The 60948-nt window shown below is 30.4% G+C and overlaps 6 protein-coding genes and 1 long non-coding RNA gene across 18 annotated transcripts in view; 2 read left to right on the plus strand and 5 right to left on the minus strand.

The window, feature by feature from the left end:
* LOC114383561 (cucumisin-like) overlaps nucleotides 1-4698 on the minus strand; it is a 7823-nt gene extending 3125 nt beyond the window's left edge. The window contains exons 1-8 of one of the 2 annotated variants that reach the window (XM_028343253.1): nucleotides 4637-4698; nucleotides 3897-3995; nucleotides 2707-2855; nucleotides 2146-2234; nucleotides 1904-1995; nucleotides 1587-1815; nucleotides 627-1146; nucleotides 1-62 (exon numbers count right to left, since the gene is read on the minus strand). The exon at nucleotides 1-62 is cut by the window's left edge and continues 42 nt beyond it. In XM_028343253.1, coding sequence (XP_028199054.1) covers nucleotides 1-62; nucleotides 627-1146; nucleotides 1587-1815; nucleotides 1904-1995; nucleotides 2146-2234; nucleotides 2707-2793 — 1079 coding nt within the window. In that variant the 5' untranslated portion in view covers nucleotides 2794-2855; nucleotides 3897-3995; nucleotides 4637-4698. The remainder of the gene's footprint in view (nucleotides 63-626; nucleotides 1147-1586; nucleotides 1816-1903; nucleotides 1996-2145; nucleotides 2235-2706; nucleotides 2856-3896; nucleotides 3996-4636) is intronic. The other variant, XM_028343252.1, reaches the window with a different exon arrangement.
* Nucleotides 4699-8314: 3616 nt separating this feature from the next.
* Nucleotides 8315-18173, minus strand: LOC114383500 (cucumisin-like). 2 transcript variants are annotated; one of them, XM_028343179.1, is made up of 11 exons: nucleotides 18087-18173; nucleotides 16841-16994; nucleotides 16355-16443; nucleotides 14782-14873; nucleotides 14458-14695; nucleotides 13529-14051; nucleotides 12083-12180; nucleotides 11741-11962; nucleotides 11286-11397; nucleotides 10975-11188; nucleotides 8315-9077 (listed from the first exon to the last, which is right to left on the minus strand). In XM_028343179.1, the coding sequence occupies exons 2-11, from the start codon at nucleotides 16925-16927 to the stop codon at nucleotides 8539-8541; spliced, it is 2214 nt and encodes a 737-aa protein (XP_028198980.1). In that variant the 5' UTR covers nucleotides 16928-16994; nucleotides 18087-18173; the 3' UTR covers nucleotides 8315-8538. The 2 variants fall into 2 exon arrangements, with proteins under 2 accessions (XP_028198980.1, XP_028198981.1); XM_028343180.1 differs by having other exon boundaries at nucleotides 18064-18150.
* A 5703-nt stretch (nucleotides 18174-23876) lies between these two features.
* On the minus strand, nucleotides 23877-30548 carry LOC114384607 (cucumisin-like). Its single transcript, XM_028344311.1, has 11 exons — nucleotides 30434-30548; nucleotides 30161-30249; nucleotides 29844-29938; nucleotides 29524-29764; nucleotides 28906-29416; nucleotides 28368-28471; nucleotides 28098-28185; nucleotides 25725-25867; nucleotides 25516-25627; nucleotides 25196-25409; nucleotides 23877-24614 (listed from the first exon to the last, which is right to left on the minus strand). Exons 1-11 carry the CDS (start codon nucleotides 30527-30529, stop codon nucleotides 24082-24084), a joined length of 2226 nt encoding a protein of 741 aa, XP_028200112.1. The 5' UTR covers nucleotides 30530-30548; the 3' UTR covers nucleotides 23877-24081.
* A 6434-nt stretch (nucleotides 30549-36982) lies between these two features.
* Nucleotides 36983-39627, plus strand: LOC114384575 (ras-related protein Rab2BV-like). The gene is made up of 2 exons (XM_028344276.1): nucleotides 36983-37369; nucleotides 38714-39627. The coding sequence occupies exons 1-2, from the start codon at nucleotides 37205-37207 to the stop codon at nucleotides 39197-39199; spliced, it is 651 nt and encodes a 216-aa protein (XP_028200077.1). The 5' UTR covers nucleotides 36983-37204; the 3' UTR covers nucleotides 39200-39627.
* Nucleotides 39628-41344: 1717 nt separating this feature from the next.
* LOC114383071 lies at nucleotides 41345-42182 on the minus strand. Its single transcript, XR_003660394.1, has 2 exons — nucleotides 41618-42182; nucleotides 41345-41529 (listed from the first exon to the last, which is right to left on the minus strand). It is a non-coding gene; the product is annotated as an uncharacterized LOC114383071 (long non-coding RNA).
* Nucleotides 42183-45693: 3511 nt separating this feature from the next.
* On the plus strand, nucleotides 45694-49908 carry LOC114383635 (mitochondrial substrate carrier family protein B-like). 10 transcript variants are annotated; one of them, XR_003660555.1, is made up of 8 exons: nucleotides 45694-46291; nucleotides 46488-46664; nucleotides 46804-46953; nucleotides 47430-47531; nucleotides 47617-47687; nucleotides 47807-47874; nucleotides 48181-48520; nucleotides 48912-49908. XR_003660555.1 is itself a non-coding variant. In XM_028343343.1 (8 exons), the coding sequence occupies exons 1-7, from the start codon at nucleotides 46118-46120 to the stop codon at nucleotides 48258-48260; spliced, it is 822 nt and encodes a 273-aa protein (XP_028199144.1). In that variant the 5' UTR covers nucleotides 45694-46117; the 3' UTR covers nucleotides 48261-48273; nucleotides 48912-49908. The 10 variants fall into 10 exon arrangements, 7 of the variants coding, with proteins under 7 accessions (XP_028199144.1, XP_028199146.1, XP_028199143.1 ...); XR_003660557.1 differs by having other exon boundaries at nucleotides 49439-49677; XR_003660556.1 differs by having other exon boundaries at nucleotides 48181-48961; nucleotides 49439-49550.
* A 957-nt stretch (nucleotides 49909-50865) lies between these two features.
* On the minus strand, nucleotides 50866-56058 carry LOC114383633 (protein DA1-related 2-like). Its single transcript, XM_028343340.1, has 12 exons — nucleotides 55703-56058; nucleotides 55172-55326; nucleotides 53806-53893; nucleotides 53598-53721; nucleotides 52940-53063; nucleotides 52760-52843; nucleotides 52377-52496; nucleotides 52068-52280; nucleotides 51931-51993; nucleotides 51719-51834; nucleotides 51457-51515; nucleotides 50866-51363 (listed from the first exon to the last, which is right to left on the minus strand). The coding sequence occupies exons 1-12, from the start codon at nucleotides 55749-55751 to the stop codon at nucleotides 51044-51046; spliced, it is 1515 nt and encodes a 504-aa protein (XP_028199141.1). The 5' UTR covers nucleotides 55752-56058; the 3' UTR covers nucleotides 50866-51043.
* Between the last annotated feature and the right edge of the window lie 4890 nt (nucleotides 56059-60948).

A 60948-nucleotide genomic window follows, 5' to 3' on the forward strand; every position in this document is an offset into this window, starting at 1 on the left:
TCTCCACCATAAATTAATGGATAACCTCTATATTGTGGATCAAATGTATTCACTGAAATTCCCTGCATATGTTGAGTGAAATCTTTTAGGTTATTTTTTTCTAATATTTTTCAAAAATAACAATAATATTTTACAAATTTAACATCTACATAATTATTTATATATTTCAATTTATTATGTAATATGTCAAATATAAATTAATAACAATAAAAAATTCATTTATATTTTGCATCCAAAAGAAAATATGCATAAATTTCTTTTAAAAAAAAAGGATGGCTCATGTAAGCAATATTGAAGTTTCAAAAGATATTTCAAAAGCTGAGAATTTTGGTCTATCTTAATAAATAAAAAAATGCTCGATTTTTTTTAAAAAAAAAACAATAACTAACATTACTTATGGAGAGCTTATAGTTAAGAAAATAAAAATAAAAAAAATGATAAAAATGAAATATATTAAAATCTAAAAAATATTTGTAATTAATTAAAATGTTTTATTCACATTAATTAATGTTGTTAGGCAACTATTAATTTGGACCCAATTTTTCAACCACTCCAATTCAATATGGGTTTCATTTAAAAATAATGTGTATGTATCTGTGCATGGTTTTTTAATGGGTATTACATACCTGAAAGGTCTGGCCATTGCCCAGTTGGAGATTGGTAAAAAACTTTCTGTCTATAGTGGAGGCAGCTACAGAAAGGTACCAGGGTGCATAATTTGACATTGTGTAAGGTTTTGGACCCAAATTGTCTGCAGTTTTGGACGTTAATATGCCTTGTTTCATTGCATGGAAAGCTCCTATTGCATATACTTCCTCAAAATAATGGAGGTGTAACACGATTGTAGGTCCCACTGAAATAGAAATAATGTCAACACCATCTCTAATGGCTTCATCAAATGCTGCAAGGATATCAGCATCGTGACAACCCTTCGTCCAGCAAACTTTATATACAGCAATACGTGCTAATGGAACCCCTCCTCTGGCTGTCCCTAAGCCAAGCCCATATAAACTTGCAGACCTAACTGGGTTTCCAGCAGCAGTGGATGCACAATGAGACCCGTGACCAGACGTATCCGTTGGATTTATGATGTCCTCTTTCTCAAACCCGCCCCCAATGCGAAAATATTTTGCTCCAATTATTTTGCTATGTACAAACAATTCATTCATGATGCATTAATAAATTGATTCAAGTAATTTTTTTGTTGTCCATAATCAACATGCACACCATATATGGATAAAGAATAGGTTATACACTTATAATATCATCTAATTATAAATCATATATTGAAACTGTTTTAATATATATATATATATATATATGAGTTTGTTAGCTTTTATTTATAAAAACAGTGAATTAGTAAATTATAATTATAATTTTTTTTTAATACACATGTTAATTTACTCATTCTAAAAAATAGGTGAATGTGTGTTAACAATTTTATTAATATACACACCTATTTTTTTATAAGAAATAAGTTAACAAATTATAACTTTTATATATATATATATATATATATATATATATATATATATATATACACGCGCGCGTTCCTGGGAAAGTCAAAATAATGAAATGCTACATACTTATTGCAAGTAAAGTTATAGCAGCTCAATTGTCGTGGTGGTGGACCAAATCCCCCGTCAGTAAAGCTATAAGAATTAGGCCAAATTCCACTATCAATTACTCCAACGACTATGTTACTTTCTATGTTTGTTCTTTGGACATTTTCAGGGAAGCCGAGGAAGTCCCAGGACCTTGATGTTTGGAGACTATGGATTCTATTTGGTATAATAGAGACCACACCATCGATTCCTGGCCAAAAAAATCTCAATTTTTTCATAAAAAGTATACATCGTATATGAGTTAAAATAAAATAGACTGATAAGCATATTAAAATTACCTTTCATCCTTGCTGCTTCTTCTTTTGTTAGCCTCGCCACAAACCCATTAAAACTCTTGTAGCTGTGCAGCAAAGCATCTGCTGCAATTTTTCTAGATGGATATATGCCATTTAATTTGGAACCATAATTAATTATTTATAGTAAAAAAAAATTGAAATATAGTTAACAAGAAACTAATATAAGAAGCCATGTTAGATGTTTTCTAATAAAAATGGGGAGTTATTGGATAATAATATGTGACCTGCCAAGGACACTTTGAACCATGCTAGTGTGAAGTAATTCTGTGGATTCCATGCCCTTCGGATTATCACCCATGTAGACGATGTAAATCTATATATAAAACATGATTAGAGTTGGAGCAAGATAAAAAAAAACAATACAGAAGAATTTAAACGTAAGATAGTCCAACCAAGTTAATTGTATGAGTGCTCAGAGATTAAGAATTATATTCAACCTTATATAAAATCTTTTTTAGGTTAATTTTACATTCAATTTGAAAATAATCCAAACTGTTCTTAACTTCAAAGTTCAAAATAATCCATTTTTTAACTTTGAAACTTTTATGTATAAGAATTATTTTAAAAAATCTTAAGATGTAAGTAACTAAGCTTAATTTTTCGAAAGATATAATTTCTCAAGATAAAAAAATGGGGAAATTAGGAGAGAGAAAAATACAAAGTGGAGTACGTACTGCATCTACGTGTAGTATTTTTGAAAGAGGAAACCATTTAAATTGCTAGGTCAAGCAATATTATATATATATATATATATATATATATATATATATATGTATATTATTTACCTTTCGATCATCTTTAGAAAATGATCGAGTCAAAAGCAGAATGCATGTGAGAATTTGGAGGAGATGCGAAAGGCCTAGAGAGATCATCTGTCAGTAGTGAGTAATAAATCTTGACAAAATGATCGAATGTGTTTTCACACACGTTCTACCTGCGAATAAATTTAATTTTTGTTAGGCAAGAATATGAGATGCTAGAGAGACGAGTCTATACCACAATTAATTCAATATGTTGCCTCTTATGGGTCATACTGTATGGTAGTACTCATGTATAAGAAAAAAAAAGTTTTTTTAGATGTTGAATTTAAATATAAGTAAATTTAATTAATTTTTTTATTTAATGATATTATTTTTAAAATATTTTTTGTTTAATTATAATTATTTTAAAGAATTTTATTTTATTTATGATATCAAATTTTAATGAATAATATTTTATTTTATTTGATATTAATAAAATTAAATAATTTTAATAAATTTTCTTATACAATATAAAAATAATTATTTTTTTATATATAAAAGTTCAAATATATTTATCTAACATGACACTTAAATACTTAAAATCATTCATTTTTTTATCAATAAATATTAATTATTAACATCTTTTTAAATCATCTAAACAACCTTATATTTTCATCCAAAATCACACTTATGACAAGTTTACGAGCTACTACCTCTCTCTATATATATATATGTGAGCAAATAAAACAATTCATATATAACATGGCACCGAACAACCTTTACATCTGCACCCCGTGTATATTAGGCACATCCTCGTACATGTACTGGTTACCATCTCCAAACATTATACACCCACACTGATGTTGCCAGAATAAAATGAACCCAACACAAATGATCATCCAGCACCGACATCAACACATAATAAAATGGTACACTTGGACACAACGGTACACTTGGACACAACTGTGCATACAACTAAAACTCTGAGGTCTGAAACACATGGAGCTTCCAATGAAGAGAAATTCAAATTCTTACCACTTTAATTTTATCCATACAAAAATATAATCAATATATTATTGAATTACAAGTGTGAGATGAAATTTCATATCAAATAGAAATAGAAAGATTGAGTACCATATGAGTGAGGAGAAAATTCATATATTTTTTCTACTTCTACATAATATGACACTTCACCTCATACTTATAACCGTAATAAATACTGCACATTAATATACCTCTACACCAAAGCCACAATCAAAAGCACGCCTCAGGGTTATACTTTAACCAAGACCAAGCCATCATCTTAATTACATCAAGTAACATTATCTTGGCAACTGAAAATCATAATATAATATCTCAACAATAGCAACAATAAATTATAAATAAAAGCAATGCATGGTACAGCGTACAAATTAATTAATAAATCATTAGAATAAAACTAGGATACGAATACTATTAGAATTTTTTCTTCAAACGTGTATGAATTATATTTGTGAATTTTATTTCTGGATAATTAATTTTAAAGTCCAAAATTCCACGAAGAAGGAATATTGTATATATGTTTAAATCCAAACTCTTGCATTAGAAGTTGGAAATTATATATATATATATATATATATATATATATATATATATATATATATATCAATAAATTAAAGGAATGCGCCAATAGAGTAACAATTTCTAATTAAAAGTAAACCAATAAAATTAATATAATGATAGGCAAATTAAATGCTTATAATTTGCCAAAATTAAGAAAATTTATAATAGAAGCTTACATAAATATGAAACAATTAAAATAGAAAAAGAGTGTTATTATAAATATAGATAGAAAATTAAAGTTAATAAGAGCAAAGTAACAACTTACAGTTAAATATAAATCAATAAAATTCGTAGGAACAAGACTTATAATTAGATATAAATGAATAAGGTATGCAGAAAGAGGATAGTAATAACGGGATGTCAGGGGGCATACTCAATTTCGTCGACCACACATACTTCTCTCGCTTGACTTATTTACTCACGTATAGAATGTCAAGGGAAGAGGCATACCTAACCTTTTATAGCGAATAAATGGGATGAATTCATGGTATTATCTACTTTTACCATGATTATTAAATTTTTAAATTAACTCGTTAACTCTTATGAGTTTACAAATTTATTTTTTGTGAATTGATTATTAAGTAAATTTTTTTTTAGTAGACTCTGAACAAACTTTATAAATTTTAAGTAAACTCGATAGATTATCGAGTTTATCACCGAGTCAACGAGTTAACAAGTTAAAAAAAAAAGATGAAAATATAAGTTATTTTTTATTATTTTATGTATGTTTAACATTCAACATACTTTCATTTAGTATGTTGTTCTCAATTACAAAATTATCACCTTTAATAACATTAAATTCTCGATGAGAATGATCTACCATTACTATAACTTCTAAAAGTTATTATCTAGTAGTGATGTATTATTATTAGATTTGGTTATTTAAATAATCTGAACTTTATAATTTACTGTTTTATTTTATTATATTGTTGAAATGGTTAATTAATATGTTATTTATAGATACTTTATTATTATTTTTACATGCAGTAGGCTCTTACGAATCTAAGAGTTGAATTCACGAGTCGAGTCTATGAAACTCTTATGAATCTACATAAACTCTCGAGTTTGATAACCTTATCTTTTACATCTAACGATCAAAATCAGATAGATTCTTTAAATATTTATGGAGTCATTTTAATCTAGAATTGGAGTAATTTATTTTGATATTTAATGTATTTTTTATTACATGCACAAATTATTGAATTGAAATTCTAGTTTTAATTAGCAAACAATACTTAAAACACAAAAGTATCGCATTTAAGCCTTGTCTTTTTTTAGAAAAAGAATTTAACTTATAAATTATTATTAAGTTAATTTTAATTTTAAATATTTATAGGTTAATTTTAAATATTCCCTTATTATTTTTAATAAATAAAATTAGGTATAAGAATTATAAGAGGATTTTAGGGATTTTGGATAATTTTTTAAATTCTATGAACTATTTTATAAATTTTAATAATTAATATAAAAGTGAAAAATCATAGATGTACAATTTGTAGTTTTGAGTTATTTTCAAAGATTATGAGTTACCTTATAAATTTTGGCTAGGGTCAAATCATATTTTTCTTTTTTAAATTAAGATTGAGTTAATATACTTTACTCAAATATTAAACAAATTAATAAGAAAATTTTATTATAAAAATATTAATAAAAAGTTATTCGAATATATCAATAAATAAAGGATGTTACACCTAATGACTTACATTAAAAAGTTAACATTACTATGAGTTTTTTCTTTGCAAAGAAGAACTTTAACATTTAAAAGAATGCTCAATTGAGAACCACAAAATGATGGTCCCTCAAAATAAAAATAGGATGATAAAAAACTAATCTAATATTGTCTTATATATAAGAAAAAATCCCACATTATAAATAAGTTGTTTTATTTATAAAATAATTCCATTTTTCTTGCCCTTTCGTTGTCATTTTTTCTATCCAGTCCGTCTCTTTACTTGTCTGAATTGAACCAACACCTAGAAGCAACAAGCAGAAGGAAAAGACAATTTAAGACACCTACACAGCTGGAGCCTCATCACCATTTAGCTAAGAAACAAAATACACTGAATTAAACTAAGACTATATATCAAGAAAAAGTCAAACTATTTTTGCTAACTACGTTAAATTTAATAATTATATTGGATGGAAAAATAAAAGTAAAATAAAATATATAATAAATTACATATATACTTTTAAGGATTTTTCAGATTGCTTATAATATTATTTTCTTTTTATGTCCTTAAGATAACCTTTTTTAATTGTTTAAAAACATTATATTAACGCCTCTAATACTTTACACTAATCCTTTATTATTTAAAAAATATTATATCTTGTACCTCTATAAAAGATATAGTTGTAAATATTAAAAAAATACCATGTGTAATATGAAAAATCTCAAAAATTGTTTGTATTTTTTTTCTAAATATACATAAATAAGGTGTAATATACTTAATTTAACATATTAGAGTGAAAATTAAACTTTAAAATAATAATGTAAGGACATAAAAACTTTACTCGAAGTTTAAAAAATAAAAGTGAAAAAATAGAGAGAAAAATAACTTTAGCAAGCTATTTTAATTTTTTCTCTAATTTAAATTTCAAAAAATTCTTGTGCAAACAAACAAAGCTGCACACAGGTCCTTCACGTGTACGTTGAGACCGATCAACCTCAGATTCTCTCTTAAGCCAGAGGACAGCGTCCTTCAATTCACGTGTTGAGACTTGAAACCGACATATGCAGTATATATGCAACGTCTTCAAGATTGGAAGGATGCTTAATTAATACAACTCCTACAGTTCCATATACACCCCTAGTAAATTTCTTGCAATATTATGGCATTGAGGAATTCAAATAATTGTTTACAATATACGAAGGATATTCCTTTGACGTTGCATGAATATTTCCTTTTATAAATGTTTTTTTAGTACAGTACACGAGGAATTAATATTGTTAGTTGTTAGTAGTAATTAATCTGGTTGTGTTCAGTTTTTTGTATTATTTCAAATTAGCTTGTTTTTATTGATTATCATATATATGTTTCTTAATCATTAACTGATTAAATAGGAGATGTGGATGCTGTTGGGAGAGTCAAGGGTCAACCCTCACTGCAATTGATGTTAATATATCTTTATACTTTCCAATTTTCTCTTCCTTTTATGTTATTTCAATCAGCATTGAAGATATACTATAAAAAAAATCTACATTTTAAGTTACACACTTCTAGTTGAGTTCATGGTGTGCCCATTTAATGATTTAATTTATTCATCCATATGATTGTTTGTCAAACTTGTTAAAAAATTAAATATATAATTTTAATCTCAACCATTATATAACGGTGGTCCAGCCATAAACTATTTGATGTATTTTTTTACCCTAAAATTTTCCTTTTTGTCATCTTGGGATTGATATATACGTGGCATGCATGCATGTGCTAACAAGTTTGATAGTGGGAATCAGTGAGATGCATGATTTCTATAGCCTTGTCCACATGAAAATCTCACGTGATACGTTCACCAGAATCATACACCGAACCGAATTTCATAGCCTTGGAGGATCAATTTGGCCTGCAGCATGCATATGCGAATTCAGCATCACGGTTATTCACAGGATTCATCTGTTTAGCTGCATGGAGCAAGTAGTAGCAATATGTGCATCTAATTCAAATTAAACTAAAAAAAATCTATTAAATCTCCTTATAAGAGAAAAATATCGTACGTTGTCTTTTAACAATTACTATCTATGAATACAGAATTTGTTTGAGTCTTTAATTTACAGTTATAAAAGGAAGAAAAAGTACTTTTACTTTTAGTAAAAAGGTTGAAAGAGATTTAAAAAAATAAAGGTTGAAAAAGATAAAGGATAAAAATACCTATATGTTATTCACAGTAGAAGAGATGTGAATGAGAGACCGAGGGGCCATATTTTAGTGATTAATAATGGTTATTAGAGAACTTATGATATTAGTTGCTAACTTCAATTCCAACTCACTTCAATTAACTCATGACCAATGATTATGGAGTATATAATAATGACATTTAAATTACTCAAGAAGGATGAATAGAAAATACTTTAGATAATAGTAAATCGTTATCTTGATTTTATTCCTGGCTTACAAAAGCACTTGCCATCAATTCTGGCTTAGAACACACCTAGAATATTTATTCACTAACACTTCAAAGGGAAGAAGAAAAAGCAAACCGATTATAAATAACACATTAATCATTTCCATTCATGCATGTTGCTTGCTTCTTCATTGACAAGTGTTCGCAGCAGAGAACTTACGGAGGAACATAAACAACGACGGGGCTCCTTACTTGAAAAGTGCCATCATCCCAAACCAAAGACGAAGAAACTATATTTGCATTGTTAATGCTTCCTTCAATCTTAAGGGTGAACGACATCTTCTCCTCCAAAGACGAGAAGACCAAAACATCTGGCACTACTTTGATGTTTAAGGAAGAAGATGATGGAGGTGTAGTTACTGTGGCTTTATATATGGATTTAGCTGATCCAACATTAGTAACAGTTCTACTAAAAGTGGCACTAATATACTTTGAGCGAGTTGTGGATAGAGCAAAAGATGGGAGATTAAGGTCCAAAACACTTCCTGTATTTGCTGGTGTACAAGTGGTTTTATTATCTCCTGTAATTTTGTCCATAAATCCACTATAACCATCTCCACACAGAAACTTGACATAATCAATTTCAGTAGCATCGTAAACTAATCCAGGTTTTACTGCCTTCATAGGATTGATTTGCCCAGCACCATAACCAAATTCAGCATTTCCATGATTAAGTATATCACGCATTGGAGTAGCTGTAAATAAATAAATAAAACGAAGACAGATGGTCATAAACATACTCAACCCATTAAATTAGACCTCAAGATAATTGAAATAGATATGTAATTTTGAACTTGAACCCCTTCAACTCCATGGATTAAGTTAATCGACTATTTTTCCCCAACAAAAATGTATAAAGTGGAAACTTATATATAAAAGTGCATAATCTTCTATATTATTTTCTTTATATATATATAACTAATATTTTCACGCCCCACTTTTCTTACATTATCCACACCTCTCATTAAGCTCATTTAAATTTCTCTCTCCTTATTTTTCCAACGAAATTATGGGTGTAAAGGTGGTATAAAAAAATGTGTAAGGAAAAACATGTTCCTTATATATTTATGAGTAATATGAACATTCATATATTATAGACATTTATTTGACACTTTTTTTCTTATTTTTATTTGTTTTTTCATATCAAATTATATTACTTATGATATTCACACTTTACTGGCTTTTTCTTTCAAAGTGTCTAACCCCCCTAGAAGAGAAATTGTAGTCAGGAAAGAGAAGAAATTTTCAAAAAGTAATATGAGTCTTACATTATTATTGTATTTTAATTAAAATATTTATTCAAATTTTTATTTCATTCCATTTTATCAAACTAATCTTATAGGGGTGTCCTTGCATTTTTATCCTATATTTATACCGGACCGGCCCTAGCATAAAGCAACTAAAGGTCGTGCTTTAGGCCCAAAACAAATTGATTAACAATAGTATTTGTATAATTTTTGTAAGGTCCATAATTGTTCTGTTATTTGTTCCAACGTAAATAATAATCGGTTTGAAGAAAAAAAATAATTACTCATTAATTTCAATTAATAAAGATATTTTTTAATTGGTTATATCAAAGATTCAAAGGCCCCCTCAATATTCAATTCTCACCTAAATCAACCCAAAAGTCACCCTTTTTATTCCTTTCTCTCTGTATTCCTTTGTTCTTGAACTGCTTATCACTATCACTATTAATTTTATAAAATCCTCACTTTAAAAATATGTTGCGCCGGCCCTGATTTATACACGTGTGTGCTTGCTAGCACAAAGAAACATGAAGGAAAAGAAGGTCACAATATAAAGAAAGGTCGAGTTATTGATAAAATGTTTCCAATCCTAATCCCTTTATTTTGATTTAAGGATCATGAGTGATTCAAATATGATATCGCATAGCAAAGTAAACCTTACATCCTATACATGTATGTGAACAAAACCAAATTTGCTTGTTCCCGTCTCCTATTTTTTTTTTCTAGTTATCTTAAGAAGCAGCATTCATACAAATAAAAATATATATAAAAAAACAGTATCCGAGGTGGGAAAGAAAGATCTACTTTGTACTCCCTCCGTCCTAAATTGGCAGATATTTAAGGTTTTTCAGACAGACTAATAAAATGAGTATTTCAAGTTAATTAACATTTATTAAAAGATAATTTTACTAAAATATATATAATTGTTTCTTTTGTTAATTTCAGTAACATTATGTATTACATAGGAAAATTGAAATGAATATTTGAATATTTCATTTGAAAAATAAGAACATCAAATAATTTAGAATTTTTTAAAGATAAATATTAATTAATGCCCTAAGGACCTAAAGATACTGGTTAGGGAACTTAAATTACAAATATTTTTATTGAAATGTAAAAAAATATATTATTTATAAATTTTTTATACTATCTTATTGTTTATACTATAAATATATATTTTTTAATTTTTTTAATTAATACTCTAAGAGCACATGCTAGCCAGACGTTTGTTTCAATGGTTAAATGTGCAGTCACTATGAAGGGAGGGAGTATATTTTTTTAAGTGATAGATAGGAAAAATAGATAGAATAATTACTATATGTGTGGATACCAAGGAAACCATTACCAGTTGTCATTAATGCGGATTTAATCACTGCAGGAGACCAGTTGGGATGAAATGATTTGATGTAAACAGCTGCTGCAGTAACATGAGGACATGCCATTGAAGTTCCATATAGTATATTGTATTTTGAAATTCTCTTATCTCCTTTAACTCCGGAGATAGGAGCAATTGGAGACCATGCAGCTAGAATGTTAACCCCTGGAGCAGCTAAATCAGGCTACAACATCAAGAGATAATTGCAATAAGCAAATAACCTTGTACTAGCTAGTTGTAACGGTTAGATTGATTGTATAAATATTATGCCGTGAAGTTACCTTTAGAATATTTGGAGTGATTTTGTTTGGACCTCTACCTGAGAATGAATCAATATATGGGGCTAATGGATCTTTGCCTTCATAACTCTTAAATATAGTCGCTGTTGGATTACTGTAATGTTCGGTAACATACATAAATCAATCAATTCAAGACTAAACAAAATATTATATCATATGAGTGTAAATCCTCTGCAATAAAATAAAACAATATGTGGTACATAATTATATTATTGATCAATATAACATTTAAATTATACATCTAATCACACTAAATCTATTCTTTATATGCACCCATGTATATTAATTTGTTCCATCTCATTTGTGTATAAAAAATGGATCTAGCTAGTGTGATTAAGTATACAATTTAAGTGTTGTACTAACCAATAATATGATTATTAACTAAATATTACTTCATTTTTATATCATATATTTAATCTTAATGAAAAGTTTTGTACCTTGTTGACTTTAAATAAGAATATATTTGTGCCCCGTCATTGTGAGTAATGTGAGCCGCTGGCAGGGGAAATACATCTGACACAGCTAAAGAAACATTACTTCTAATTATAACACCAACAGCCCCTTGAGCAAATCCCACAAATGATGGATAAGGAATGTTATCACACAAAAGGATTTTTCCCTTCACCAAAGCTTTATCCAAAGCGTTTTCTTGGCAATACCTAATTAACAAGTGATAATGTTAGGATGATGTCTTAAAATGTAATAGAAAAAAAAACTAGTAACTACGTACATACGTACCAAAATAGTAATAAAAAGGAGAGATGGGTAAATGTTGGTACCTAGCATTGGAACTGTTACCCTTGATGATGGATGCATCTCCAGCATAAATTAATGGATGCTGTATATTGTGGAGATCAAATGCATTTACTGAAACTCCCTGCATATGTTGAGTGAAATCTTTTAGGTTACTTAATATTTTCAAAAATAATTATAATATTTTTTAAATCAAGTAACAGTGCACCCATTGATGTGGATCAAAGGAACCTTGCATGACTATAAAAAGAAAGAAGGAAAAGAAAATTATTTGTCACACTTTTACAATAATTTTGGGCTTAAATATTGTGAAGATTTCTAAAATATATCTGAATTCTGTAGTTAATTTCTAAAAAAAATTGTTTATTATTGATTCCTAAAACTTCAAAAGTTAATTTTCATTTAAACACATGATGATATGTCTTTTAGTTAAATGTGTCAGCAATACATAGACGAAGTCATGTCATCACATTTTAGATTAAGACTAACAACATGAATTTGACACAAAACTTTTAAATTTTGAGACACAATGAAAAAAAAATAGGAAGCAATTACAAAATTTAAATATATTTTAAAAATCTCTAACATATTTAAGTCATAATTTTTTATATTCCTTTTGCACCTGAGAAATTTTAACATTTTTTAAGATGATGCAATCTCAATCAACCAATCTCCACATGATATGTAACTATTTTTATTTATGAAAGAAAGTTAATAATGTATCACATACAGAATGATTGAAGTTATGTAATTTTGAATATCATAATATATGATATTTATTTTTTTACAATTTTAAAAAATATCAAATCAATCAACACAAAGAAATAATCCTTCTAAATTCAAATATAAATAAAAATACCTAATTTTACATTGACAAAAAATGTTAGTTAAGTTTATTTAGTTTTCTTGATTTCATATAAAAAAAAATACATTTCTTAAACTACCCTTAATTATATTTATTAAAGATGAATGCTCAAATGTAACTTAGCGGATGTAAAATATTTGAAATTATTATGAAATTATGGTATCATGTAAAATGTTTGATTTAAAAATATAATGTGTATCCATAATCCTTTAATACTACATTTGGTCTTTTATATATATATATATGAAAGAAACAAACACTTAATTTATCATGAATAAAAACAATTAAATTAATTGGTTTTAATTAATAATATTATAAATTTCAATTTTATTTTAAAATTAACCGTAACATTAAATTGTTTACGAGGTGGTTATTTTATAAAAAAAAATCAACCTATAAATATATCTTATTTTATTAATATTTCAATAAATACATCCATTTTCATAAAAAAATCAATATATATATAATTAATAAACCTCAAAATTAATTAAATGTAGAAAAGAAATCTAATAATAATACACTTAAAAGTAATATCATATTTCTTATAATTAGGATTAAAAAAAAATATTCTCTTTTGTTGTATATATAAAGAGGCGGTATGTATTACCTCATAGATCTTGCCATTTCCCAACTGGATCTTAGTGAAAAACTTTTTATCTATGGTGGAGGCAGCTACACTAAGCAACCAAGGTGCAAACTTTGAGGTTGAGTAAGGACCTAATTGACCCAAATTGTCCGCAGATGTTGATGTTAATATGCCTTTCTTCATTGCATGGAAAGCTCCTATTGCGTGTACGTCTTTAAAATACTTGTTGTGTGTAAGCTGTGTAGCTCCCACTGAGACGGAAAGGATGTCAACACCATCTGCAATGGCTGCATCATAGGCTTTAAGGATGTCTGTAGTGTCACAACCCGTTGCCCAACACACTTTATACACAGCAATACGTGCTGATGGAACTCCTCCTCTGGCTGTCCCTGAGCCAAACCCTAATAGACTCGCGGACCTAACTGGGTTTCCCGCAGCAGTGGAAGCACAATGACTCCCATGACCAGTTGTATCAATTGGAGACTTGATGTCATCTTTCTCAAAAAAACCCTTAGTGCGAAAATATTGTGCTCCAATTATTTTGCTGCCATTTAATTACAAACATGCATCATCATATATGCCTTATTAACAAATTTATATATATATATTAACAAAACCTTAAAAATATTTAAAATTCTTAATAAATGATCGATTTTTATTTTAAATTCTTAATAAATTTTTTTGTTATATTAGATTATGATATATTAAAATATTTTTTTATATATATCATCATTGACGTGATATATTATAAATAAATCTTCTTAATATATATTACCAGTTGAAATAGTGTCATGTCATAATTTAATTGGTGATAGACTTAAAATAAAAATTTTAATAATATCAATTATTTAATGTAATAAATTTTTTTATTAAAGACCTGAAATAAAAATTCATCATTTATCAAAAGTTTTAAACATATTTAAATTGTTTAACAAATTAATATTAAGTACTTATTGCAAGTGAAGTTCTGGCAAATGCCCTTCCATTTCTTTGGTGGTGGACCAAATCCAGCATCATTAAAGCTATCAGATTCAGGCCAAATTCCGCTATCGATCACTCCAACGATTGTGTTGCTCTCTGCTATAATGTTTCTTTGAACATTTTCGGGGAAGCCAAGAAAGTCCCAAGACCTTGTTGTTTGTGGCTTATGGATTCTGTCTGGTATAACAGAGACCACACTATCCATTCCTGCCCAAATTAATGTCTCATTGTTTTTTCACAGTGTATACATCGTACGTGAGATATATATTGACTGACATGCGTATTAAAATTACCTCTCATTCTGTTTGCTTCTTCTTTTGTTAGCCTCGCCACAAATCCATTCAAACTCTTGTAGCTATGCAGCAAAGCATCTGGTGGAAAATTTCTGGATGGAGGATATATGTTATTTGGAACTGTAATTAGTATTTGGCCAAAAAAAGAAATTCCCACCCAAAAGAGAAAGCTCTTGATTGAAAATATTTTCACAAGAACGCCCTTATTTTAGAGTAATCTTTACACTATTCTTTTTTGTCTAAATCAAATTGTTAGATACTTATATATAATTGATGATGTGTAATGTTTTACTTTGAGGAGTAATTAATTTGTTTTTCACCTAATGAATTTTATTTCTCTGTTGTCTTTTGAAATTATATAATTTTCATGATTTTTAAAATTAAATATCACCATTTAATATGCTATTATGCATTATTATTTTAATGGAATAGTATAAGGACAGCATGAAAAAAGACAGAAAAAAAGTCAGATCTATAACATGATGTGTAATGTCTCACTTTAATGTCTGGTGTGAACACATGATAAGAGAAAAGAAATAACTTGAAAAATTAATGTCACTCAAATCAGAAAAGGAGGGAGAAATTATTTTTTTATAATTAAATGATAAATTATTATTATTATTATTATTATTATTATTATTCTATCTCTAAATAAAACTTACTAAAACAGAGAATTTTATTAGTTTTTTTTTTTCTAAATCCACTCATACTAAAAAAAGGAAGTTTGAGTGCATTAGCAAAACAAGTGCAATAGTTTTTTTGGTGTAAATATCAAGTGCAATACACGTTGAGTCTATTTACCTTTTAATTAAAACAAACCTATATATTATTGCATGTGGGTTCGTAATTAGTTGTATTAGTCTTAAGTTTCATTTATATAAATTAAAATAAATTAAAACAATAAATTTTATCAAAGTACCTTTTCTTGAGAATAATTTATTTAATTTAGTTTTCTTTGAGTTATTGAAAATATCATTTAAGTCTTGTGTTTGGACACGTTAGGGACACAAATTAGAATTAATTTTTTTTATTGTCAAATATTAATTTTGTTAATACGGGTGATTACATTTATAATTTTCTTTTCTTTTAACCATTTAACTCATCTTATATCTTCTTTCTTTTTTATAATTTGTAACTAAATAGATCAAATTACAAAGAAGTTAATTTTATGTTTACCATCCTAATCATGATCATGTATCATAACACTATGTGGATGACATGAATCTTATGCTAGATAAAAGTGGTCCATTATAAATCACTTAAATGACTTATCCACGCTAGCCTCCACCTAAACAATATAAGATCATTAATTTAAAGTAAGTCTAGTTTGACCAATTTCTATCTTTAATTAATATTATTATTTGGTAATTATCGTTAATTAATAATAAAAATGAGCATATTTAACTTCTTAATGTTGAATTGATTATTATCTCCAAACATCCAAACATACGAAAGTTATATAAACACTTAAACATTTGAAATATATATAGATAATGCGAGACTAATATAGGTAGTTATTTTATATGTATTCTAATAAAAATGGGGAGCAATTATTGGGTAAATAATATATGACCTGCCGAGGACACTCTCAACCATACTAGTGTGAAGTGATTCTGCGAATCCCACACCCTTCGGATAATCGCCCATGTAGACGATGTAAGTCTGTATATAGAATATGATTAGAGTGCATTAGCAAGATGAATGAAGAAGGAATTTAAATTCAATACTCCTACTAGGTTGCATGTGAGGGTTCAGAGATTGAGAAATTAAAATATTCAACCTCACATAAAATCATTTTTTAAAATAATCCAAATTAACTCTTATTAACTTTAAAAATAATCCAATATTTGTTAACCTAAAAATTGTAATATGTAACATAAAAATATAATTTAAAAAATGGGAAATAGGAGAGAGAGAAAATCAAATACAAACTGGACCCACTCTCTAAAGATATACTTGAAGTATATATATTTTCAAATGTATATTTTCAAATGTATATTTTCGTACGGACAAACAGTTTATGTCGCTAGGTCAAGCAACGTAGATATATATTATTTACCTTTCGATCATCTTTAGAAAATGATTGAGTCAAAAGCAGAAAACATGTAAATATTTGGAGGAGATGCCACAAGCCTACAGAGATCATTCTTCAGTGAGAGTAAATCTTGTTGACAAAATGTTTGAATATGTTTTCACGCACGCTCTACAGGTACCTGTGAGTAAATTTAATTTGTAAGTGAATAATGTGAAGTGTTAGAAAGTACACACCATAAACAATTAACTAAAAACAACTCTAAGCCCTTATTTGGTGGAGGAGAAATAAAGGAGAAAAAGAGGATAAAAACATCTTTTCAATGGGGTCTCACTTTTTACACATTTTAATTTTAATTTCTTTATTTTATTTTTATTTTTTCTATTTTTTATTTTCATCCTCTTTAGTATCCACCAAACACAAGCTTAGTCCAGTTGAAATATGCAAAAGTAAAAATATAAAGTTATATATCATAGATAAAAAAGACAGAGAGAGAAAGATCGAGAGTAAGAGTAAATGCTTTAGTTTATAATTAATTATATATATGTCTAAATCCAAACTAGCTCTTGCATATGCAAAATTCAAGGCTGTGAATTATACATAAGATTCACTAAAATACACATTCAATGAAGTTATAACTAAAAAATATCTTAAGATATACCAATAGTTTAATTAGCTCAATATTTTATAAGCATTTGGCAACTTATACACTTATCCTTATTTTTTTAATAGGAGTGAGTTGTGTACTTTAAGATTTTATTTAATTATAACTGGTTAGCATACTCATACTAAAGTTTCAATTTAAGTATACAAACTTTTTTAAAATAATTTGGATTAAGTTCAATGAATAAGTAACATTATTAAAAGAAAATTATTAAGAATCAATTTATATAAGACAATAATATTAACATGAATAACAAACATAAATTAATAAATAAATAGGAATAGGACAATGGAGCAATTATTTATAACTAAAAGTAAACTAATAAAATTAATATAATTCGTGGTAAAACAATGCTTATAGTTTACCACAATGAAGAGAAGTTATAAGAAGCTTATATAAATATGAAACAACTAAAATAGAAGTGGAATATCGTGTTATAAGTATAGACAAACAAAATTAACACGAGAAAAGTAAAAACTTAAAGTTAAATATAAACCAATAAAATGAGTAGAAATAGGATTTATGATTAAATATAAAAGAATAAAGTATATAGAAATAGAAATAGAAATAGAAATAGAGTAATAACGGGTATCACTGGCCGGGGCATACTCAATTTCTTCGACCACACATATTTCTCTCGCTTGGCTTACTGACTCATGGGATGTCAAGGGGCATACTCTACCACTCCCTTTTATAGCCTATAAATGGTGCCATTTTCCACATATGACACACATTAATTTATCATTTAAAAAAAAAAAAAAACATATCCACTCTCTTTTATAGCCAATCAATGGGATGTTGCCATGGTGCCATTTTCCACGTATGACACACATTTATCATTAAAAAAAAACATATCACCGAATGTGGATTAGTTGTAATGAAGAATTATACTAGTTTAATCAAATGTCTGAAGTCCATAAAAGGATAAATTTATTTTCCCATCAATTTAAAGTTAAGAATGTATAATTTTTATATCTTTTTAAAAATAACATTTCGATTAAATAATGTTTCTCATGGATATATTTGTAGTTATATTTTTTACAAAATTACTCTCATAGAAAAGGTGAGAATCTAACTTTTCAGCATTAAAAAAAAGTTCTATTATAATAAAAATATTATATTTCTTTTATTGGATCATTTAGTGTAATAAATAATTAAATTTTTTAATAAAAAATATTATATAAATCTTTGATTGTCAAGAAATTAATTATATGATATTCTCAAAAATATTTATCACAAATCAAACATATTTTAATCATTTCTAAAAATTATAATTCCCACCTAGGAATCTTGATTCTTCGTCAGCATGAAAAAAATTTGCTCCTATCAAATACACTCTGGGGGTTATTTTGTACCAGTACTTGAATAACTGACATTGGTATTTAATGTAAATTTTCATTACATGCATGAATTTTTGAAGTAAAACTCTGATTTTAATCAAAAAAATATCAAAAGCACTCCAAAAACTACGTCTAAGTTTTATTTTCTTAAAAAAAATACTTATAAATTACTATAGTAATACAACTTAGTTTAATATTTTAAGATTTAATTATTTTAAATTTTATTTTATATTTTCAAGAAGTTTAATTTATTTTTAAATTTATCAATTAATTTAAATATTTCTTTTCTATTTTTAATAAATAAAAGTATCTATAAAAATTATAAGAGGATATTAGGGATTTTGGTTTTTTTTTATAAAATCTATGAACTATTTTATAAATTTTGACTGATTATGGTCCAATCATAGTTTTTCGAAACTTATAGTCTATAGTGCTTTATCCAAGTATTAAATCAACAAAAAAATATTATATCATAAACTAATAAAATTAATATAGAGATAGAGTTATGCAATATCTAAGTATAAGGAAAATTAATATTGGGAGCGTTTGTTTCACAGTTGGTCTTTTTATTTTTTGAAATATGAGGTTGGAAAAATTTATCCCCATATCTGTTAAGAGATAGATAATAAAATAATTATTACCGGATATATTATTTTTTTTAAAATACTCAAGAATAACATTTTCCTATTATATTTCTAGAAAAAATATTCGAAGGATAAAAGAAATAATGCGTGAAACTTACGTTCTCATTTTTCACTTTAGAGTTCTCTTTATACTAGTGTGAGTGTGATACCCCTCCTTTTCTTTTCCATAGAATATATACTTGTGGTCATAAACCCAAAAAATATAATGCAATTTAGTTAAATATTTTAATACTTGCCTATTTAAAATCTCATTTTATGATTTTTTGGAAGTTAATTTTAATATGAAAGATTTCTGAATTTAATATTAATTTTTTCATACTATTTTATTAAATAAAACATAATTATATGAATTACAAGAAATGTAATTGATATTAGATTTTTAGAGTTTTGAGTTATTTTTTAAAGTCTATGAAGAATTTCCTTATAAATTTTGACTAAGGTCAAATCATAAATTTTTAAATTTTATGATTTAAGGCACTTTGCACAATTATTAAACTAATTAATATAAAAATTATTGTAAAAAATAATAAAATATTTATTTGAATTTATCAGTATATAAAATTATGTTACACCTAATGACTTGTATAATTTTTTTAACATTATTATGAGTTTTTTCTTTTCAAAGAAGAACTTTAACACGCAAAAAGAATGTTAAATTGAGAACCTCAAAATGATGGTTCCTCAAAACAAAATTAGGATGATGAAAAGAGTTTGTGTAAGAGGAAGAAACTTTTTTTTTTGGTCAATAAGTAAGAGGAAGAATTAAACACTTTTCCAAACCATGAGTTGTTGTAAACCCGTGTATTTGTCTTCATTTTCTACATATAAAAAAAAAAATGATATGGCACTTTTTCAAAAGAATGATCAATTGAAAACCACAAAATGATCGATGCTCCCTCAAAACAAAATTAAGATGGTAAAAAAGTTTGTGCACGAGAAAGAGATAAACACTTATCCAAACGAACTTCAACTACTACCGCAAGTTGTATGATATGGCACCAACAATTATTCTCTCATATTAATGTTGGTTTATTAATTTTTTGAATAAATTAATGTCAATACGAATTATTTAAAAGTAATGAAAATTTATTTTTTTAACGAAAATGTTAATCAGGATCATAAAGATACTCTTTAAGAAAATTGAAATAGAAAGTTTTTTTAATTTATTGGGAGATAGAAAATTATAGTGTCTGTAGTTTTTTTTTTTTTTGCATTTTTCTATAATTTTTATATTAAATATGAATTTAATATTTATATACTAACGGTGTAAAAAAAATTGGATTGTTATTCAATTAAAAATTACAATATAAATTATTTTAAAATAATTATTTTAAAACTCAATAAACTTACCATGTATAATAGATTATAATAACATAAATGTATAAAATATTTTACATTATCAGTACACAATCTTTTTTCTTATTAAGTATTTTCTTTTTTTAATTTCTTAATCAATGCTATAAATTAGCAAAACTCATTTTTTATTACTATAATTAAATAACTCACAGTACAATGCATGGATTTATTTCCAGTTTTCTTAACAACATGTACCAAGCTTGAAACGCCTATACCCTATTTTAAGTGGCAAGTAACCTGTGATTTGTGTCCAAGCCTCCAAAGCTAATTACAAGTTCATTTGTTTATAATTAATTTGTGATGTGTGATTCTTCTCTAGCTATTCCAACAAAACGGAACAAAACCTGTGTATTATATAAGAGGCACAAAGGACTTCAAGGTTTACTCAACTTAGAATGCATGTAAGTATTGGAATTTTTGGACAAAGAAAAAGTTAAAAGAATTTAAGCCGTCATATTTAAGACAAGCTAGCATAAAGATATTATATCTTCTGTTCGATAGGAACAGTAGTATTGAACACAAGATATTTTCATAGGTCATGTAAATTTTTTATTACAGTATTAAAAAACACATTTCACACTTTCATTGGAAGGTACGAAAAGCAAGCACCAGAACAAAGAGAGTGAAACCTGAAGAAAAAAAGAAAAGTAAAAAATGTGTTTTCAAATTTGTGTCAGTGGTATAAAGATATTTTGTCTAGCAAAGCAGTGATATACAACTGCTGCTTGCAGATTTTGAGACATGTGACCACCATGGTCACATGTTACCATTGGTTTAAATTAAATGATTTCTTACCTCTCAAATGTAATTTTGAGAAATTAATTAATAGTTATAATTTTCACTACTTACTTCTTTGAACAAGAAATCTTAGCAGCAAAGGAGCAAAGTAAAAAATGTCTCAACCAACACACCTGCAAGAAGACAAGCAAAGAAAAGACAAAGACACCTACACTATATAGCCTGACGATCTAGCTAAGAAACAAATCACACTAAAATTTATTATTTAGATCTTTAAAAGAATTTTATTATTAACATCTTATTTCCTATTTCTCATCAATTTTCTCTTTCTCTCTCTCCTTATATCTCCTTCCTTTCTTCCTAACAAACGCATTCTTAATAATAACCAAATATATTTTTTTCTTCTAATTAAAAATCATATTAGACCAGAAATAAACTCAATGCTCATGTTGTCTATCATTAAATTAAACACGCATTGTGATTGCTAATTAATGTGACAGTCCTGAACCATTCATTAAAAAGAGATCTGAAATTTTAAATCATTTAAACCCCTTAATTAATCTGTTTTATCAAGCAAGACGCGAGTAGACTTAACCATTGAAAATTATTAATTAATACGGGAAGCAAAAATGAAGACCATTGTTATTTTTCTCCTATTAATTAATCATTAGAATTAAGCTTCTCAATACACAAAATGAATTGTCCTGTTACGCAGAACCTCATGGCACTCGCAGCAAGTGCGTACATATGGAATAAATACCATTAATGATACAATAATGTTATTCTTACACAAAATTCATAATGTTTTTTTACAACATTTTTTCCTTTCTATTATATCATTCATTTTTATCTCATTTGTTGTTCTTTTATTCTAATTAAGCACAATCCGAGAAATATTTTGATTAATTTCTTCTGGTCCCAACCTCTGTCTAGTCTTCACATGCATGTTCTTAATTTGTCCTCTGAAGTTGGGGCGATGAACCCGTGAAGGGACGTTGTCCTCTTATGATGCATAATGCACGGCATGCCAATGTGGGATGCCACAAAGATTCAAATCCATAATGATAGGAGTTATGTTTTGAACGGTGCGGTGACAAGTGTAAAATTCAATCAGCATTTTTTCTTCTCTTATTTTTTTTAATATCTTTTTCATTTACTTTTGGATGAAAAATATTTCATATTTTCTCCTAATCACTCTACCAATATAACTATATAGAAAATAAAAAAAACATATAACACAAAATCTATTATATTTTTTTATTTTTCATTCACCCTATTTTTTTTTTCTCGTCATTGCCGGCCCTTATTCCATATTCCTTATTCCTTATTCCCTTTCGTTTCTCAAATTAAACTCAAATCTTTATGTTCAAATCTCCAATAACATCCATCTTCTTTATGAAAATAAAGTACAACATTTAGGTCTATGAAATCAATACAGAAAATCAACAAAAATACACAGAACAAGTCTTCAAGACAAATCGGAATAAAAAACAAATTACAGAGAACAAGAAGAAAACAATGAATGCTTTCCATCATGTATCTGAAATTATTCATGCAGCATAACTATTACAGAGAACAAAATAATAAAAATAAAGACTGCAAAACCATTGCCACCAAACTAAACCCACCATGAACCACCTCCGACAAAATCGTGAACCTCTGATTGAAAAACTGAGACCAGTCAGAACCCATCTTAGAAAAAGAACTCAAGAAAATTTGCTAGGTCTAGAAAGGAGAAAGGAGGTGGTGAGAAGGAAGAAAAGAATAAGAAAAGGAATATGAGGAGAAAAGGGGAGACGAAGAGTGAAAATAAAAAATAAAATGAAATAATAACAGTATTATTCGGTGCTTTATGACCATCCTATACCCAAATTATCTGTACCCTCCATTTAAATATTATCAAATCTATACGGTTAAGAAATGTTCGCACCGTGCGTACCCTTAAAAACATTCTTGTTGCACCCTGCGAACCCATGTATGGGTACGCACGTTAGCCAAAGTCGAGTACGTAGTGTGCATGACATGAGACATATTGAAATCACCAGTCTCAAAATATGTCCCTTTTTCTGTCCAACCAATTATCTAATGCCAGGTCACTTAAAAAAATGAATTTTTAAACTTTCACGTTAAAACTTCGTTAACTGTCTTCATTGAGCTCATCCCTTCTTTTTCCATCAAACTTAACCGATTTGTTGTCATGTGCCGCATCGGTCTAACACTGCTAGAAAATAATTTTTGCCTTGTATCATGTGAGTAAATTTTTATTTTATTTGGATTTAAAATTCTTAAGAGTTAGGGCAGAAAAATAGCAAAAAGAGACATTTTTAGATGAAGTTGAGTAGAAAGCCTCAAAGTTTAGGATGTTTTGGACAATATATGCATGGCCTTAACCCTGGTTATGCAACTTTTTGCACTATTCCATTTTGCACAACCTAATAGGAATGTGCATAGTCTCACATTTTCCTTTTCCAATGCGTCATACAAACGTGCAAATGCTTCTCCTTATTCAATGCATCAAACTAGCCATCATGGTATTGGTACATCAAACACAATAATGGGACTCCTAACTTGGAACTCACCATCATGCCAAACCAAAGAACCTGACACAATAGCTGAGTCTATTGCTCCATCAATACTAAGCACAAAACTTCGCTTTTGACCAAGAGAAGTGAACGACAAAACACTTGGGGTCACTTGGATTTTTAGTCCTATAGGAGCAGTCACAGTAGCTTTATATGTGGAATTTGGTGACCCAACATTTGTAACAGTCCTGTAGAAACTGCCACTTACAATTGGTGTGGAGTGTGTGGCTTGAAGAGCAAAGGAAGGGTAGTTTAGATCCCTTGCTGTTCCATAAGGTGTCTCAGGACAAGTGCTGTTATCCCCTGTGATGAGTTTTAACATCTTTGAACTATAGCCTTGTCCACATAAAAATCTCACATAATCACTTTCATCAGCATCATAAACCAAACCGGGTTTCACAGCCTTGTAGAGATCAATTTGGCCTGCTCCATATGCGAATTCAGCGTCACGGTTATTCACAGGACTCATCTGTTTAGCTGCAAGGGATTAGTTAAAAAACATGTTATAAGCAACATTTATAAGTAATATTTATTAACTAAGTTTAGTGTTTCTTCATGCATAAACATCTACGAACCCTATACTTCAAAAATGAAAACATATCGCTGTCTTACCCGTGTCGTACACGATATGCCTCCGATATGTATCCAACTTTTTTTTTTTTTTTTGAGAAAAATGTAAGACACAACTGGGATACGACTTCGATACAAGATGCTTTCTATATGTCTTGAGCCACTTTTGAATTTTTGTTATTTTTTAACTTTAAGATTTAAAGAAAAAAAGTCCAGACATAAATAAAACATAACTATTTTCTCTTCTCAAAACATAAACAAAAACAAGACATATCCCTTTTCTCTTCTTCAAGCATGACAACTCCTTTTCAGCAAATTTAGATGTTCTTCTAATAAGGGAGTTTATTTTATAATTTTTTAACGTATTTTGGATGCATGGTATCCTTACTTTCAAAAAATATTTCGTATCCGTATCATATCCCATATCTAGGCTTCATAGATAAATATATGAATGAAATAAGTTGTGTCACAACTCTCAATTCTATTACCTGTTGTCATTAGAGCTGAGCGTATAGCAGCAGGAGACCAAGTAGGATGAAATAATTTGACATACCCTGCTGCGCCTGACACGTGCGGGCAAGACATTGATGTTCCCGAGATAATATTGAACTGTAATTCTCTCTTGTCAGCATGAGTATCAGAAGGAGGGGAAATTGGAGACCAACTAGCTAGAATGTTGACTCCTGGAGCCATCAAATCCGGCTGAAACATTAAACCAAACAAATAAGAGAAAAAGAAAAAGAATAAGTCATGACAAGTATTGTTACCTGATAGAGATATGTTTGATTATTCATTCATAGAAATGTACCTTGAGAATTTCAGGTGTAACTATATTTGGACCCCTTGATGAGAAAGAGGCTACCTGGGGGGCCAAAGTATCTTTTATCTCATTGCTCTTAAATATTGTTGCAGTTGGGTTCCTGCATGGTGTTTCAAGCAATTCAGTTTAGATTAGTGTGGTACTCTAAATGGTTGTTGTTGGTGTGTAACTGAATATTGTATCTAATTGATATATACCCTGTAGACTTTATGTAGCCATATACACTGACACCATCCTTCAACTCAAGGTAAGATCCTGACAAGACAAAAGAAAATGCATAATCTCTTGAACTCTGACCTTGTATCAGGAAACCAACAGCACCAGCTTTGTGTTGGGATCCCTCCTTAATTGGAGAGGTTCTAGAAAATTATAGAACTTTCTGGAAAAGTGTAGAATTTTCTAGAACGTCCTGGAGAACTCTAGAGTAGTGTAGAACTCTCTAGAAACTTGTGGAAGAATGTGGAAACCTCTAGAATATTCTAGAGATGTGTGGAACCTTCTGGAATCTTATGGAAGGATATGGAAAAGAGTAGAAGAGTGTAGAGACTCCTAGAATGTGTGGAGCATTCTAGAGAATTAATCTCCACCCTAGGATACAAGTAATCTCCACCATTCATTGTGGAGGTGGAGTAGTATAAATAAGGGTAGGAGCCTTCATTCCTACCCATCCCAGACAAGAGTGAATCCACTTCTTAGAGTGAGAAAGAGCCTCTTTAAGAGAGAAGATAAATAGCTTGGGAAGTCTCTATCCTCAAGCTTGAGTGAGCCACCATAGAGTGAGTCAATTTTGTAAACACATCCTTGTAACCCTACTATCACTTTGTATAGTGGAAGAATCTCCATATTGGAGAATTATAATCGTGTGCTCCCATTACTACCTTTAATTACTAAGTGCCTATCTTAACTTTACGAAGCGGGAAAGTCCGAGTTTTCCCAACAGTGGTATCAGAGTCAGGTTGTTCGACTTGGTGATCGGCTCAGACGAGTAAGATGGCGGTGATGGATCTCAGCTTTGGGGATCCCTTGTATCGAAAGTCTTCCTGGCGGTGAGTCCAGGCTGCGTGTCCCGCAGATGGAGCGGCGGTGCAAGTACCGCAGGTAGCTAGAGCATGAAGGCTCTAATGGTTATACTCGTGGATGATGACTTTCGCTCGAATGGGGAGGCTTCCATGTGGAAGAAACTCACACTTGAGGGGGAGATGTGTTAGAGTACAAGTGTGAGATGAAGTCCCACATCGGGTAAAAGAATCTCCCTGGTATTTCCTTCCATCGAGTTTTTCCCAACAGTGGTATCAAGAGTCAAGTTCATCCGGAGCCGTCATTAGCTCGTGCAGTTCAAGATAGAGGATAACGTCGCTCATGATGGAGACATGTTCAAGGATGTGTTTACAAAATTGAAGAATGGAGAAGAGCCATGCAAGAAGAGATGCAATCCTTGCATGAGAATAACACCTATGAATTGGTGGAGTGGAGAATAGCCATGCAAGAAAAGATGAAATCCTTGCATGAGAATAACACTTATGAATTGGTGGTGGAGAAGAGCCATGCAAGAAGATATGCAATCCTTGCATGAGAATAACACCTATGAATTGGTGGAGTGGAGAATAGCCATGCAAGAAGAGATGAAATCCTTGCATGAGAATAACATCGGAGTGGAGAATAGCCATGCAAGAAGAGATGAAATCCTTGCATGAGAGTAACACCTATGAATTGGTGGAGTGGAGAATAGCCATGCAAGAAGAGACGAAATCCTTGCATGAGAATAACACCGGAGTGGAGAATAGCCATGCAAGAAGAGATGAAATCCTTGCATGAGAGTAACACCTATGAATTGGAAGAGTGGAGAAGAGCCATGCAAGAAGAGAAGCAATCCTTGCATGATGACCAAAGCACATTGACATAAGGTATCCAAGGTGCCGGTTTGCTACTACCCCCCAATTAAGTCGGGAGGGGGAGATTTGTTGGGATCCCTCCTTAATTGGAGAGGTTCTAGAAAATTATAGAACTTTCTGGAAAAGTGTAGAATTTTCTAGAACGTCCTGGAGAACTCTAGAGTAGTGTAGAACTCTCTAGAAGCTTGTGAAAGAATGTGGAAACCTCTAGAATATTCTAGAGGTGTGTGGAACCTTCTGGAACCTTATGGAAGGATATGGAAAAGAGTAAAAGAGTGTAGAGACTCCTAGAATGTGTGGAGCATTCTAGAGAATTAATCTCCATCCTAGGATACAAGTAATCTCCACCATTCATTGTGGAGGTGGAGTAGTATAAATAAAGGTAGGAACCTTCATTCCTACCCATCCCAGACAAGAGTGAATCCACTTCTTAGAGTGAGAAAGAGCCTCTTTGAGAGAGAAGATAAATAGCTTGGGAAGTCTCTATCCTCAAGCTTGAGTGAGCCACCATAGAGTGAGTCAATTTTGTAAACACATCCTTGTAACCCTACTATCACTTTGTATAGTGGAAGAATCTCCATATTGGAGAATTATAATCGTGTGCTCCCATTACTACCTTTAATTACTAAGTGCCTATCTTAACTTCACGAAGCGGGAAAGTCCGAGTTTTCCCAACACTTTGAGGGGGCCTAACCCACTTCCGTCCTCGCACAGAACAATTTTCCCTTTCACCAAATTTGGATCCAATGAATAGAGATGGCAAAGCCTGCAACGCGGGAATAATTTCATTGACAAGTTATAGATTTTTGGAACGTTTCCTTTATTTCAATAATGCCACTTTGAAGCACACAAGATATATTTGTACTTAAATTGTTGGTCTTTGACCATAAACGTTCATGTTTTAACTTTTACATGTTAATTTAGTTCAAAGACATCAAGGATAGTTACCTGGATTCAGATTCATCCTTGCCTGCTTTAGTATTTGGGGCATCTCCACCAAAGATCAGAGGATGTAATTCTCCCTTAAGGTCAAATGTATTTATAGAGATTCCCTAAGCATGAAACAAAGAGATTAAAGTAAGTTTGTTTAAACTTAAAAAGGTAACTTTAAATAAGTCTCTTTTTTATGTAGGTGTTTTTTTTAAGAAACAAATAAGATTTATTTTTTAAAATAAACAGAAAACATTTTTTAAACAGAAGAAATTTAAACAAATACATTAAAATAATAATAAAAAATTATTTTATTAAAATAAGCAATTTCTTCCATAAATAAGTTTAAATAAACTAGCCAAGTACAGATTTTACAATTTTATATAAAAAGAGAACTTTTAATTAAAGGTTGGTATCATCAGTTACAATCCGAATTAATTAGCTTAGCTTGCATTCAAGAAATGAGGTTTTGATGTGACCTTAAATTCTGAACTCATCAACTAGAAGATGAATTAAGTAAGTCATGTTCTAGAATAGAATAAGGAAGGCACATTACCTCATAAGTTCTGTTGTCTCCTAATTGAACCTTGGTAACAAACTTCCTGTCTAAAGTGCTAGCAGCGACTGAAATTGACCAAGGATATAAATTGTCTACGGATGCAGGAGATGGACCAGAGTTCCCTGCTGCAAATACTGTCACTATTCCATTTTTCATGGCATGAAATGCTCCAATGGAAGATGCATCTCCAAAATAGTTTTGATCATTGGATCCTCCAAGTGACACTGACAATATATCAACCCCATCTGCAATTGCATCATCAAATGCAGCAAGAATGTCTGCATCATCACAGTGATCATTCCAACACGCTTTGTAGACAGCAATGCGCGCCGACGTGGCACCTCCTCTTGATGTGCCTTGTCCAAGGCCTAACATGCTTGCCATGCTAACTGGGTTCCCAGCTGCTGTTGATGCTGTGTGAGTCCCATGACCATCTGTGTCTCTTGGAGATTTGAGATCTTTGATTTTGAATCCATCAGCTTTATAATACTTGGCACCAATTATTTTACTGCAAGAACAACATAGCAAAATTTGTAAGTATAGTGTACTTCTTTGCATCTATATATTCATTAAGCAAGTGAATTGAAGTTATCGTTTTAGTGAAATAAAAAATACTTGTTGCAAGTGAAATTAGAGATTTGGCAAGTTCCCTTCCATTTACTAGGTGGTGGACCGAATCCTTTGTCATTGAAACTCTCGGATTCTGGCCAGATTCCAGTGTCAATTACTCCTATAATAATGTCACTTTCAGTGTTTGATCTTTGCACGTGTTGTGGAAAGCCAATAAAATCCCATGACTTTGTCGTGTAGAGTTGTTTCTTTCCATTAGGAAAGACAGACACCACTCCATCAAGTCCTGCATTATTACCAAATTTCTTGTTCAATAAATCTACAAATCCAAGCAAAGTTTTCGAAATGACAGAATAGTTACTTACCAGCGATTCTATTAGCTTCTTCCTCTGTTAGCTTCACAACAAAGCCACTGAAACTACGCTTGTAGTGGTGCAGTACAGACTTAGGTGCAGCATTGCTGAAATTATATGAATATAAATAATGAAATTAAATTAGGCAAAGAAGTCTTTGCAATTTCTTTCTAAATTTTAGTGTGTACTAAACTTCCAACTTCAATTCAACTTTAGAGACTCATAACATTACAATACTTTTATGTTGTCTTTAACAATTTTGTGTTGTAAGACTTGTCACACCAACTGGTTCAAAACTTAATTGCATAAAATTATGGTGGAATAATGACCTGTCAGCAACTTCTTGAAGCATGATTTGGTAAAGGAACAATGAAGAAGTTTCATCTTTCATGCTATTGCCGGTGTAGACTATGTAAGTCTGCATTCGGAACATAATTATCAGAAACAATAAAATATGCAAATGTTGTTAGCTAAAGAAAGACATAAAAGGCATGATGTACCACGGTAATTTGTGCTAGCTAGTTTCATTATAGTAAATGAAAGTTATGCTGGTAACATACATACACAGAGAAATATATAGAAGTATATTTAGTATTATTTACTTTGAGGTCATCTGGTGAAGTTGAGTGGCATTTCAGCACAAGTGAAGTAAAGCTAAAGAGGAGAAGCAAAAGAAGAACAGAAGATCTACTTGCCATTGTCAGGTTAGTAATGATATCACAGTAGACAAATTGGTTGATGGTGTGTGTTTATATACACACTCATGGTGTGGACCATCAAAACGTTACAATTTATGCATGCATATTGCTTTTCATAATTCATATATTTCCTTCTTCTTTTTTAAATCCCCCTCCAAACAAGGACGAAAAACAAGTAATCTGCACGGAATGAAAGTCTTGGAAGCTAGAAAAATACATCAGCACCGATTGAGAATGAATCAGATTAACAATATATAGTGCATGTTTTAGTATCCCTTGCAAATAAAAGTTGGTGACAAAATGAAGTTTGCAAAAGCATCTCCACTCTTCCTATTGCGTTTAGTTTGCAGTGCACCATAGGATTTGATCTCAGAATTCGTGCACAACAAGTTGGACTGGAAATCAAACATGCTCATAATTATACCATGTACGTGATTATTTTACCATGTTGGGTCCTTCTATACAATTTGCACTCTCTTAATAGTTACACTATAAAACAGAAAAAGGGGACGATTTCATTTGGATTGTAGTCACGTGACATGTTCTAGTTGTTGCCTAAGTTGAGTTCATTTCATTTCACAAGCAGAAGCCATGCATGTCTCGAGGGTAGGAATAGGATTCCGGGAATGAAATTTTTTAGCAACACACTACACTCTATTATTCACCTTACAAAATTGTGTTCACTCAATTCCTTGGAGTTTTATCAAGATAAATAATTTAGTTTTAAATAAAATGATAAATTTTATTAAAAATAAAAATAATAATCGTAAATTTAAGTTATATTTAAAAGTAAATTTTATAAGTCAATAAAAAAAATTATTTCTAAAACACTTTTATTTAATCAATTATTTGTAAACTTTTCAAAAAAAATTAAAAATTAATTAAAATAACTTGATAAACAGATATCTAATTTACTTTTACATAGACTTAAAGAGACTTTATCCTATTTATTTTTTTAAGATAATTTTTCATTCAATATAAGAAATACATTAAATTAATAAGATATTTTTTATTGATAGGAATAAAAAAATACTATTTAAAATTTACAATAACTCACCTACCAATTTATTATGTTTAATCAACTGAACTAGATTAATAAGATAATATTAGGTGAAATTAAAAAGTTAAGATACATATATTTAATATATGAACTAAGCTAAAAGAGAACCTAACATGGTCAAATGATGATATATATTTTGGGTCTAGAGAATAGTGAAGGAAGAGTGAGAAAAAATATAACATGTTACATGTGTATATTGATTATAGACCCGCAAAACACCAATTATATATGATTTAAATATAAATTAAATTAGTTTCTTCATACTTAAAAAATATGTCGTTTTTAAATTACTATCTAAAAATTCATTTTTTGTCAAATATCTACATGAAAAAATTTTCAATTTCATTTTATTACCTGCACTTAGTAATCTTCTATTAAGTGATGGTGTGAGAGACGGAGTGTCACGTCATCACACCCAATCATTGACATGTCAGTACCACGTCATTGAGAGTGATGATATAACAATGAGGTGTCTATAACAAAACGTGATTACGTGACATTCTGTCTATTACGTCATTACTTAAGGGAAGACGACTAACGATAGATAGATAGTAAAATAAAATCCTTCATGTACTTAGTTGAAAAAAAAATCTAATAATTTGAAAACGACCTATATTAAAAACTTAATTAAGTCTAATGAATATCATTTATGATGTTTTAATTTTTAATAAATTTTAATTAAAAATAAATAATGCATTAAAAAGTATTTGAATGTGTGTTGTTAAGACTTTTCCTCGTGACTCAGGATTGTATTGGTAGGATCCATGCTAAGTATAGCTTGTTCAGAATTGAAGTGTGAGCGCGCTAGCAATTTGCTTTGTATAGCTTCGGCTTGTTTTGGGGCCATGCATGTCCTTGGACTTTATTTGAAACAGTGGGAATAATATGCTATCTAGTCCTTCCTTATCTGTTGTTCTTACTTTGTATTGGGAGTGTACGTTGAGATGGATACATCTTGTATTCAACTTAAGTACTTTTCTTATTAATGAAATATTTTCTTAATAAAAAAAATGAATGGACAACATGGGGTGGAATGAAGAATGAACAAGGTTTAGACCTCATGACGTAGAAGCTAAGAATTTGAAGTTTATAGTTTAAATTCTCTAAAATTTTAAGATCATGATTATCTAAACACAACCTTAAGGTTTTAAGATTAAGAGCATGTTGTGACTTGTGTATAAATTTTTTTGCAAGGTAAGAGTTGCTCTAAGTAATATAATGACGAGTCATATGACGTTATGATAGAAATTGAATGTAATATTTAATATATCGATCTCTTTCATTTATTTTTTATTTTTTTTCTGAATGGACCGGGCAAAGAACACTCCAACACCAAGATCAATTGGGAAACACTTAGAGAAACAACCTCCATGAAGGAGTGCATAGCAAAGGAGTTGAAGGAATAAAATAAAAAAGATACACTAACGGAAACTTGTTTTAAAAATAGAAAATATTTCCACAAATATAAAGTATGAATAACTTTTATATTTTTCTGTAAAAATAACTAACTTTTATATTTTATTAAGATTTTTAAAAAACAAAAAACTGAAGAACAAAAATAATATATTTTAAAATTTAAATTAACAAAACATAAGGAGACTTTTCAATTTATTATTTATTTTTTACTATAATTTAAAATAAAATAAGTCATATGAAAAAAATTCAAACTCTTGCAATATTAAGAAAATTTTTTATTATGTTAATATATTTTAAATAAATAAAAATAAGAAAATAATACTAGATAAGAATACATTTAAATTTTTAAATTGAAAAAACTTAATTTGTTAATAAATTCTTTATTAAAATTTATGTTCTAATTTTTATATATAAAATTATATCTTAAAAAACAATTTTGGAATTTGATTTTGGCATGGGACCATCTGCCATTTTTCAAGCATTTTAGCAAAAGACAAAAAGTTGGTGGCGATTATGTATCTGCTTTTTTTTTTTTTTTGCTTCCTCGTGTTTCAGTCACCTAATAATTCTGTACTCAACCCTAAATTTGGAAGGTGGTCACAATCGTTGTCACCACCATACCTGTTTGAATACATTAAAAGCACATGGCACAGATTGAAATTCTGTACTTGTACATCATTTTTTACATAGCTTCGGCAATTGAACCATGCCCACAACTCCAAAAATCAACCTCTACTATCTTGGACAAAACAAATTAATGAAATTATTGATACCTGGTAGAAAGAAAAGCATTAATTTTCATTTAAAAGAGTGATAAGAAAAGACATTATTATATTATTCCCCATGGCCCTTATATAACTTGTCTTCAGCACAAATAAAAATGGAAAGAGTAGTACAAATACCACATGTGCTAACCTTATTATGTGACGGGATAAACATATGGAAGATCTTTACATATTAATGGATGAGGGCACACTATATAAATAAATTCAATATCACATTTTAAGTTAAAATCTCAATCCTTCAATCCAATGTACAACATTAACTATTATTATAGTCAAGGTAGAATCTCTAACAAATCTAGGAAGCACTCCAGCCTCTCGATGATTTGGGGTTGGGGGATTGTGTTGAGAAGGCTAGAAGTTTTGAAATTATATGAAGCCGTATGATGCATATGTGTGGTATATTCTGCACAAGTAGGTTCCATTTGTGTGGCGTATAGGTTAATTATGGAATAAAGAGAAGTAGAGTTCAATACAATTTTTTATAGAAGTTTTAATTTGGAATGTTCCCTCGTCCCATGGAAGACCTTTGTCTTCCATTATCGATGCATACAAATTCACATGGCTAGTCGATTGGTGCCATTTAATTTGTTACTAAAAGTGAAGGAGTGCATTAAGTACAAAATGCAGAAACGAAAAGGAGGAACAGAACACACCAATTGATTTTTTAATTCATCTTAGGAAATTTATACTAAAGACAAAGGTACAGATCGAGTTCCTTTAATCAAAAGAAAACATAATTGCTTTAACTTGTCAAAAGCTTACGTAAAGACAGGGACCATTTTTCTGTGTACTAGCCAGCACGCAGTACCTAAACTCACATTATTTAAGATTGCATTATAAAACAAACAAAATAAAAAAAATACAAAACATGGGCTTTCTTCAAGCCGGAACTAGATATATATGCCGATTAAGGACTGTTTTTCCTTTTTTTCCACATTACTATTAGCCTCATGAAAGAAACTATTGACATTTTATAGGAACCTTAACTCAAACTAAACAGAAAAGGAAACATTAATCACGGTAGTGGCAAAGATATTAGGGAAGAACAATCTCGATCGGAAATGTTCCAATGTCGACCAATGGTTTTTATAAACTCATTCCATCTCACTAGGTTTTGGCTTTCTCTTATAAACGTTCCACTCCTTGGGGCCATATGACCATTGCTCTATGGGTTCCGGCTCAGATACTACACATCTTATTTCCATTGTGGAGGAGAATATATGTTCAAGACGATCCTTTGATGACTTTATAAACAACTAGCTCAAAATCCACTAGTATTAAACAAAAATTTTGAGGGATTTGGTAATTCATTTTCTATAATCAAACTTTGATAATTGATTTTGCACTTGATATTCAAATTTGACATGATACAATTAGTATAGAACATATAAGATAATAATGATCTATTGGCAATGCTATGCCTGGATAAGATAAGCAAAAGGAATAGAAAAGAAGGTAAATGATTTTTAACGACGATAAAGTAGGTTTTAATTTGTCACGCTTCTATAAATTTGACTGAGTAATTTTTATTTTATTGACGATATTTATGTTATTTTTCATATGTTTTTCCTTTCACTTTCTATACAACCAAATAAGAGATTTAGAGAAATATTTTATCTTTCCTTGCTTTCATTTCTCCTTTATTAAACAACCAAAAAATCATCTCCCTTCTATTTTTTTTCTTTCTTTCCTTGGGTAAATGACCATTTTGATCATGGAATGTGTATAACGATTATAATTTAGTAGTTGGATGTATAAAAAGTATAATAATTGCATTATATAAATTTAATAATAAATTGGTTCCTGAAATTTATAATTCACAATTAAATTAGATCTTTAACATTGCATTTAAATTTGTAATAAATTATAATTGTTACACTTTTTACATATTTAGGAATTGAATTGTAATTTTCATTCTTTCAAATACTAAATTATTATTGATTTACATATTTAAAACCCAAAATAATCATTTATTTTTCTTTCCTTCCCCTTTCTTTTAAAAACCAAACATAATGTAACGCTTGGAATTTTTCAAGAAATCCATGACATTAGAATCTTGGAAAACATCAAGCAAAGAGCTTTAATTTATTATTTACTGTATTATTTATTGTCAAAGACATTAGGTCACAAAGCAGGAATTTTAAAAATCATCAAGTCAATGGCTTCAATTATTAAAAGAATATTGGATGACGTGACCTATTTTTTTTACCCTTAGCTTGGCTCAATGGCTTTATGATAATCTTATTAATAAATAAGATATCGATTATGTAACAGTAAATTCGTATTGGATACTTTTTTTAACAACCTTATTGGATACAACTGCAATTTAAAACCGTGCAATCACAAATTAGTTCACCATGTAACATGGCTGTGGATCATGATCGAGTTCGAGAAGGACGTACGCTGATTTTATTTTTTTTTCATTTTACATGGGCAAGGTAGAGATATTGAGATATATATAATATAGAGAAAAAAATTATGTATTGAATACGGTATAAAAAAATTTATATAACACTAATCACAATTTATCATATGATAAGTAATTTATGATTAAATGATGATATAAAATATTTTATATTCTCCATGTATATACATTAAATTCTAGATTTAAATATATTTTTATTTGTAATATATTTCTGTCAGCCTATTACATACAACATTTTTTATTTTAGTATAAATTTTAAAATTTTTACTTTTGACATGTTACTAGTCTCGAATCATCAAGAGATAATGAGACAAATCAATACAAAATCCATCACATGATCAATTAAATGATAATATCACAATTTAAAAGATGGTGTAACACACTTTTAAAATTAGATTATCACATTATTATTTAATAGATTTAAATAAGTCAAATATTAACAATAAAAATTTAAAAATCTATATAATAAAAAAAAGAGCTAAACTGAAAAACAAATAAAAATATATTTGAGCCTAAATTCTATAACTTAGATAACCTTTTTTTAAAAAAAAAAAAAAAAAAACCGTTTTATGTAACAAGATCCTTATTCCATGATGTGGTGGTATTTTTGCTTACGGTTTTTGTTTTACTGATGATGGGGTGGTATTTGCAGTTATAAGTTATTATTGCACTCATTAATTTGAAATTTTGAAAATGAATAACAATTGATAATTAAATAATTAATAATTTAATAATATAAAAAGAAAAACACGTTGCGATTTTCGTGGGCGTTGGAATCCCACATAGTTAAGTCCGTTCAAATTAAGTTCCTTTCTCTTCCGTTAATTTTGTTTCTGCTCACGTTGTTGGCCTTGTAATGTGCCCTTTCTTCTCTCTCTCTCCCTGTTCCTTGTTCCTCACTCCTCTGCAAAACTTGCACCAAAGTTTGAATCTTAAATCCCTCTAACCGCAAACCCAGTTTTGATTTTACGTTCCATCGTTTAACTTGCATGGCGTACAAAGTGGACCATGAATACGACTACCTCTTCAAGGTCGTATTGATTGGGGACTCCGGGGTTGGAAAATCTAACATACTTTCCAGATTTACGAGAAATGAGTTCTGCTTGGAATCTAAGTCTACTATTGGGGTTGAATTCGCAACCAGAACATTGCAGGTTGGTTTATTTATGTGTACAATGCATGTTATGTTCTTCATTTTCTTACTTTAATTTTGGATTGAGGTTTATTGTAATTTTGTTGGTTTGTACATTCTTTGATTGATTCGGGAAAATTTTGATGAAGGAATGGCTCTTGACTATAGTGGAAAATTATCATGTTATTTTAGAATAATGCACTCAATGGTTTAAATTTTATTGAATTTGTTGTGTTTTAATTGGATTGGTTCTCATCAAGAAAAAGGCATAAATTGGTACTGGTACATTCTAAGAGCAGAGATGCTTTTACATACGAGTTCTCAAAAAACTTATTGATTTTTAGTGAATAATGTCGGAAGAGATGTTTGAAAATTGGAAGTTATTAAATGAGAAGTTCTTATATTTTCAAGTTGCTGCACTAATCCAGTAAAATCATAATACATGTCACAACATGGTGTCATCAATAAACTGGTCTTTCACGATGTTAGGAGAACTTTCTCTTTCTATTTTTACTTGAGAAATGCTAACAATCCATGAATCCATTGTTATTGGGTAAAAATTCATGACTAATTTTATTACATTTTTAACACCAGTTTTTGTACTTGCAGTGTGGCACGATTAGTTTTTACCATGTGATGAAATTTAATTTGTACTTAGAAGACTAGGTGACAAGAATCCTTATGTGTGTGAAATGCATTTCTTAGCAATAATCATAGTCTAAGGTTTTAAATATCGGTTACGTTGCGGCTTTGTCGTGTTTGTTGATATCGCCATAAATTGCGGACAAATGTGACCGATGTGGTTCCAAATTGTGATCGTGTTGCAGTCACACCTTGATATTGCAGACCAAATCACAGTTGGAGACCATTTTTTAAAACCTTATTCATACATTTTATTGGATTGAATAGAAAGCAAATTGGAAGGTTGAAGAACTGCAGGGTGTATTTAGATATTTTCTCCATTGAACAATAGTTAATAAATATTTGCAACTCATCCTATATGCTAGTATCTATGAAAAAGAGATGTGGTACTGCCATGCTGGTGTAATCCCATCTAAGAACACATCTAGATTTTACACCTAAAAAAATTGAATTGAAATTATATAACAGTATGCAAAATTTCTCCCCCAAAAGAATAGAAATAAAATTATCTGTATGATGAGAATAATATGCTTGTGGTTTGAGGGCTGTCAGCTGTGATAAGTAAGATCAGCAGAAATGTCAATTGTCAAGAGATGAACATGGTTGATGATTTGCCTATGTGAAGAAAATGAAGGAATTGAATTTTCATTGCTAAAATATTTTCATTGTCATGTCACCTGCAAGAAGAGTTAATCAATTCCTTGGAAAACATGTGTTTATGCAGGTGGAGGGGAAGACTGTGAAGGCACAAATATGGGACACTGCAGGGCAAGAGAGGTACAGAGCTATCACCAGTGCCTACTATAGAGGAGCTGTTGGAGCCTTGTTGGTGTATGACATAACCAAGAGGCAAACATTTGACAATGTGCAGAGGTGGCTTCGCGAACTAAGGGACCATGCGGACTCCAACATTGTTATCATGATGGCTGGAAACAAATCTGACCTGAATCATCTGAGAGCAGTGTCTACTGAAGATGCTCAAAGTTTGGCTGAGAGGGAAGGTTTGTCCTTTCTAGAGACTTCAGCATTGGAGGCATACAATGTTGAGAAGGCATTCCAAACCATTTTGTTTGATATATATCACATTATAAGTAAAAAGGCACTGGCAGCACAAGAGGCTAATTCCTCTACTGGCCTTCCCCAAGGAACTACCATAAATGTCTCGAATATGTCCAGTAATGCTGGCAATAGAAGTTGTTGCTCTAACTAATTAACAGGGTTACCATGTAGAAAAGGAGAGGGTGAAAAGCAAAGTTTCTCAAAAAAAAAAAAATTGTTATTTGAAAACACATCAGGAATAGTTGCTAGTTAATTGCTACCTTTTGTCAGGTTGGTTTTTATTTTTTGTGTAAGACGTGGGAGGATGATGATCTCTAGTCTTCAACAATCTCAATTGAAAATGAATATGATGTGTTAACAATTCATGCTCTTTTCTTTGGTGTAAACTGATTCTTGAACTGCATGTCATTCGGAGTTAGGATTTAGTGGACTTTAGTCTTTAATATTGTAACTCTAGTGTGTAAGTTAATGTGCTACTACTCTTTCAGTTAATGTGCCCTTATTCTTTCAGATGTACGTTTCATTTATAATAAAACCTTAGCGTTCATAACACAATTTTGTTATCATTAACAAAGAGATGCTAGGTATATATTTGATTCATCAATTGTCTATTTATATTGTATTTAGAGTAAATGTTTAATTTAGTCCTCTAAAATTATATGTATCATTATGTTTTTTTTTTAATAAAAAATAGACACCAAAACCATCCCTGAACATTTATCATGTCTAGTTCAGAGTGAAACTTGACCACTCCCTCAAAAACGTTTGAAATCACATGTTGGCCAACATGTCTCACCACTTTTCCAGTTTAAAAACTCAAGCTATATAAGTATGATAACCATTGACAGATGAGCATATTATAGACAATAATATTTTTCATATTGGTTAGAAAAGGAATTCTATTTTTTATTTCCTAAGAGGAATTTTAGTTAAATACTTAATGTTAACAAGAAAATACCAAGTTCAGACAGAGTTTTTCAAAGTCCATTTTCCATTTTACCCCAACGAATCATCTTGCATTCTATCCTGTAGCATTTCTTATTAGAAAAGATAAAAGACCACCCCATTTGCTTTTCCAATTTGGAAACTCAAAATACGTTGAAATTGAACAAATGTAAATATAGGACATCTGTAAAAATTATAGAACCAGCAAAATTCACATTTAATTTCCTATCAACTTAATTGGTCACAACACTTCTGCCATTAGGTAGTTAATGGTCCAACAGGTATGGGACCAATTTTCTTGTAAGATGTGAACATGTTCAAAGAGGAACATATATGGTCATTGTCCAGTATCCTATCATTATGTTTTCCATCTACTGAACAAGAGTAATACATGTTTTATCTTCTCTCCGTGATAAAGTCTATATATAGGAGTAATTTCCTCCATTTTTGTATTCATCAAATTAGAAATAAAATTACTTTTCAGTTTCCTCAACTTTTTCTAGTTTTGAAGTTAATAAAAATAATAATGAACATCAAAAGAAAAAGTACTCGACTTGCCTCTCAACAAAACACATTAAAATTAGGTTCAGAATAGGCAGAAAAAAATATATCAAATATTGTTCATTGATTACATAAATTGAACGACATTATCCTACAATTTTAGTTGAATAAGGGTCATCACTAGAAGTTGAGAAGTTCTAGTATAATATTCTATAAATAAATAAAGAAATAACATAATATTGCCCCTACCAAATTAACTTAGAGTAAATTACATTAATCTTGAAATTTTGTGAAATTACATAAAATTTTCTGTTTTTATTTACTCCTACATACTAAATTCCTAAGTTTTTGAAAAATATACATAGACACTTCTTTATACGTTACATATTAACTTTGTTAATTGTTTAAGAAATATTACACCAGACTCCCCTAAAAAAGGTTATTATAAATAATAATAAAAACATTTGTATAATTTCATAAAACTTTCATAAATAATTAGTGTAATTTACTAATTAATTTAATTAGTCTATATAGTTAGATAATTTAAGGCCAATTTTTTTCTCACAGTTTCTTTTCTATTTACACTTTTCAAACAAAAATTCAAATTGTGATTTGTCACATTATAAAAAACTAGTTCTATTTGTTAAACTCAATCCCCATTGATGGTTAACTATATATGATAACTACTTTTTTTACAATTAAGCTTTGAAATCTTATAAAGAGATGTGTTCACATTTAATATCCGAGCGTGGTTCAAACAAAGTTGCTTTAGAAACACAATATATATATATATATATATATATATATATATATATATATAGAGAGAGAGAGAGAGAGAGAGAGAGAGAGAGAGAGAAAGAAGCAGAAAAAACAATTTGTATTTGGGCAGCTTAATTTAAAACTGGTTCATAAATGCAAGAGTTGGAATCAGGAAGTCCATCTTGGGAGAGATGCGGCTGTTGCTTCCTGGTCCTCTAAGTTGTTTCCTGCACCCTTTCTGAAATTTCTTTTCTTTTATCTTTCGGATTGGTTAATCTGGAAGCGGAAAAAAGATATATTCTAGCATATAATTTCATATTCTAGACTGGTCATTCCAAAAAAGAGAGTGCAAGAAGGAACAAACCAGAGATGTACTTGAGGGACTGAAGGCTCAACCATTAGAAGTGAACCATAGGGTGAGAAAGCCTTCTAAGACCCATGTGAAAATCCTGCCCCAACCAACAAGAAGAAAATATCGAGAAACAACAAATAGGGTTCTTGCATTAAGTTTTCTCTCAACCAATTCTCACTAGACACGGGAGCTAGGGGAATTAGAGCACGTGTAAGTAATGGATAATACTTATCACTAAATCACCACAATAATTTGGGAGCTGTCTTTTTATGTAGCGTTAGATTCACCAAACATCATGAGTTGTCAACGGATGGTGTAAGTGTAACATTATGTGCATCGAAATTTATTGTATAAGCCAAGCAGCTATGTGTGACCACTTCACTGCTTTAGCTTTGCCAACTATAAATATTCTGTCTGATTCATATACTGATCACGGACCCTTCCATATCTGTTCAGTTTGGTGACACCTGGAAATCACAAATTCAAATTTTCAAACTACGGTAGTTAGATGTATATATAAACTCACGAAATAATTTCAATAAATATATTCTAGTTTTGCACATATTTTTCATCTTAAGTGACAACAATAGAATGCAGATATGCTTGAAAAATGAGTCCAAATAAGATTGTAAAAGTTGTACAATTGTAAAGCAATATACATCAAATTTCATCCGAAATAAAAATAATATCAAATTTAATTGATTTCACATTTTTTCAAACATTCAAATTCTATTGAGTTTTCATTGAATTACTAATTTTTAAAAAATAAATTATTTTACATGTCAAATTTATCATAATTTTCAAATATTTAAATAGAAAATAATAATTTTAAGACTTTAAATAAATATTGGAGGCACAATTAAATTTATTTAACTTAGAAACAAAGTAACTTAATTGACTAAATAACTTAAAGATTAAAATTATTTACAGACCAAATGAAAAGTGTAGTTAAACTTATTGTTTTAAAACAAATAATACACTAAATTTTGTGTCCTATATGGTATTAACTAATACTTTTTATCTTACAATTTCCTTTTCACTTTTTTTTGAATTACAAAAATACAAGAAAACTAAAAACTTCTAAGTAACTAGTAATACCCATTTGAAATAGTAGGACTCATTTTCCTTTCACTTTTTTTGAAGAATTTAATAATGATACAGTGAATTATATATTGTCATTTAATCATAAATCATTATTAATATGATTTTTAAGATAATTTTGTCAAATTCGATAAATTTATTTTACACAGTGATTTTTATTGAATAATGGTGTAAAACTAAACTATTTTATAATGATATCTTTTTGAAATTTAAAATTAGGTTAATTAAGTTTTTAGTCCTGAAATTATGGGGTTGAATTTCTTATCCATAAATTATTTTTTAAAAATATTTGGTTCTTAAACAATTTCTCATTATTATAAATAGTCTTTAGTGTTAATTATCTCTATAAGTATTGAATTGTTAACTTAAGTGATCACGAATATCATCACAAATTATAAATGAGAATAATGAATTAGCTATAAATTGCCTCACAAGTGATTATTGTATGTTTATAGGTGCTTGGAGTATTAGAGTCTAAGAATCACTATTCTTTTTTCTTTTGTATTTTAATAAAATATTATTTTAATTATTTACCTAGATCTGACTTATTTTATAACGCTTTATCACTTAACAGAGATATTAATGTCAAGAACTATTTTGAATAACAGAAAATTTTTAGGGATCAAATTTATTTTTAAAAAAATAATTTAGAGAAAAATTCAAAACCCCCATAATTTTAGAATTAAAAACTTAATCATCCCATTAAAATCTATCAAAAATTATTCTCCGAGTAACGCGGTCAGGAAAAGCTGTATGGCGGTAACCCAATACGGCATCCATCGGTGCAACTACAAAGCCAACGAAAAGCCAATGAATAATTAAATAATCAAGAGTCACAAATAAAAAATGTCGTTTTTTCCTACTAAATGCATTAGTCCCTACTAAAAGCATATTTCATAATTGATTATTAAATCTCCTATAATAACTTACAAGTAAATATCTTCATCAAGGAATTATCAACACGGACATGTACTGTTTCATAGTTAATAAAACTTAAAGTTTCCTCGTCCGTACACTTTATTATTATTTTTATTGTAATCTATTGGTCATGTTATTGTTGCTATTTGCTAGTAATGGGATGCTTGAGTAGTTTATATAAGATTTTAGGATACACTCAAAAAGAATACTATTATTGTTGTTAAATTTACTAAATCAAATATTTTGTCCATAAAAATCAACCATGCGTTTGTTTCAACTTTCATGTGTTCAACGTCTTAAGCGTAGTAGATACGTATTAATATGACTGTATGAGGCGCGTGATTAGAATTCAATGGCACCTTCCTAGTAAACAAAGAGGAAAAGGGTTCGATGCGTGTAATATAACTTTGGAAAGAGATAATGAATTTTAAGTATAATTAAATTTTAAATTGGTAATTAATCTTTAATTAGCTCAAATGATTAAAACTTACAATAATATGTAAGTTTCGCTGAAAAAGTTAAAAATTCTAATTACAGTAATTATGAAAAAACATCATAGTTGCATAATTGTGGTAAAATTGCATAGAAGTTCGCAATTGCATAATTTAATTTTTTTATCATCTTCAATATCTGTTCATAACCATATAAGTGGCTATTCTTCAAGAAAATTTTCGATCAAAAAGAATAGCTAAGGAAATATGTCGGGGTTTAATGTTTTACTTTTACTTTAAACCCCTATAACACGCTTGGTTTAACCCACGTTGCCCAAACCTTAATTATGTATTTGGATGGATATTTTTAATGGAGTAATTTATTTTAAATAAGATATTGAATATATGTCATTTTAAATTTAATATTTGGATAATAATTTAAAGAGAAATTAAATATCTAAAATTTTAACCAAAAATTTTAATTAACAAAAAATGAATCATATGAAATTCTCTTGAAAATCAAAGAATTTCAATTTTCTTATTTTCCTCTCCAACGCGACCTTTATCTTTTTTTCTCTCTTTATTCTTTTCTTTTTCCTTTCGTCCTTCCACACGACCAACAATTATCATGACGGTGGTGCTACCATGTTCCACCACCCAAATGTGAGATCTGAAACAAAACTCAAGCCTTAGAGGCAAAACGTGGTTCCGAAGCGGAGATGTGAGCAAAGACAAATATTTATTTTCATTATTTTGCTTTTTCTTATTAGCTCCCTCAATCCTCCTTCTTGATTGGAAGAAGCCTAATTTGTAAAGATCCATCGATGTTGATTTTTATCTTTATTTTGGAGAATGATTTTTACCTTCGACAAATAAATAATTGGGTGAACTAGTTTTGTTTATTTCTTTTCATAATGCTAACTTGGTTGGAAAGAAAGGAGGTTGCGGTGGTGTCGTCGTCGTCATTGACTTTGGTGTTGGTGTTGTAGTTGGAGCAAAATTTAGGTTAGAGAGAATGAGAAGCTAAAAGAGAATATGGAAAAGTTAAAAAAAAAAGATAAAAGCTAAAAATAATTATAGCCCTTTTTATTTTTAAAAAAAATAATAAATCCAATGGTAAAATAAAAATTATCACTTAGGGTTAAAACTATGCCCCAAAATATTAAAGGGATTAAAAAAAAATGGAGACTCAAGTGAATTAAAGTACAGAATAACTAAATTTAGAAACAAATAAGAACACTAAATTAAAATTTATTATTATATATTGTATAACATTAAATTTATTTTAAATATTTAACTATTTAAAAAAAATGATTCATGTTTCTTTTTATTCAATATTGAAATTTTAATTTTTAAATAAATATTTAAAAATAAAAATTTGTATTTTATTAAAATTGTATTACTTTATCCAAAAAAAAAATTAAAATACAAAAAATTAATTATCTCATCTAAATAAAATATTTATAAAATGAAAGAAATTTAAATCAAAATAATAAAAAATGATGTGTATTTGAATTTTCTGAAATTTTTTAAATCCCAGTCCAAAATACATGCTAATATCTACAGCTGTCTAATCTAACGTGCCTTCTCAACTTAATTTTCAGGCAACGGATATTCCCCAGAAAAGTACCTCATATTCGCCAACGGAATCTATCTCCTACAACCGCTTCCACAGCAAATCCCCCTTTCAACACAAAAACACCCACACATCATTGTTCCTCTTAAATCAACGACGCAAAACATGAAACTACCCTGCAACCCACCGCACCACGTAAAGCCCGCGATGCTTTAACTTTTCCCGTGAACCCACCCCGACAATACGTCACCGTTTTGCTCGAGTCGCGTCGCAAAAACGACGTCGCCGACGCCCTTGTTTGAAATTGTGCAGAGCGAAAAGTAACAAAGTGAAGAAAAGAGCAGATAGAAGAAAAAGCTCGGTGCATAGTTCCGAATCCTTGTTCTTCTGATAGTGAAGGTAGCTTGAGGTTTATTTAATTTAATTCGGTTCGAGAAAAGTGCTGAGAGAGAGAAAATAGAAAAGGTGAAAAATCGAAGGTCGGAGATGCAAATGGAAGCTAGGGTTGGTATGGCGGTGGATGGTGGTGGTGTACGGAAGTTGGTGCAGCCGCCGCCGAAGCAGATTGGAACTGTTTCTCAGCTTCTCGCCGGAGGAGTCGCCGGCGCGTTCAGCAAAACCTGTACGGCGCCTCTTGCGAGACTTACCATCCTCTTTCAGGTTCCAATTTTTTTAATTTCCTCTCAATTTTATAAAAAAAAGTTTTTCTTATTTTTCTTTCTGCGTTTATCTGAGTTCGATTCTTATTTGAAATATTGAAATTAAAATTAAAATTTCAAACCATAATGTGTGAGAGAGGGGGTTTAGGTTTAGGTTATGATGTTAAACCTTACTTTTTTAGTGGAAATGTTTTCAGATTCAGGGAATGCATTCCAATGTTGCAGCTTTGAGAAAAGTCAGTATATGGAATGAGGCTTCACGAATTATCCATGAAGAGGGGTTTAGGGCTTTCTGGAAAGGGAATCTGGTTACCATTGCTCACCGCTTACCTTATTCGTCAGTTAACTTTTATTCGTACGAGCACTACAAGAAGGTATGGTTATTGATGCTGTGATGCATGTTTGTTTTCTTTTGATTATGTTGTTGAGAAGTAAGAAAGTTGCATTTTGATTTTATGAGTGGTCACTTGTTCATGGATTGATTTGTGTTTAATGGTATTTTTGTATGAGCAGTTGCTAAAGATGGTTCCACGACTTCAAAGCCATAGGGATAATGTTAGTGCAGATCTTTGCGTACATTTTGTTGGTGGTGGCATGGCAGGAATCACTGCTGCTACATCTACTTATCCATTGGATCTTGTAAGAACACGGCTGGCTGCACAGGTAAGATCAAATGTGTTAGATTTTTGTGTTGTGTGGTAGCCCTTTCCCCTTTGGCCCTACGCATTTTACCTCCATCTCTGCCCTAGCTTTGATGAGTATTATCAATCAATGATATGTGCCCAAGTTGTCATCCAGGTCAATGTAATTTTGACTCCACCCCCACCCCCATTATAGTTAGTTGCATTGCTCAATAGTGTTGTGCAATCCATGTAACCGACTTCACGTAATGGATAAGACTTTTGTTGTTGTTCTTGTTGTTGTATTAGTCTTCTATGTGGTCTTTTAGTCTCTTTGCTTGGAACCTTGCATGAATGATGATCCCGACCTTGAAATTGAGTTATTTTGAAATCAGATCATCCACTAGAGATGTCTGCTTAAATTTGATTCATGCACAGCTGGTGGTTAAAGATCCGTGCATTTTAATTTTAATTTTAAAATTTTAATTCTTAACAATTAGCATTGCTAAAATTTTGCAGACAAATTTTACCTACTACAGAGGTATCTGGCATGCTTTACACACAATTAGCAAGGAAGAGGGAATATTTGGCCTTTACAAGGGACTTGGAACTACACTCTTGGTATGGTATTATTATGAATTTAACATTAGTTGAAGACTATATTCTTTTGTGTCTAATTTGCCACATCTCTCGGGTGCTAATGCAGACTGTAGGGCCAAGTATAGCTATCAGCTTCTCTGTGTATGAAACCTTGAGATCTTATTGGCAGTCAAATAGGTAATCAGTCCACAAATTAATTCAGCAGTTTGATATAACCTCTAGTATTCCCTTTAATTTATGTATATTACAGTTAGTATTATATTAAATTATTAATATTACTTATCTGTACACATCAGATCCGATGATTCACCTGTCGTGATTAGTCTGGCTTGCGGCAGTCTTTCAGGCATTGCATCATCAACTGGTGAGCATCAAAATTCGGAATTGTAACATGCATTTTTGGTGTTCCTTATCATATAAATATTATTGATAACTTGAATTTCTGATGTTCCTTCTCAGATAAGTAGTATTGATAATTTGCTTTTTGATGTTCCTTCCAAATGCGGTTATGCACATTCTTTTGGTATTTTACCCTTTTCCTAGATCTGAGTGTCATCAGGGCACTCAATTCAGTTTTGTTGTATCAAATGTTTAATTACAGTTAAGAATCCTTTAGTCAAACTATTGAATTTGCTCAACCGAAGAACATCAAAGAAGTTAATGTCTGTAGTGGTTTACTATGCTTTTGATGCAGAGAAAGAGAGTTTGGTGCAGGAACTGCACCAAGTATCTAACCAGACTGACCCATAGAACCAGAGACCAGGTGGGAGTTGTTATTGTATCTGTGGCATATGACAATTTAGTAAGGAAAATGACAAAATAACATTTTTCTTGCCTTTCTGTAACTTTATTTCTTATCTAAAGATCTTGCTCAAGTAATCATCTTCCCAAGTTTTGTTCTATGGCATGTCTCCCCAAGCTATGCAGGGGATTCCATCATGGGGTGGCATTACTTGGATGAACCTATATGATTCCCTCAGTTACCAAATGTGAGAGGTGTCCTCTTTGAGGTATGCTTCTCACTTAGGCTACCTTCACCTGATGTTTGGACGGGTACCAGAATCCTTTTCAGCCCTAAGTGTTTCTGAAGAATCTGTTCTTATTGCTTTCAGCATACTCTAAATGATGAAAATTATGGCAAAAAATTACAATATAGTTGTTTATGATATAAGAAAATTTATAAATGAAATTGTCAATAAAGAACGACTGTTCTTTACATGGGAAAAACACTAAATCATACTGATTGGGGAATGGATATTTTGTGTCAAAACCGTATTATACAGATAGATACTAACCACATGTATCCAAAATATTCACGCATAAAAAACTTTAGTATGCCCTTTTTATCAATTGTGTTAATAAAGGTTCTCTGCCCCTTTGCTACAATAAATGTATGTTCAGGTAAGGATGTGTTTTACTTCAACTCTTACCTCTTGATGCCAATTTTACAGGTAATGTTTTTACATGTTTGGATTTGTTAAATGCTGCGTCTACCATGTTAAGATAGGCTTGTGCATCCATAAATTTCTTGCTGTCAATTGATCACAAATTCAGTAGAGCCACATGGTATCAATAATATGTTTGCCACAGTTATTCTTTAGAATAGCCACTGATGTTGAGGTGCAGGTTTGCAACTTTCTCAGAGACACAATTAGAAACTCCTATTTTGTCTACAATTTATAGGTTATTGATTTCAAACATCGTTGATTTTGATGGCCAAAATATCGATTAGAAGATTTAGCTTGTATAAATTGATATTCATTTCATTTATTGTTTTGGAATTGGTTTGCAATTCAATCGATTAATCATCTTACCACCTTTGATGATGCACTGTAATGTCACAGACTACTGGTCTGATGTAAAAATTGAATTTCTGTTGAGTAGAATGGGTGTAGTTCAATTCAATTCATCTGTTATACTATATGCAGCAACATTTCCGTTGGATCTTGTAAGGCGGAGGAAGCAACTTGAGGGGGCTGGTGGGCGAGCTCGTGTGTATACAACAGGCCTCTATGGTGTGTTTAGGCACATAATCCGGACAGAAGGCTTTCGTGGTCTTTACAGAGGAATTTTGCCTGAATATTACAAGGTGGTGCCAGGTGTAGGTATTTGTTTTATGACTTATGAGACGTTGAAGATGCTTTTAGCAGATATTGCTACTGGATAATTACACCCATCAACCTTGGAGTCTGATATACAAGAAGTAAATGTATGAAGTTATTTACCCATACAAAAAAGGGTAAGAGTTACATTTACGAATTAACAATTGTAAGTTCATTTTATTTCTCGAGCCCTCACCTGGGCAATTTTGTAATGTGTTCCCGTGGGGATTGCATTTTTGCATGTACAGAGACTTGCATAACATTTAATATTAAGCTGTTATCGTCATGTATTCTCATTTGGTCTGCTTATCTTTGCACTAAAGAAAAAGGGGAAGTGCAGTGAGAAATATCTATTGATCTGCAAGACTGCAACTGGTTTCCGATGGCCCGACTTATTCTTGTCTTAAGAGTTGCTAAAAATAATACTTTCAGAACTTGGGAGAACTATGCTACAAAATCTAGTCAGTTGTAGTTGGAGAGGCCATGCCCTTGTAAATCTCACATTTGAATTGCATACTTCTAATATGGGACTGAAATCCTATGTGCAAGTTGGATTCTAACGAAGTTAAATAATAATTGTTAACTTTATTATTGTTTTAGTTTAAAAATTACCTTTAAATTAAAGGTGGAGACTAAGAATAGAGTCGTAGAAGCTCTTTTAATCAACTATGTATAGATTTTTTCTAGTTCAGTAAAAAAATGGTCCTTTTTATTTTTAGTTTTTTTTTCTTCCTAAAATTATCTTTGGTCTTCTCTTTTTAAAAAGAAAAGCCAGAAAAATAGTTAAGACTCAAGAGTGAATTACTCACGTGATTATCAGCAAGTGAAGAGGTATCCAGCTGTGTGGTAGTGTTATCTTTAAGTGACCTATGCTTCCTAATGAATGGCTACATGAACACCTACTTTTCTATTTTTTCAGTTAAGACGATGAATTGGAGTCCATTGCTTTACATGTGCTTATCAAATTATAATATCTTCAATGACTTTTGAGTTGTTATAGGGTCATTCTGATATTTATTAAATAGGTTGTCATTTTCTGCAAATATTATCTTCACAATGTTATGTAGATATACAAAGTCACTTCTATTGGAATTATGGAAGGAACTCATTTGCTATTAAGTTGAAATTTTAATTGGTGAGGGAGGGATGCTTTTTTACAATATTTACAAAAGCCATATTGATTTACTAAAATAATTGCTAAATGCATAAAGAAATAACAGTTCCTTATTTTGGGGTCAAGGGAAATAAACAGTTGTTGAATACGAACTTGTCATGCATTTATTTATTTTTTGGTCAAATTAGACTTGGACTTCCTCGTAGGACCCAAATATCAGAAGTTGTCCAAGCTTCTGTCTTTACTTTGAATTGGTCCTGGTCCATCCACTTGTAGAACCAAAGAAAATGAAAACAAAGCACTTCTATCCATACTTATTACACTGGGAAAAAACCAGTCCAATGAATATGGTCAAGTGTTCTACGCAAACCATATCTATTAACAGCTTCATTAGCAGCTCTAAAGCCACCACCATAAGCTGGGGAAGAATCATTGGCAATCTGATTCTTGAAAAATTCACCCAATTTATTTTCAACATGAGACTTTGCACCCTTCTTTGAGGAGGAGTAGGAAGAGGCAGCCCTTGTGGATGTTGATGGCATGTTTTGAAAGCTAGGCATTACTTCTGACTCAAGCCACATATACGAAAGAACCTGACAAATGCCTTCCTCTACTTCAGGATTAAGGTTGCGATAACCTGCTTAGTTCAAAGTAAATGAATGAGATGAAAGGTCACGAATACTACTGAGATGTTGAATACCATAAGGATCAAAATATAAAAATATACTACCATTAAGGCGTAGCCATGCATGCATCAACTCATGGGCAAGTATAGCACCTGTGAGTAACCTGCATCCCATTAAAATATGAGAACTCCTATAATGAAGTTTGAACATCATCAATGAGAAGAAAGTAACATTATAGTCTGTCATTGGTACTGTGTCTTATGGGTATTGGAAAAATATCTGAACTCACTATTATATTCAAAAGGGAATCAATCAGCTGTAATTCGAAGGGGACAAAAAGCAAAGTTTCCATTGTCCACTAGTTACCTAGGAAGACCATATAGAACAAGAATTGCTGTAACTTCACATTTTCTAGTCAGTTTTTGAGGTTGAGTTCGCATCCCGATTAGTCGATGGCCTCCAATTCTTGGTCTTCTATGTATCTGAATCAACATATAAATCATAAAGAGTAGTGAATTTATCTGAATTTCATTACCACATTCTAATCAAACAAAAAGTAAACAGTTTTAATATCATACACTGGTGACAGTCTGCTCTTCTGAAAGGCATAAGCCTCTTGTTTCTGGTAAGTGATGAAAACCCTGGCAGAAACCACTGAGAATAAGAGGAATTGGACTAATTATTTCACTGAAACAAAGAAGAGAGTTTTGCATACATTTTTCTCCCCTACAATAGCTTCATTAAGTGCTTCTCTCTCAACTAGAAGCATGGGAATTTGTTGATCTATTCTCATCTGCATTCCTTCATAGTAATCTCTGATAGAATGGTAAAGGGGCTGGCAATCACCGGTATCCATTATAGCAGATTCCATGCACTCTAAACACAAACTCCGTCCATCTTCTAGTCTATAGTATTTTATGTTCAAAGGCTTCAAGGGAAACATAACAGTGACAAAGGAGATTCAGAAAAACACCTGTTCTGAAAATACGAATAATTAAATAGTCTGGAGTGCTTAAATTAGTACCTCCAATCTTTCACAACTACAGCAGCGAGCTGTATTATCATATTCATGAGATGGACAATACTTTTGGGACCAAAAGGGGTGGCACCTATACTCAATCAAACCAGCAGCATTTATAGGAATCTGAAATTAAAATAAAAAGTCATTAGTGTTAATAAAGCTCCTTATTAACTGTGAAGATGATGGGCTAAATGAAAGACCAGAGGTAATCTTTTTACTAGGCTGGTTCTATGATAGGGAATATTATTTGGTCTCTCCATCAAAAACATTCTAATGCCATAGTCCTATTTAAGGTATATAAAAGAAACTGAAGTTTAATATCCTTAAACAGAGAAAATTAATAATAAAGAAGAACGGTTTGAATAGGGAAAGGCAACTAATCTTACAAATTGGAAGCAAACTTCACATTTTGGATGATTCAACTCTTTAAAACATGACTTGTGATATGGATGCTTCCCTGACAAGGAAAACTTGGATCAACAGAAAAAAGAAAACAGTAAGAGATGGTTAAAAAGGTAAGAGATGATCTTAACATCCCCTAAAAATATCAAAGAGGATCAAACTACCTCACGCTCTGTAATGGGGTAACCACAAGAGTGACAGCGAAAACAATTTGGGTGAAAATAAGTATCCATGCAGCCCAAACAATTTCCATACATTATCTCTTGGTTGCAGCCACCACATATTCTTCTGTTCAATGACAAACTACACATCATTAGTTTTAAATGTTACCAAAATATCCTTCTTTTTCATTTGCTTAGATATTTACATAGAACTCTACCCCTCCCCCTCAAAAGTCAAAACTACATGTCTGCACATGTTGAAAGTTTCTTTTTTCACTTTTCAAATTTGTTTAGGAGAAACAGATTCTAATTCCTTTTGCAACTTGATTCATTGAAACAAGTAAGAAATGACGCTGCAGGACCATCATTTATTCATATATTGATGTGATCATGTGATGCCCTATATCTTCAGAGAATTGTTTGTATACATGAAAGTATTTAGTCAACAATAAAACAATTAATTACATAATGTAGACAGACATTCATGCAGACTGTCAAATATCTTGACTTCTGAGCATGAGGAATAAGAAAAGAAAAAAAGTGATTTCCAACTAGCACTGGCCCATATAACAAACCTCAAGTACTTTACTATGGACCAAATTGGAAGCACTTGATCTTTGACATTCACATAATACAAGATTTAGGAGAGCGAAATTTTTACCTATATTCGTGGGGATAAAATGGTGTAGGGGCAAAGGGAGGGTGTGCAGATGAGTTAAGGGTATCACGAGGTGCCTTCGAGTAATCATCACCAGTGTCTTCTCCCCAATTATATCCTTGATGAGCTAATGGAAACACAAGTTTAATCTTTGATCAGAAAGATCTAGATAACTAGATAACAAGCGCCTTTTTGAAAATCAAGTACCAACCGTTTGGTCTCTTTAAATCTTCGGCTGAAGAAAGTGCCATTGCATGGCCTAGATCCTCTTTCTCCTTCTGAGCTCTAGCACGATCATCCTAATTATTACATCAGGAGTGTTATTGAAAAATCTTACCCTGAATTATATCTGTGTGACAGTAAATAAATCCAAAATAGTTATTGAATATCTAGTTATGAATTTTGCTTTCCCTGCCATCTAAGTGTAGAAGAACACATTCAAGTAGACGTTACAACACAAGGAGTAAAGGGATTCTATAAAACCTTGGAAGTGAATAAAAAAATTTCTGCTTTTAGAAGCTGAATAATCTACAGAAGCATAACGATGTGATGTATGCTTCAAAAAATGTTGCTATCACTTATCAATATATAATGCAGCACAATGCATATGGTGTAATTTGCTGGTGCAGACAAAGATAGACGGATATAACTATATTTGCAACGAAGCACGATCTTTCTAAAATTTGCCTGTACGAGATTTGTATGTCGGTTTCCCTTCTCTATATATTTCAAATTATTATTTAATTGAAATTTGAAGTCATGAAGTTTGTGAAAATGTTCTTGTGTTAAACGTGCACCCTCATTGCAATAAACAATAAGAACTCAAATTGACTGAATTACATAATAATGATTAGTGGCAGAAAGAGAAGCCACTGAGTATCAAGGGAATGCAACATGTGAAATTAACTTACCAACTTACCATTGTGGAACCAATCTTGAGGAAAAATGTAAATATGTAATTTTTTTTTTAAAAAAAAGTGCTTTGAGATTAAATGCAGTCCAAATACCGAGTTTCAGTTCACTTGATGAGATCAAAAGGCTATCTAATCAACCAAACAAGAAAAAAGTAGTAAAGTCTCGAATGCTTTTTACCAAGTTAGGATCACCATGTATTTGGTCCAGAAGTATAATACTACATTGAGTAACTAATTGCATTTTTTAATGTAAGCAAATAAATAATAATAGATTTCAAGTTTCATATATTGTTAATGTAAAGATTTTTACACCAATCCGTCAATAAAAAAGTCTCTTAAGTATGATTTTAAAATAATTACAATAAAAAGTCAACAAATTTATTATTATTATACATATATATATATATATTAATACATATGATTAAATTACTCTATAAAAAAATCTTTATACTTTGTGTGCATTTTAAATATATTCATAATAATATCTATAACAAGTATATGACATGACATCAGGAAATATTAGATGAGTTGGATAGGAAAAAAAAAATCGTAGATTTAATTTTTTCTCTTAACAAAAATTAATATTTATTGATAAAATAAAATAAAATAAAAAAGTAGACATGACATCATTGAAGAACACGAAAATGCAGTGCTTCACTTTACCAACGCTCTAGATGGAGCACCCCAAACTCTGCTTTCCTCTGCTGGCTCATGCAGGTGGCGACCACCCCTTCCTCTATTGGGCCCACCTCTGAAAAGCTTATTAAGCCATTTCATGAAACCAGACTTTCTTTCTGAGCGAGAAGAACTATAATCCCCTGCTTGCCACCAAAATTTTTCACGATTTAATAAGTTAGATTAGAACCACTAGAATTTCAAATTTTCAAGTTCCAAACCAAATAAAAAAAACAACATGATCTAGATAACTTTTTTGGAACCGTATGAAAAGTAAATTACGGAACTTTGAGGATACCCATTTAGTAAAATCAACAGAGAAAAACTTAAACTTCAAATATCAGCTTCATGGGGTCGTTCTTGATTTTGAAAAAACAATCGTTATTTTTTCTTCCATGTACTAGAGTAAAAATCTATGAAGGAATCACTTTGAATCAGGGGTGTACATGAAGCTCAGATTTAGATGACTAGTACAGAAAGAGAAAGAGAGAGAGAGAGAGAGAGAGAGAGTAGTGATACCATAGATACAAGGATGTGAAAGATGGTTAACATCTGAAGAAGGAGCCATAAGAATGAAAAGGCAATAATGTTGTGTGAGAGAGAAGGGAAAAAGGAGGAAGAGGAATGAAAGTGACAGAGAGGTGGAGAAGAAGGGGGATTGGAGAAGAGTTAATAGTGGTTGAAAAGGAGAGGAAGAGAGGAATCAAAAGAGATTCTTGGCTTGGAAAGCAATGAAGAGAGAAAGGCAGAAAGATGGGTTGTGGGGTGGGCGAGGAGGGAATCTGCTCAAGAGGAGAATATTAAGTAAGGGGTGGATTGGAGAGAGAGAATCAAAGAGGATTTAGAGAGAGAAAAGCAGAAAAAGAAACAAGTGCTGTGTTTGCACGCATGGAGTTGAAGCTCAACTCAAGTTAGAGAGTGTGTAAGCAAAATTTTCTCTTTGTTGCCTTTCTGGTTTGAATTCGGAAGGTATTTTGCCGGGTAAAAAGCCTAAAAGGACACACACAGTTTCAGTTTTCATTCTAGTTGGTAACTGTCCACTTTAGGAAGCTATTCTTTTTTCTTGTTACCATGCAACATAGATAAGTAGATTTTGGTATGCATTATCGGCATATAAAGAATTTTTTTTTTACACAAGTATATATAGATATTTAGTGTTATATATGAATTTTAACATAATTATTATTTCATATTAAAATCACCACCAGACTTATTATAAATAATAATTTATGATTAAATGATGACATATAAAATTTTATACTATCAAATACATATGATGTTCTCTCATTCAATTAAAACACAAATGATAATTATATTGATGATTTGTCTTCAGTTTTTTTTATTGATCTCCAACAATTCTACGGTAAAAAAAAAAAAAAAACACAACACGGGAAAAAAATGGATCTGTATATAATTACATTAATTTTAAATACTTTATAATAAAATCTATGACTTAAGTGCATCACAGTTTTTCCCCTTTCATCTTCCGTTAGAGTATTGCAAAAGCTATCATTATTTTAAAAAAAGAAGTAATGGATCACATATCCTTTAATTTCTCACATTAAGCAAATTCGTGAACCCAATAGTCAAGTTCGTAAAGAAAACACACACAGCACACCCATACACTCAAGATTAAAACATATATTCAACTAGCTAGTCATCAAATTAGTGAGACAGTTTTTTCTTATGTGATTGCGAAAAAAATATTGATATTAAATTTTATTATGAAAATTAAGATTACAACATATAACTTAATTATATGATTTTTTAATATAAAAAAACATATACTAATTTTCTTAAGTAATCATGTAATTTTAACTTTTGACCATTAATATAGGAAAAAATGTTGAGAATCTTTAATTGAGAAAGTAAAAAACGTGATAATTTTTTTGCAGTATGAAAACGATAATGAAGATCAAATATAAAAATACGTACCCCACACACACACACTAGGCTCACCCTCGTGGTTAAGAAGGTGAGAGTTTTACTCTCTAAGTTAGGAATTTTAATTATTGTGCAAGAGTACTTGAGAGATCTCTCTTAATGTAATTGAATAATCCTTAATAATGTTTGTTTGATGGGTAACCTTCCTTAGGAGATTCTTTGTCATCTAAGAGCTAGCTAGTTGAATAGATGTGACTAAATAACTTATTTGTAATTCAGATTTTTGCAGTTTTCTTGGATGCATCGATCTTTGCTTATAGGTCCAACATGTTATTAGTATTCCATCCGTGATAATATTAAGAGTGTCTTTTTATTTTATAACTTTTAGTAATAAAAAATAATAATGATGTATATATTTAGAATCTAATATGAAACATATATCATGCTTGGTTCCACGTTTAAATGTGATTTTTCAACATTTTAAATGTAATTTTTAAAAAATAATAGTTATAGTTACCATGTCACATATCTATTGAATATCAAAGTTAATTTTAGTCCAGAAATCACGTAAAATAAAATAAGTTTCCCTCACAAGCATAAAACCAAACATGTGGATAATCTTTTTTTTTTTAATTGCGTTTGTTAGATTTGTTTTAAAGGCGTTAACTGGTATGAGTGACAAAATTTTATAACAGTAGATTCGAATATCACCTTCATAGGGAGGAAGAATTTCAAAGAAAAACTACTCATTAAAAAATTTCTTGTATTTTAAAATAATGTTTTTTTTTTATAAAGTTCCTTCACAAGACTCCACCAACAATGTATTTTTTTTTATTAAAACGATGATTTCCCGTTGGTGAACTGCATTACCTTTCAGTTCGACTTTTTTCTTATTATAAAAAAGTCAACGACCAATTATTAGTAATATTTATTAATGGAGGTATCCTACAAAATACTTGTCACTTATATACAATAGTTCTCTGTTGTGTGATATATACTGCGATATAATTTGAAGATAATGGCTGAGTAGAGGTGATAGCAAAAAAGGGCTCAACTCAAGTTAATCATGTAACCGTGATAATTCTGACAAAACCCACTATTATTAGGTAAACGAAAACAATAGGAATACACCTGTAATACACTTTTTAAATGTATTTTTATGTTTAAATATGTTTTTGTTTTTATAATATATATATATATATATATATATATATATATTACTTTTACTTGACTTTATGAGTGTGCAGGTTTCATCTTGTACAAGATGTTTCACCCTTTTGGTCTTAGGCCCCTTTTTCTCATAAAAAAAAATGTTTCACCATTTTCTACCTCTTATCTTGTCAAGTTATCCTCTCTCAGTCTCTCCTCTCTTTCGTATTTATTTATTTACTTTTTTTTTATATTTAGCTCCACCTCTCTTTTCTTATGAAAATTTACTAGGAGTATTTCCTTAAATAAATAAGACAATAATACATCTGCATATAATCTAGTTATCCGCTATGGTTCTTGACAGTTCACTTAAATCGCAACTTGACTCACTTTTATCTATCTTTTTTTTGTTTTCAAATTCCATTCATACGCTGCGAATATAAATCGTTATCCTTTTTATTCCTTCTATCAAAGCAAACACTTTTGTTCTGTTTGTCTTCTAATTGACATGACATTCAATAAGCCAAAAAATCAAAAAAGAGTTTCCTTCATCGCACACTCTTCACACCCAGAGGAATCATCCCTATTCGATTCAATAACTTACAAATTGTACATCTCTCAGTTGTAATAGAAAGACAGCCTGACCTTCATTAAGAAATTCATCAACACAGGTGGGAGAATTTCACAAAGACATTGATAAGGAGGTGTAAATTGAGGTGTTGCAGTGTGTTGTATTATTTTGAGAATCAATCACCATTTTGATCATGAAAGTGTAACATGTTATATTAGTCTGAAAAAATAGTGTTTCTAAATAAATTCTTAAAATTTTTAGTTCTTTCATTTAATTCTTAGACTTAACTATTTATTATCATTTTGATTCTTAAATTTATGTTAATATTGTTAATTACTTCAAGTCACATTTTTTTTAAATTTTGGACTAATGCGATTGACCAATTGCACTTCCAAGAACTAATTATTTGAAATTTTCTTAGTTTCTAGAACTAATGTAACAACACTATATACTTTCTGGTAATTAAATGATGGTTTACTCGTTATTTTGATTTAAAAATGAGCTTAGGCATAAGCATAATTGTTTCTGGACTAAATTGTATCTGGGAAATTAATAGAGCAATGCCAAAGTAAAATGCCTATGTTGGCCAACCAAAAAAATCATTTTATTCCAATGTTTGGACGGCCAAGAAATGCATATATGAGTGAAGGTATTCTTCATGCTGTAGCGGACTTTTTAGCTTTACATCCATGCAAACAATGCTAAAAGGATAAGGGGAAAAAAATCATAATAATCAGATGTAGTTTTGTTCCGAACTGATATCCAATTTTTCAGAAAAGAATCTTTGCATGCTATCCATAAACATTTGCATGAAAAGCAAATCGATCTGCTAGTTTCATCTGTTATAGTAACCACACCACATAAAAAGAAGACAAAAGTAGAAAAGAAAAACGCTTTCTCTGTCATCAGAAGTGTGATCATCATTGTAAATTTGTAGAAGGGGCACTGAAAATTAGGAACTTCAAAAGCTATGAATAAAGAAAAAGCATTTTACAGCCATGCCTCCTTCTTTTTCTGGTTCCATATATCATATATGAACCTGGCTTTTGATCACCAACAATACTGAGATGTTTCTCTTAGCCAGCAATATAGCCATAAAGTTGGGACCAATTATATGCTCTACACAACATAGAGAATTACTTTCCGGCAAAAGGATTAATTGATGGAATGTCTTCACACCTGGCTTAGTTCTATTTCTTTCTTAAATTCACATGATTCTTAGGAGTATATAGATCTTTTTTCCAAGTGTTGTTTTCATTGGTATAATAAAAAAACAAAAATAAGTAGCTAATGCTTTAGTCTTTCTTTTTCTCCCTTTGTTTACAACATAGTATAGGTGCAAGCATCTATGTAAGGCATGGAGAAACATGGTTTTGTTGAAGATCAAAATATGTGACATTAATTAAGATGGCATCCAAGTCTAAACTTGGGCATGTGCCACTGCAGGCTCAAGAACCTTGACACTTGGCAAATTTCTCTTTTGAACCAACTGTTTCATCAGAATAAAGTGGATATCTGTTTTTAATCTCAAAAGGGGATTGTCCGTCCTCTTCAAACAGTCTCGGGACCTATAAATTAGGGCTATGACCTAAAGTTTTGAAGCATATAAGCTGAAACATCTTATCTGGCAGAATGCCAGCCTTAAAAGCTTTATGTAGCTACTAGCAAGACAAAAAAGTGCTGATTAATATTAAAATGGAAGCAAAAGGAGGAAGGAAGGCTATTTCACCCTCAACTCTCATCTTTATATTTTCTGTACTAGAAACACATAATATCCGAGTCAGACCACATGTTGGGGAGCACCTTGAAGATACGTTTTTTCCACTTTTTTTCTACTTAAAATGGTAGCAGCATCTTGAAACTTAAGAGGTGGTACCTAGTTTGATGATGAAGGTTGTGAAAGTTGATGAAACTATATGCTCCTCTGTCTTTTTATTTTTTATTTGAATGTCATAATCCAATGTCCATAAAAAATATAAAATCTCAAAATATTGTTTTCACAAAACATGCTTTTAGTCTTGGCAGCTTTTGCCAAGTACCCATTACTAACTAATAATTTTCAAACCGGCAGCAGACAATTGGCAAAGTACCTCTTTCCACAGAATTGTCTATTGTTCCAGCAGATTTTTCCTCTTTGCAATATGAAATTATTCAACTAAGA

This window comes from Glycine soja, chromosome 14 (genome assembly GCF_004193775.1).
Source record: "Glycine soja cultivar W05 chromosome 14, ASM419377v2, whole genome shotgun sequence".
NCBI lineage: Eukaryota > Viridiplantae > Streptophyta > Magnoliopsida > Fabales > Fabaceae > Glycine > Glycine soja.

Excerpts from the sequence above, each read along its gene's own strand:
- LOC114383500 (XM_028343179.1), bottom strand. The coding sequence starts at position 16,927 with ATGATCTCTGTAGGCTTGTGGCATCTCCTCCAAATATTTACATGTTTT. Across the intron at positions 14,696-14,781 it reads AGAAGCAAACAGAATGAGAG|GAATGGATAGTGTGGTCTCT; the intron begins GTAATTTTAATA and ends TAATTTGGGCAG. Across the intron at positions 14,052-14,457 it reads CAGAACTTCACTTGCAATAA|CAAAATAATTGGAGCACAAT; the intron begins GTACTTAATATT and ends ATTAAATGGCAG.
- LOC114384607 (XM_028344311.1), bottom strand. The coding sequence starts at position 30,529 with ATGGCAAGTAGATCTTCTGTTCTTCTTTTGCTTCTCCTCTTTAGCTTT. Across the intron at positions 29,765-29,843 it reads AGAAGCTAATAGAATCGCTG|GACTTGATGGAGTGGTGTCT; the intron begins GTAAGTAACTAT and ends GTAATAATGCAG. Across the intron at positions 24,615-25,195 it reads CTCAGCTCTAATGACAACAG|CTAAACAGATGAGTCCTGTG; the intron begins GTAATAGAATTG and ends AATCCCTTGCAG.
- LOC114384575 (XM_028344276.1), top strand. The coding sequence starts at position 37,205 with ATGGCGTACAAAGTGGACCATGAATACGACTACCTCTTCAAGGTCGTA. Across the intron at positions 37,370-38,713 it reads TCGCAACCAGAACATTGCAG|GTGGAGGGGAAGACTGTGAA; the intron begins GTTGGTTTATTT and ends GTGTTTATGCAG.
- LOC114383635 (XM_028343341.1), top strand. The coding sequence starts at position 46,118 with ATGCAAATGGAAGCTAGGGTTGGTATGGCGGTGGATGGTGGTGGTGTA. Across the intron at positions 46,954-47,429 it reads GAACACGGCTGGCTGCACAG|ACAAATTTTACCTACTACAG; the intron begins GTAAGATCAAAT and ends AAAATTTTGCAG. Across the intron at positions 47,688-47,806 it reads TCTTATTGGCAGTCAAATAG|ATCCGATGATTCACCTGTCG; the intron begins GTAATCAGTCCA and ends TGTACACATCAG.
- LOC114383633 (XM_028343340.1), bottom strand. The coding sequence starts at position 55,751 with ATGGCTCCTTCTTCAGATGTTAACCATCTTTCACATCCTTGTATCTAT. Across the intron at positions 53,722-53,805 it reads AGATTTAAAGAGACCAAACG|CTCATCAAGGATATAATTGG; the intron begins GTTGGTACTTGA and ends TGTTTCCATTAG. Across the intron at positions 53,064-53,597 it reads TTTTATCCCCACGAATATAG|AAGAATATGTGGTGGCTGCA; the intron begins GTAAAAATTTCG and ends GTCATTGAACAG.